Source organism: Carassius auratus, unplaced genomic scaffold (genome assembly GCF_003368295.1).
Source record: "Carassius auratus strain Wakin unplaced genomic scaffold, ASM336829v1 scaf_tig00008648, whole genome shotgun sequence".
NCBI lineage: Eukaryota > Metazoa > Chordata > Actinopteri > Cypriniformes > Cyprinidae > Carassius > Carassius auratus.
Window position 1 is genome coordinate 81,746 of NW_020523969.1, and position 72,089 is coordinate 153,834.

The window sequence follows — 72,089 nt, forward strand, 5'->3', positions numbered from 1 at the left end:
TTTAATAAAACCAGCCATAGACATATTTTCATTATGTTTTGTCTGTTAATAAATAAGTTTAAATTGTGCATCCGACTCGTTGTACAGTGTCAGGTTCCTCTGTGATTATCTGCAAACTTCGACAGTTTCAGTTCTTTCTCAGTTGCACGTGCTTCGTGAAAAATCATTTTCTAAATATTCATAAGGAATTTATAAATTGTGCAAAATATTTTAATAGGCCTACATTTTTTTTATCTCCCTCTCGTCACTAGGGGGTGCAGCACCCCAGCACCCCCACTTCCCGAGGCCATGGATGCCTAAGTAGTTGTCATTGCTCACAGAAGTCCAGTGGTCCCCTGTCAGTGCGATGTGTGTCGCTTGCTGTAACGTGTTCATCCTCCGTGCCTTCTCATCATCATACAAAGTGTGTATTTTTGACATGATGGTTCCTCTTGAGGGCATATTGTAAGAGGCGTCTCCGAAAGCAGTTCTAATGATGTCCTGCAGTCCATCGTCATCTACTATGTTAATGGGTCGGCAGTTTTTAGCTATCCAAATAACCAAAGCATTCATTACCTTATCACTTACAGATCTTGTCATTTTACCACCAACGCACTCCTGCAATTTACATTGGCGAGGCCCCGTAGAGATGGTTTCGGTGGGGTGTTTTGCTTTTAAGTGATATGCCAAAGACGATTACTTCTGTGGTAATTACTTCTGTGGCAGGAGCAGTGAGAGATGCAGTGAGAGATGGAGTGAGAGGAGCAGGAGCAGGAGCAGTAAGAGATGCAGTGAGAGGAGCAGGAGCAGTGAGAGGAGAAGGAGCAGTGAGAGAAGTGAGAGTTTTATCTAGGTTTTGGAACCAATCAGAATTTTGTTGACTCATGTATTAACGCAATTAGTATCCTCTGTCAGGGTATAGACGGTTTCAATGGCATCAACATAAACAAACGTTAATGCGCGTGAGCGCTTTTGTGGACCTAACTTAACTTCCGGTAGACTCCAAATAGAATCAATAACAACAGTCAAGTCCCTTTAGAGTAGATATTTTTTGATAACAAACAAAATATGTTTGCTGCGTGGATCAGGCGGAATTAATGAAATGCAAATTCATTCTTTGCCAGCAGGAGATGTTTTAAAGCATAGACATAAAGTGTGAGAAATAGAGGTTTCCCAGTAACAGCTGTAAACAAAGCAGAGCTGGTACGCTCATACGCTGCTTTATCAGGCATATAACATGCAAGTCTTCCTTCAGAATACAGCGATATAAAAACATATTTAAACATAATATCAAAGGAATTATTATTATTAAACGTGCAGTACGTTTAATAATATGCTGATGAAATTGCAAACTATTTTCTTCAAGTAAAATTATTATTATTAATTGAACTCATCTCTGACTCCTGGTCTTCATTGCAACATATCTGGTCCTTGGGTTTTAACTGTAAATTCCCCTACAAGTGAGAGGAGCAGGAGCAGTGAGAGATGCAGTGAGAGGAGCAGTGAGAGGAGCAGGAGCAGTAAGAGGAGCAGTGAAGGGAGAGGAGCAGTGAGAGATGCAGTGAGAGGAGCAGTGAAGGGAGCAAGAGCAGTGAGAGGAGCAGTGAAGGGAGAGGAGCAGTGAGAGATGCAGTGAGAGGAGCAGTGAGAGGAGCAGTGAAGGGAGCAGGAGCAGTGAGAGGAGCAGTGAGAGATGCAGTGAGAGAAGCAGTGAGAGGAGCAGTGAGAGTTGCAGTGAGAGGAGCAGGAGCAGTGAGAGGAGCAGGAGCAGTGAGAGGAGCAGTGAGAGTTGCAGTGAGAGGAGCAGGAGCAGTGAGAGGAGCAGGAGCAGTGAGAGGAGCAGGAGCAGTGAGAGGAGCAGTGAAGGGAGCAGGAGCAGTGAGAGATGCAGTGAGAGGAGCAGTGAGAAAATGCAGGAGCAGTGAGAGGAGCAGGAGCAGTGAGAGATGCAGTGAAGGGAGCAGGAGCAGTGAGAGGAGCAGTGAGAGGAACAGGAGCAGTGAGAGGAGCAGCGAGAGGTGCAGGAGCAGTGAGGGAGCAGGAGCAGTGAGAGGAGCAGGGGCAGTGAGAGGAGCAGTGAGAGAAGCAGTGAGAGGAGCAGTGAGAGGAACAGGAGCAGTGAGAGGAGCAGCGAGAGGTGCAGGAGCAGTGAGGGGAGCAGGAGCAGTGAGAGGAGCAGTGAGAGGAGCAGGGGCAGTGAGAGTAGCAGGAGCAGTGAGAGGAGCAGTGAAAGGAGCAGGAGCAGTGAGAGGAGCAGTGAGAGGAGCAGGAGCAGTGAGAGTAGCAGGAGCGGTGAGAGGAGCAGTGAGAGGAGCAGTGATAGGAGCAGTAAGAGGAGCAGGAGCAGTGAGAGTAGCAGGAGCAGTGAGAGGAGCAGTGAAAGGAGCAGGAGCAGTGAGAGGAGCAGTGAGAGGAGCAGGAGCAGTGAGAGGAGCAGGAGCAGTGAGAGTAGCAGGAGCAGTGAGAGGAGCAGTGAAGGGAGCAGGAGCAGTGAGAGGAGCAGGAGTAGTGAGAGGAGCAGTGAAGGGAGCAGGAGCAGTGAGAGGAGCAGTGAGAGGAGCAGGAGCAGTGAGAGTAGCAGGAGCAGTGAGAGGAGCAGTGAAGGGAGCAGGAGCAGTGAGAGGAGCAGTGAGAGGAGCAGGAGCAGTGAGAGGAGCAGTGAGAGATTGTTTTTATTTTAATCCCCCCCACCAATAAATTTAGTGTAAAACAGTGAATTGCATGTTTTGCATGCAAATACCTGTAAAACTGAGACTGAAAAGTCTATGCAGTTTTTGTAATGTCAACAATAGCCAGTATTTTGAAACCCGGTGTACCTTGATTGACTGCATGTACCTTGTGAGGTGAAAACAAGTGTTATTCTTTGACAGAATAATTTAATTTTGAGTCAGATTTCCAGTGTTTTGGTAAAGTTGGTGTGTGCAGAGAAAGATGTGTTCTATTTTGAAATTAAGATTTAGTATATATTTAACAAAATGTGTTTTTGAGAAGAAAATTATCCATTTGGCCAATTGTGTTTTGTAAGTTTGAGTCTGTGTTAATAGTTTAGGAAAAAGTATCTGAAGTATGGTTAAGCGCTTGTTAGTGATTGAAAAAAACTGTAATAACTCACCCTCATGTCGTTCCAAACCCGTAAGACCACCGCAGGAGCAGTGAGAGGAGCAGGAGCAGTGCGAGGAGCAGTGAAGGGAGCAGGAGCAGTGAGAGATGCAGTGAGAGGAGCAGTGAGAGATGCAGGAGCAGTGAGAGGAGCAGGAGCAGTGAGAGATGCAGTGAAGGGAGCAGGAGCAGTGAGAGGAGCAGTGAGAGGAACAGGAGCAGTGAGAGGAGCAGCGAGAGGTGCAGGAGCAGTGAGGGGAGCAGGAGCAGTGAGAGGAGCAGGGGCAGTGAGAGGAGCAGTGAGAGAAGCAGTGAGAGGAGCAGTGAGAGGAACAGGAGCAGTGAGAGGAGCAGCGAGAGGTGCAGGAGCAGTGAGGGGAGCAGGAGCAGTGAGAGGAGCAGTGAGAGGAGCAGGGGCAGTGAGAGTAGCAGGAGCAGTGAGAGGAGCAGGAGCAGTGAGAGGAGCAGGAGCAGTGAGAGGAGCAGTGAGAGGAGCAGTGATAGGAGCAGTGAGAGGAGCAGGAGCAGTGAGAGGAGCAGGGGCAGTGAGAGGAGCAGTGAGAGGAGCAGTGATAGGAGCATTGAGAGGAGCAGGAGCAGTGAGAGGAGCAGGAGCAGTGAGAGGAGCAGTGAAAGGAGCAGGAGCAGTGAGAGGAGCAGTGAGAGGATCAGGAGCAGTGAGAGGAGCAGGAGCAGTGAGAGTAGCAGGAGCAGTGAGAGGAGCAGTGAAGGGAGCAGGAGCAGTGAGAGGAGCAGTGAGAGGAGCAGGAGCAGTGAGAGGAGCAGTGAGAGGAGCAGTGAGAGGAGCAGGAGCAGTGAGAGTAGCAGGAGCAGTGAGAGGAGCAGTGAAAGGAGCAGGAGCAGTGAGAGGAGCAGTGAGAGGAGCAGGAGCAGTGAGAGTAGCAGGAGCGGTGAGAGGAGCAGTGAGAGGAGCAGTGATAGGAGCAGTAAGAGGAGCAGGAGCAGTGAGAGTAGCAGGAGCAGTGAGAGGAGCAGTGAAAGGAGCAGGAGCAGTGAGAGGAGCAGTGAGAGGAGCAGGAGCAGTGAGAGGAGCAGGAGCAGTGAGAGTAGCAGGAGCAGTGAGAGGAGCAGTGAAGGGAGCAGGAGCAGTGAGAGGAGCAGGAGTAGTGAGAGGAGCAGTGAAGGGAGCAGGAGCAGTGAGAGGAGCAGTGAGAGGAGCAGGAGCAGTGAGAGTAGCAGGAGCAGTGAGAGGAGCAGTGAAGGGAGCAGGAGCAGTGAGAGGAGCAGGAGTAGTGAGAGGAGCAGTGAAGGGAGCAGGAGCAGTGAGAGGAGCAGTGAGAGGAGCAGGAGCAGTGAGAGTAGCAGGAGCAGTGAGAGGAGCAGTGAAGGGAGCAGGAGCAGTGAGAGGAGCAGTGAGAGGAGCAGGAGCAGTGAGAGTAGCAGGAGCAGTGAGAGGAGCAGTGAAGGGAGCAGGAGCAGTGAGAGGAGCAGTGAGAGGAGCAGGAGCAGTGAGAGTAGCAGGAGCAGTGAGAGGAGCAGTGAAGGGAGCAGGAGCAGTGAGAGGAGCAGTGAGAGGAGCAGGAGCAGTGAGAGGAGCAGTGAGAGATTGTTTTTATTTTAATCCCCCCCCCACCAATAAATTTAGTGTAAAACAGTGAATTGCATGTTTTGCATGCAAATACCTGTAAAACTGAGACTGAAAAGTCTATGCAGTTTTTGTAATGTCAACAATAGCCAGTATTTTGAAACCCGGTGTACCTTGATTGACTGCATGTACCTTGTGAGGTGAAAACAAGTGTTATTCTTTGACAGAATAATTTAATTTTGAGTCAGATTTCCAGTGTTTTGGTAAAGTTGGTGTGTGCAGAGAAAGATGTGTTCTATTTTGAAATTAAGATTTAGTATATATTTAACAAAATGTGTTTTTGAGAAGAAAATTATCCATTTGGCCAATTGTGTTTTGTAAGTTTGAGTCTGTGTTAATAGTTTAGAAAAAGTATCTGAAGTATGGTTAAGCGCTTGTTAGTGATTGAAAAAAACTGTAATAACTCACCCTCATGTCGTTCCAAACCCGTAAGACCTCCGTTTATCTTCGGAACACAGTTTAAGATATTTTTAGATTTAGTCCGAGAGCTCTCAGTTCCTCCATTGAAGCTGTGTGTACGGTCTACTGTCCATGTCCAGAAAGGTAAGAAAAACATCATCAAAGTAGTCCATGTGACAACAGAGGGTCCGTTAGAATGTTTTGAAGAATCGAAAATACATTTGTTCCAAAAATAGCAAAATGATGACTTTATTCAGCATTGTCTTCTCTTCCTTGTCTGTTGTGCGAGAGAGTTTAAATCAAAGCAGTTTGTGATATCCAGTTCGTGAACGAATCATTCGATGTAACCAAATCGAACTGAATCATTTTAAACGGTTCGTGTCTCCAATAAGCATTAATCCACAAATGACTTAAGCTGTTAACTTTTTTTATGTGACTGACACTCACAGGAGAACCAGAGCACATAAGAACCAGATCACAGGAAAGAAATCAGCTAACTCTGTTAGTTATCAGCAAGTGCTTCTCCATCACTCCATCAGTCCTGTATTTCCTGAAAGTGCTTCCAGGTAAAAAAGAAATACTCAAGTTGTACTAATATCTATCCACTTATTATATTTATATTATACTGTTCTAAGTGCATAGTGAATGTGTTACTCTCGAACAACTTAAGTATGTTCAGTGTTCTTTAAGATATGCTTAAGATTAATGTTAAGCTATTTGAATACATTTTAATATTTATAATGTATCTTTAGTGTAATTTAATTGTGCTTCTTTACATTATTTATTTATGCTTCTTGAAGTACATTTAGAATTAAGTCTCACTTTAATATTCTTCAAGAACCTTTTCAATAGATTTTAGCTCATTAGAATTACATTACTAATATACTATTAGTTTGTTATAAAGCTATTTTTGGAATAATGGAATTTTAAAAGCACAAAAATCCTTAAATTAAAATGACACATGCACACACTTTCACTTGAAGAATACTTTAATGTACTACAACAATAAATTGCATGAGTACATCAAATATCATATTGTGTGTATTTGGTTGCTTAAGCTCCACAAACTATGAAAAATTACTTACATAATACTCGCGAGGCGGTTTTATACACACAAACTTTGGATGTGACTGGGAGGGCACATAATACAGCCTTTGGAGCGCGCGAGTACCAAATGGTTTAAAATACTTAAAGTAGTGCAAATTATAAAACATTTTTTGACAATTCAACAATGACCCTATTAGTCAAGTGTCAGTTCTGTCAGCTGTCTTGAAACACGAGGGAATGTTTTGTATCGCAGTGTGCAGCCAGTTGCTGTACCACGTACTCTAGCCATTCATTAATCAGGTTCACTGGCACAGCATTCAAATCAGATAATTGCACAGAATCATTAGAAACGGCACAAGACTGAGACACAATGGGTGTCTGCACATCAACACTTCTTGTGTGAATAGAGGTTGAGAGAAGTGGACCTATTTTATCAGCCCCACTAATCTGATGTGTATGAGCAAACCTCAGTACCCCTCTCCCTCTTCCCATACTGTTCTGACTATTAGACCCCTCCGTATCAGAATCAGCTATTCCAATCACAATACTTCATGTAATTGACTTTTTTTCCTTTCTTCTACAATAAATGTAATCTATAAAATTAAAATTGACAAAAATTGCTCTAAATTAACCCTTGTGCAGCATATAAACCAGCATGCGGCAGCAATTACAGATATTAAAAAGAAACTTAAGTAAAGAAAAAATTATCAATGAAACATCTGAGTGTTCATCACAGAGACAGAGGGGCTTTAGATCACAATCATACAGATATATCATGTGAATTCATCTGTTACATGAGTTCAACCACTGTGACGTCTCATGCAGACTGGGAAGCACATAGTGCACCAACCACCAAGTGAGCGTGGCAGCAGGAAGCCCCAAATATGGTCATGGCACGTGGAATCACAAAATCATTTCCTAAATACATACCTGCTACACATGGAGGTGTGAGTGGCCAGGGAAGGGAAATCGACGGGGCACACCAGTGTCACTCTTGGCAGAGTCGATAGCCATGATGATATTTAACAGCAGTGTTTGGCAAACATAAACCAGCAACATATTCCAGTCTGTAATTATTAGGGACAGACATAGAGTCATAACATTTAAAAATGAGAAAGAGTGCAGCAGACGACATGCCGCGGACAACGACGTCATCTTAGTGTAATTTTAACATGCCACCAATAAAATAATTTTAAATAATATATTTTTTTTATTATAATTTTGGCCCGATGTTTTTCTCTATATAGTGCTGGTATGGCGACTAGTACACAAAGTTTTGTGTACATTAAGACTGTGTGTAAACTTCAAATATCTCAACTCTCAGTGGTTTTGTTCATACATGTCTGGTTTTGTTTCTTCGTTATTCTCAGAATAGACTGATTGTTTTTCCTCCTCAGTTCTTCAGATGTTGTTATGCACACTTCTGATTCCACACATTAGAGCTAGGGTTTGAAGATCTTGATCCTCATGTAGAAACTGCTCAGTGGTGTTCTCCAGCTTCTGTTTATTCAGATCTGGATTCAGTCATATAGAGTCCAAACAAGCAAATTAATAATATAACCTTTCAAAGTAAGCATCCATCAGCAAAATAATTATGTTATTATTTCAACTAACACATTTTTAATTCAGGGTAAAATTTCTGCTAATTTTTGATCTTCAAAAAAATTTGCAGTTTCAGATTATACTCTCTTTACAGATGCTTTTCTTCTTCTTCTTTTTTTTTTTTTTTTACACCCTTCATGATGTTTTTTCATTTAATCATAACAGGATTGGATGAGCTGCAGTTTCATATTTCTTTGTCAGTCACAAGGAAGAAAGCAGTACAGGTTTAAACATACTGTCTTCACTGCAGCAGATTACTTTCACTTTAACGTCAGAGAGATGATCGTCTCTGCTTCAGCTGAACATGGAGCTGCTTTTGTTCATGTTTGTGACTGTAATTCCAGTTATATCTGACGGTATGTACATTGTTTTTCTCTTTATTCTAAAGGCAAGACATGACACTTCGTTAATTATGTTCCCTCAACATTTCAGCAAACTTACAACATCAGTTAAGGTTTTGGACACATTTGAATTGAATATATTTTGGTCATGATCTTAAAAATCCTTTTCTGTGGAGGCTTCTGCTTAAATGCTTGAAATGAGTTTGTTCTTACATATGGACTACGTTACAAAATGTTTAATTAAAATGTAATTATTTGTACCTAATAGTGAAGAACAAGATCATGTCTCCTCCTTCAGTAGTGTGTAAAATCAATGATGTGTTTTAGTTAGTAGATATTAAGAGCACCTTTAGATGAATCTCTCCTGCTTTACTCGTGTATGTTCAGCATGATTTTGCTTGATGACTTAAGCTAAACGGTAAAGTATCACAGGTCTGGATGCACCAGAATTATCTCTTTTTTTATTAAGTTTGATTTTGAAGAGTCAAAGATGATTATATTTGTGCTCATCATTCTGAAATTATTCAATAGTTTGTACTTTAATTATTTTTTCTCTTTAATCTAATGTTTGTGAAAAAAGGGCACACAATTAACAAAATGAACAAATATGTATTTCTTTTTGCAACTAAACTTTTAATTAAGAATATTTCTGTGGATGAGCAGAGAGTAAAGGAAATGCAGTGTTTAAATGCTTCCCATGATGCACCTCTTGAAGCTCAAGGTCCAGAGAGAGCAGAGCTAGAGATGTTTAGATTTGATTATCATTGGTTTGGTAACATTCGTGTCAGCTACTGTCATGTTGAGGTGTGTCTGTCTGTGTTGTACTTTGACATTTTAATCAGGTCATATTTCCTGGTTACCTGATTAGACCCAGCTTTTACAACCTGTTTTTATTTTCTATTACAATAAAAGTGAATGAATTTCTGTCAATGATTCATAAACACTGTTTGCTTGTGAAGTGCAAAAGAAACAAACAGAACTGAATTTGACAAATACCCACAGGGATTTGTACATTTGATTTAAACCCCTCTGCTGGGGAGGTTAAGAACAAATTAATGTGCACATGCACATATTGGGAATCTTGTGTGTATAAATATAAATAATCCACACAGTTATAATAGTGAATTAAACCCATTTGAGATAAAAGATGACAGCAGTGTAATCAAGACCAGTGTCAGATCTCCAATAAAGGGCTCATACCTTAGGCACAAACAGAATAATTGTTATTATTATAAATTATATGCATTGATATTTGTTCAAGTTTATTTGTATAGCGCTTTTTACAATACAAAAAAAAATTGTTACAAAGGAACTTTACAGAAAATTATGTTTTACAATATTTAGTAGTAGCTTCTAATTGGTGCCTGTCAGCTTGTGCGCGTATGACAGGGTTTTTAGAAAAAAATAATACAAGACGTAGTCAGCCAGACGATGAACATTATTAATATTATTAATAATGAATAATTATCATATGATGCAGTCACACTTGTAGCAATAATTGTTAGTTCTGTTTGTTGATTCAGGGTTAGCATCATCTGGGGTCCTCTGAGGGTCAGCATCATCTCTTCTCAGGTGTTCTGGATCCAGACTGGAGCTTGTGTAAATCCTAGTTACCACGGGATGAAGATCCAGGAGAAACAGAGAAACAAACAGAGACATCATTAGTATAGCTGCTGAACCAACAAACTAAAATTAGTTTAACCCAAGCGAATGAATAATAGTGCACTTTGATCAGATGCAACTACACTCACAATTTAAGAGATACATTATTCGAATGCTTGGTGAAAGAGATGTGTTTTTAATCTAGATTTAAACAGAGAGAGTGTGTCTGAACCCCGAACATTATCAGGAAGGCTATTCCAGAGTTTTGGGAGCCAAATGTGAGAAAGCTCTACCTCCTTTAGTGGACTTTGCTATCCTAGGAACGACCAAAAGTCCAGCGTTTTGTGACCTTAGGGTGCGTGATGGGTTGTAGCGTGGTAGAAGGCTAGTTAGGTACTCAGGAGCTAAACCATTTAGGGCCTTATAGGTAAGTAATGATAATTTGTAACTGATACGGAACTTAATAGGTATCCAGTGCAGAGACTGTAAAATTGGGGTAATATGATCATATTTTCTTGACCTGGTAAGGACTCTAGCTGCTGTATTTTGGACGACCTGTAGCTTGTTTATTGAAGAAGCAGGACAACCACCTAGAAGTGCATTACAATAGTCCAGTCTAGAGGTCATGAATGCATGAACTAGCTTTTCTGCATCAGAAACAGATAACATGTTTCGTAGCTTGGCAATGTTTCTAAGATGGAAGAATGCAGTTTTTGTAACATTGGAAATATGATTTTCAAAAGACAAGTTGCTGTCTAATATAACACCCAGATTTTTGACTGTAGAGGAAGTAACAGTACATCCGTCTAGTTGCAGATTGTAATCTACAAGATTCTGTGTAGTGTTTTTTGGTCCAATAATAAATATCTGTTAGCTTAGATAATTGGGAAGTTTCATCTGATCTCGTTGAGATATATAGCTGAGTATCATCAGCATAACAGTGGAAGCTATTTCCGTATTTGTATGATATAAAATAGAAAATCATCTGTGTTTTTCCTATATATCTCCTCTGCCTGTCCGCATGTCTAAACTTCAGCTCTGGGTCAAGTGTGTTTCTGCAGGTAATGGACTGGAAATTCTTTACAATCAGTCACGAAAGCTGCCTGTTCCACTTAAAGATGGGCCGTAAACTTTAACACTATTGGCTTACAGATTAAACTCAAATCCAGCACAGACAATATCTATGTATCTTTTAGTGCTAATACTATAAGACCAATTCCCTTCTCTCACTGTAAAAATGGCGATATTGTTATTAAACATAATAAAGCTGAAAGTATCTTTGGATGGGTTACTAATGTCATCACCACTGTGGGTTTGTTTTGGTTTTATAGTGCATCAATAATCAAAATCATAAAATCTAAGAGTAGATACATAGATATTTTGTTCATAATATTTTATAATTATTCAGCTTTAGACTCTGAATGAGACCAGTCAATATATAACCATCAACACCTGATCCTAATTTCTCCTGGCGTTACTTGCTATAACAAAAGTGTCTTTTATAAATTATCAACATCTAATCCCTTGTTAACCCTCAATAAGAACTATAGTGTAAATGCATTCACTCTGCACTGTCCAGTGCATTACGCAACTTTGCCACACACATTTTGATAACTGGACAACTCAATAAAATGTGAGTGCAGACTCTCCATTGCCCTGTATCTGCTCTCTCATTAGCTGTAGGTCTATTATGACTCGTCCCCCTGAACGTTTATTGGCTGTAGGTCTATGACTCCTCTCAGTGAACTTTCTCTTGCCCTGTATCTCTCATCTGTAGGTAATTTCCGATGTTATTTCCAGTCAAAACACATTTCACACTCCAGGACTCTGCTTCACTGACAGGAATATTAAGAAATTAAATGTTTCTCCAAGCATTAATTTTTAGAACAATATAATGGTAGTACGGCAATTAAATTTGGTAAAGATGTGAATACTCCGAGACAAGCGATAATAACTTGTACTCTGTTGTTCATTTGTACTACAAGAAGGCTGTTAATTTTTCAGTAAATTTCCAGAAACTTTCAGTAATATTTCAGCAATTTACTGGAAATGTTCACCTTTTTGAAACCCTATTTATGGTTGGTCTGTATTAGTCTCGGCTCCAATTGGTTGGCTGACTAGAAAGTGGCAACGCTGCTGAGTGGAGCGTTTTACTCAGTTGAACGTTCAACTGGCACCAAGAAAAAACGCCTGAACACTCGGTACATTCAGGAAAAACATTTTGGTGGACTTGCGGTGTCGTCCGATTTCCGTATGATTTCAGGCATTTGTTGACAATTTAAAACTGTTGGTGACAGACAATCAGGGTTAAAATCATGCAGTGTGAACCAAAAGAACATTATTCACTCTCTTGCTCTCTCTCTCTCTCTCAATTTCAAGTTTCTTTATTGGCATAACTTTTGTGTTACTAGCTGTGTACAAATACAGAATATGATTACACCATTAAAGTAAAAAAGGAGACACAAAAGAAAAAAAAGAGTAATATATGAGAGAAAATAAATGAATAATTACAATGAAATAAAAATAACAACAGCATAATAATTACAATTATATACAATGAAGGATGTCAAATAAAGCAAATTAATTAACCATTTCGTATGGTGTATATTTTGCAGTTAGCTTGAGCTAGTCATCCAGAGAAAAAAATAAATTATACTGTACAATACTTCATATTGTGGAAAGAATATTTGTTTTGTAGTTGTGTATTTGGGGCAGACAAGAAGAAAGTGTCTCATCCTCTATTTGATTCAGGTCACAGTGTTAGCACAGTCGCTGCTCTCTCTGTATCCAGGGTTTTTTTATGTCTTCCTTTTTTCTATTTCTAAGTCATGGTTACTGAGTCAATATTTTGAAAGGATTTGTCTTTCTTTTAATTCTTTGATAATTAATTTGCCTGTTACATTTAATGCCGAATAACACTTGAGTTTGGTTTGGATGTCAAATTTGTCATAATTATACTTCAGATTGTTGGGGTTGTGATTGGAGTCAGACTCAGTTTGAGTTTCCTTCATCAGTTGAAGCATGATTGTATTTAGAGGATGATAAACTGTGTTGGCGTGGGGATTCATTGGCAAAAAGGGCTTTATATTGAACAGATTGAGTGTCAGATTGAGCCAGGTGCCAGAACTGCTCTTTTTTGTATTTCCATGTGTAAGCAGAATAAGCCCAGCTCAGCTCTGCAGGCATTGCTAGAAGTGACTCCGTTTACCCTTAGAATGTTTTTTTGCAAATCCAATTGTGTTCTTTCTATTAAACTTTTGTCCCAATTTTTACCTTTATTACTGGTTTCCAAATTTCACTCCCGTACAGTAGGATTGGTTTAATGATTCCGGGATATAATTTGATTCATGTATTAATTGATAGTTTTAATGGGCCAAACCGTGATTTGATGGCATAAAATGCCCTCCGGGCCTCTCATTTAGGGCCTTCACAGCCAGACTGAAGCCCCCTGAGATTTCGATGCCCAGGTAATTGTAGCAGCTGCTGTGCTCCAGGGCTTCTTCTCCATAAATTAAACTGGTATCTGTTTCCCTCAGACCTGGCCTTCTTCTGAAACACCATGACTCTGGTTTTGTCCAGGTTTACTGTCAGTGTCCACTCCTCACAGTACTGTTTCAGCAGGGCCAGGCAGGCTGTCTGTCTCTCTCTCTCTCTCTCTCTCTCTCTCTCTCTCTCTCTCTCTCTCTCTCTCTCTTCCTCTTCCTCTTCCGGTGCACGCTGGGGGCATTTGAGGTGTGTGTGAGGGTTTCATGAGGAGTACAGGAGTTTTTTCGTTTTTTTTTTTTTTTTTTTTCGTATTTCTATTTTCTACTGCACATAGATGATTAGAAGAAGGAATACTTTTTGAACAAAGAAGCAAAGACAAATTTTAGCGGCACTGAGATGGCGTCTCACCCCGCGGCCGCGGACGTGCTGGTGTCACCTGTGTCGCTCCGTCATGGCATCAGGTGTGTGCCTGCTCAAGGCGTGACGGTGGAGGATGTGTTACTGGTGGTTGGAGAAATGATCGGATACGAAAACATTTCTTCGGCGTCGAGGATGAACAAGGCGGTAGTGGTGTTTGTAAAGAAGGAGGGACTAGCAAATCGGCTGATAAGTGAAGGAATTGTGGTAGGTGGAGATTTCCTTACCATTTCACCGCTGGTAACGCCAACGACCCGTATCACCGTGTCTAACGTTCCCCCTTTCATTCATATTGATGAAATTGAAAGAGCGTTAGCGAGATATGGAAAGTTTGCGAGTGGGATTAGAACTCTTCCACTGAGATGCAGAAACGAAGCTTTGAAGCACGTTATGTCTTTCAGGAGGCAAGTGTTTATGTTTTTGAATCAGCCGGAGTTGAATGTGTCGTTTAGAGTTGGCCACGAGAGAAAAACGTATATGGTTTACGCTAACACTGGCAGCATGAGATGCTTTGATATAAATCATAAACGGATTGCGTGCCCTCATAAGGCCCAGGATAGACAGGAAGAGACATCTGAACATAGTGCTGCTGCTGAAGATGTTCAGGAACAAAATGAGCATGTTCAGAGTAATACTGAGGAAACAAGTCATGAGAAAGTATTAGCTCCGGTTATAGAGGAAAGGAACGTGTTGTTAATGCTGATTTGATTGACAGTAATGATCAGAACGATGATATTGAGGAAAAGGAGATTTCTATTGGACAAAATGATGTATCTAAAATCGAGGAAAGCAGTGTGATGACTGATGATGTCACCAAAGGAAAAATAAAATAAATGTTGAAATGGTTCAAACTGATGATTCTGAAGTATTTAACAGTGTTGGAGTGTGTACTGGTTCTGAAATGGGAGATGATGATAATGTCTCTGAAATTCAAGATATTGGTTCACAAATCATGGAGGACACATATACACTGCAAGAAATAAATGACTTTCTAGATGCAACTTTTGGAAAGACTGTGGAAGTCAAAGATTTCTTCCCAGACATAAAGAAATTTATAGTTTCTGTGAATTGTTACAAAGAAACTTTAGTCATGAGGTTCTTAGCAAGCAGAAAAGATTCCGGTTAACGAAGTTAAGAAAGAGTAAGGCGAACACTTCACAAAATGATTAAAACACACAAGGTGTCAGCTTTTCTTTGTCCTTTCACTCTTTTTCTGTCCTGTTTATTTTGTTTTCCCTTTTTATGAAGTTTTTGAGAGCAGGGTCCTTAAATATAAATGGGGGTAGGGATGGAAACAATTTGGCAATGGTGTCAGAATTATTTAAAATTAAGAAGGTGGATATTGTTTTTTTACAAGAGACACATTCTACTACAGAAAATGAGTTGGAATGGGATAGATGGTGGGAAGGAAAGTGTGTGCTAAGCCATGGGACAAATTTGAGTTCTGGTGTAGCCATATTATTCTCAAAAAATATTAATGTAAATATTTTAGTTGTAGAAGAAGTTGTAAAGGGAAGAGTTTTATTAGTGCATATAGAATATAAAGGAACTGTGTTTGTGCTTGTGAATGTATATGCACCAAATATTGGGCTTGAGTGTGTGGAGGTTTTTATGAAACTAAAAAATGCTATTCAAAAAATTGGAGATCAGGTGTGTGTTATCATTGGAGGGGACTGGAACTGTACTGTTATTTTATAATTGATAGGAATGGGGAGGAACCTCATAATGAGTCAAGTGTGGTATTATTAAAAATAATAAAAGAGCTTAATTTGACTGATATTTGGAGGAAAATAAATTTAGGGATTAGACAGTATACTTGGGTTAAAGCATCTGATAATAGGGTTAGTGGGGCAAGACTAGACAGATTTTATATTGATAAAGCATGGAATAATAAGGTGATGAATGCTGTTATTTTACCTGTTGGGTTTTCAGATCACCACTTGGTTTTATTTGATTTAAATATGAAAACAATTACAAAGCCAAATTATTTTTTGGCATCTTAATGTTAAATTATTACAAGATGTGTCAGTGGTGGGATGTAGGAAAAGTAAATATAAGAATATTTTGTCAAAATTACAGTTCATATAATACATCAAGGGTGAAGTTTGCAGTAGAAAGCTTGGAGAAAAATATTCAAAGAATGGAAAGTACTATTTTTAATAATAATGGAACTGGGCAGAGTGAGCTGTTGAACAAGAAAAAGAAAGAACTTGGCTCGTTATTACAGGAGCAAGTGAAAGGAGCAATTGTAAGGGCGAGAATCTGTTCTATTAAAGACATGGACGCTCCTACATCATTCTTTTTCAACCTTGAAAAGAAAAGCTCACAACAAAAGCAAATATATCATCTTCAACGACTTGATTGGACTGTAACGTCAGACCCGGTGGAAATAAAGAAGCTGGCAGCTAACTTTTATAAAAACTTGTATGACGCTGAGAACTGTGACGTTGAGAGTGTTTCTGAGTTGCTGAGTGATTTACCTCAGGTGGAAGAAGAGGGGAGAAAATCACTAGACAGTCAAATAACTTTTCAGGAGATTACAGAAGCAATGAAACAGCTATCAAGAGGACGTTCTCCGGGTATTGATGGACTGACAGTTGAGTTTTACCAAGCTTTTTGGAATATATTAGGACAAGATCTGTATGAAGTTCTCATTCAAAGCATCAAAAGTGGAACCCTTCCTATAAGCTGCCAAAGAGCTGTATTGTCTTTGCTTCCAAAAAAAGGAAATCTAGGTCTTCTAAAGAATTGGAGACCAGTTTCTCTAGTATGTTTGGACTACAAAATACTGTCAAAGTGTTTAGCAAATAGGTTAAGAAGATACACATGGTCAACCCGATCGAATGCTTTCTCTTGGTCTAATCAAAGAATACCCAGGTTTAAATTATTAAAATTGGTTAAAATCAATTACATCCCTTAATAAAAAGAGATTGTCCATGACTGACCTTTTGGGAATGCAATACGTCTGATCATTTTGAACCAATAAATCTAAATAACACTTTAAGGTTTTGAAACAATTTGGATTTGGAGATAATTTTATATCTTATATTAAGTTGTTGTATTCAAATGTCTTTGTGATGGTTAAAGCAGGTGGAGGATTAAGTGCACCGATACCGGTCTCAAGGGGTATTAGGCAGGGTTGCCCACTCTCTGGACAACTGTATAGTTTGGCTATTAAACCATTGTTGTGTAGGATAAGGAGAGATCTGAATGGAATTTTACTTCCTGGCATAAATAGTAATAGTAGGGTGTGATTATCTGCCTATGCGGATGATATCACAGTTTTTATCACAAGTCAAAATGACATTGACATTTTAACGGGAATTATTAGAAAATATGAGAAGGCATCTTCAGCAAAATTGAACTGGAAAATGAAGATGAAGATGTGGGGTCATTTCTATCTTTTAAAACCCCGCAGCTAGAATATTTTGAGTCTGCATCCAAAAAAGCAATATATTACTCCACAGTCAAAGTTTTATACCAGAACTCTCTTAAAGGACAGAAAGCCTCCAGGTGGCCAGGTTTGTTGAAGCCAGACTTCCTTGTGAGGGACAGGTGGAGAGCCCTGTATGAGCCTCCCACAGAGAAGCGCACTGCTGATCTGCAGTGGAGGCTTATTCACGGGGCGATAGCTACAGACAGACACGTGGCACACCTGAATCCGGCAGTGGGTGGGGAGTGTAGATTTTGTGGAATGGTAGAAGATTTGGAACATTTGTTTTTAAGAAGTAATAGGTTGAAAGGTCTTTTTAATCTTCTTGATAGATGGTTTCAAGCATTTGATGAGAAATTGTTAGATGAAGTGTTTATTGGGAGTGTGATGTACAGATTCTTAATCAGAAGGAAAGCATGTTTGTTAAATTACTTGATTGGCACTGCGAAATTAGCAATTTGGAAGACGAGAAAGAATCAAGGGCTAAATCGTCTTAGTACTGATGCTGAATTAATGTTCAAGAACCTTGTAGCTGGAAGGTTGAACATAGAGTTTGTATATTACAATCTTATAAAAAATGAGGGCTGTTTTGATGATATTTGGTGTCTTAAAAATGTTTTGTGTGAAATTCATGAGGGCCAGTTGGTTCTGAATTTTTTATTTTTTTATTTGATCAACGAGTATTTGATGTTGTGAATAATGACTGTATTATGTAAATAATAAAGTCTTGTTAAACTGGTGTAATCCTCCACCTGCTTTAACCATCACAAAAGCATTTGAATACAACAACTTAATATAAGATATAAAATTATCTCCAAATTCAAATTGTTTTAAAACCTTAAAGTGTTATTTAGATTTATTGGTTCAAAGTCGTGGCCTAATGGTTAGAGGGTTGGACTCCCAATCAAAAGGTTGTGAGTTCTAGTCTCGGGCCGGACGGAATTGTGGGTGGTTAGTGCATGAACAGCTCTCTCTCCACCTTCAATACCACGACTTAGGTGTCCTTGAGCAAGGCATCGAACCCCCAACTGCTCCCCGGGCGCCGCAGCATAAATGGCTGCCCACTGCTCCGGGTGTGTGCTCACAGTGTGTGTGTGTGTGTGTGTGTGTGTGTGTGTGTGTGTGTGTTCACTGCTCTGTGTGTGTGCATTTCGAATGGGTTAAATGCAGAGCACAAATTCTGAGTATGGTTCACCATACTTGGCTGAATGTCACTTTCACATTTCACATTTCACATTCACATTAAACCTCTCTCTCTCTCTCTCACACACACACAAATTAGTTGGGAGTCTAGAGATTTTTATGTTAGTGGACCTTGGTGAAATTGAGTTGACATCAGTGCTTACTTTCAAACTAAAAAGTACATCATTTTATAATAGGCTACATTAGATAAAATAAGGAAGCAAATTTTGACAGCTAATAATGTTATTATCAATTTTTCTATCTGCATTTCATTTTTCTCTTTCCCTTTGGGGAAAACATTGTTTTCAGGGTTGACTGTACTTGGCCCCTCTGGTCCTCTGGTTGCTCCTCTGGGATCCTCAGTGGTTTTGCCCTGTTCTGTTGATGAACTTTTATCAGTGAAGGATCTGGAAGTGGAATGGAGAAGAACAGACTCTGAGACTTTAGTTCATCTGTATCAGGACGGTGAGAGTCGAACAGAATCCCAGCAGCAGGATTATCAGGATAGAGCTCATTTCTTCACTGATCAGATTCAACATGGAAACTTCTCCCTCCGTCTGGACAATCTGAGAGCTGAAGATGAGGGACAGTATAAATGTAAAGTTTACATTCAGCAAGAGTCTGGTGAGACTGTGGTTCAAATAAAAGTTAATGCTGGTGAGTATTGAAAACATGAGCTCCTTCCTTCAGTTGCATTGTGATTTTACAGAAACTAATAACAGAATGTATTTTTACACTGTTTGTTCTCTCAGAGCGTTTGAGAGTATCAGGATCGAGTCGCTCCATATCTGCATCTGTGGGTGAAGACGTCACTCTGAGCTGCTCTGTAGACTCTCACATCCCACCTGGAGACTTTGAAGAGGTTACATGGACGAAAACAGATGAAGATATTCAGGTTCTGCTCTACCAAGACAATGAGGGACATTCATCAAATGAGCGATACAGAGACAGAGTTGAGCTCTTCCCTGCTGAAATCCCCAAAGGAAACTTCTCTCTCAGACTGAAGAGCGTCAGAACTGAGGATAAAGGAGTTTACATGTGTAAGGTGTTTGCTGGGGGACTTTCAGCCAATGCAACTGTAGTACTGGAGAGACTGGGTGAGTAACAGATGTGCCATACTTTTTAAAGTGGGACATTTATTGGCTGCAGGGTCATGCCGTGTCAAATCAACTAAATTTGACAGAAAGATGGCAGCATCATTATCTTATTTTTACACAGAGATGTAGGGCCTTATGATTTCTGAGATGCGGAAAACGTGTACGGAATCATGGAATCCAGTCATCAAAACGGAATCCACAGAATGTGTAAATCTTTTAATGAATTAAATCAAAAGTATGTCATGACATTTTAATTAAATCGCGATATGGATTAGTATCTGTAAATATTACGCTGAAAAAGTCGATTTTAGGGATGTGACGATTACCGGTTTGACGATAAATCATGATAAAATTCGCCACGGCTAGTATTACCATTACACATTTTTATTATCATTAAAACCGTATTAGATTACCATGATTTGAACAACTGGCGATAAATAAATACTGTCCAGCATAAAGCGGTGTTTTCAATAACAGTCTCAGGTGCGCACAGCAGAGTAGTTTCGTTTCTCCATGTAACAGCTTACCTAAAGCAGCGGTTCAATTTCAGTCCTAGCCCCCCTGCTCTGCACATTTAGAATGTTTCTCTCATGGCTCCAGACATTTGTTCTATTCAAACGTAAGTGCCCTGTGAAGTGGACATCATAGGATATTCCTCCATGATTGTTTGAAGTGAACGTATTGTAGGCTATATGTTCCATTCAAAGTGCACTGAAGTGTTTGAGACCGAGTATATAAGCGTAAGACGTGATTTTGTCTAGAGCTATGAGCGGATTTTCTGTTTTCACTTGACGCTCCGCTACCGCCCCGTCATGAGCACAAATAATGCCAACTCACGCATTAAACATAATAAGGGATTGCATGAGGTTTAAGCATATTGTAAGATGTACAGTTTGTTAATCTCCGCTCGAAACTAATTTGCTGCTACATTGCTGCACATGGATGGAGCACACATTCTTGCACATAATGTAGCCTACAGATTACGTGCATACATTCAGGAATGAAGAAAAACTGAAAAGTTACAGCATATTCTCTCTGGAACTTTCTTTAATCAATTTAATCAATTAGTCAATTAATCATTTAATATGGACTTGTTAAATTATGTTGTTAGTTAAATTATGTTGTAAACCTTTGAAAACAGAGAACAAATTTTACCATTTCAATTAAACATTTCAATTAAATATTTAATGAATTTTAATTGTTTAAACATTTAATTAAAGATGTCATGTATCCTATGAAGAATTACTCATTTAAGCCTTTACATGGAATAAAGAACCCATTTAACAAGTCAATGCTGCAATTTGCTACTAAACCAATCTACACATCAATTAAACATATCTTTAACACGTTATACAGCATTCCAAACACCATGAAAGTAAATAAAACATTTCTCTGACCATTGGTGTCTTTGGACTGAACCTACAAGTGAACTTGGAGTGTCTTCTCAGTGAAGTTTGCTCCAGGTTTTTAACAAGTGCTCCAAATCAGTAAAAATGACAGAACAGGTGACAAGCAGCCACATTGCTGCTGCTGGTGCACTCTGGGAAGTGTAGTTCTTGGACTCATTCCTGCGATTCAGCTCAACAGGCAATGAGAGTTGTCTTCCGAGGTGAAGAGGTCGACCTCTGCCTTCCTAAAGACTGGCCAAATTCGCTGTACCGTCTGAGGATGCAGCGCCCAATCGCCCCGGGGCTACCTTGCCTCTTGCCTTGTTCATCTTGTCCGGCACATGAACCCTTAGCATGAGGAGTTCTTTCTGTGCCCAAAGGAGGCGGGGAAGTACCAATCTGTATAAGGCGTGAGACCTGAGACCGCATTCGGGATGCAATGTCTTCTTAGCCTTCCGAAAAACGGTTGGTGAACCCGTGAACAGCGGAGCCGAATAGCCCTTTCGGCGAGACTGGCGAGTCGAGGAAGGCCATTTTCACAGCGTCACTGATGGTCTGGTCTTGCTGATCGCTTACGCTATGGCCTTTGTAGCGCACAGAGCGAGATCTGTTGCTGTGCGCAACTCCTTAAAGGCCTCCTGGCTCTTGGCCAGGCTCCTCCATACTACGGAGGAGTTTGGCTCGAAACACTTGAAGGATCGCAGGGAGGGTGGGGCACGCAGGTGCTGAGCAGAGGTGACACTGCCCGGGTCCGCTGGAAAAGATGGGAGGACCTGGCGGGGAGGATCACCTTGATGGAACAAGGTGACCCGCGAGCGTAAACAGGAAAGGCTCATGTTCTCGCAAAAAGAGCACGAGCCATCAGTGAGAGCAGCCTCTGCGTGCGTGCGGCATCTTCAATATGCAGCTTCATTCATTTCAACCACACTCGCAGCGCTATGTTTGAAGCAACATGCCTTGAAACTTGCTCTAGGAAATTTGCTCCCTTACCTGGATGCCTGCAGTGATGCTTACATCGCTACTTTCAGCTTCTTCCATGGCAGTGAGCAGAGCTGGAGCTTCTTCTATGGCTTCTTTCTTGCAGAAGAGTCAGCGAAGAGATGATCCTCATCGCTGAAGGAGAATAATCTGATGAATGGTGCTGCAGACCAATTTATATAGGGGTCGGCCCCACCCAGCCCATTTTGGCGGGCTGAAGCGCCATTCGAAAAAAAAAGTTCCCCATACATAACGAGATTGAACGTTCAAAAAGGAAACATTTTTGGGTTGTTTTATGCATTCAAGTAATTATACTTGCTAAAAACACATAATTCAGCAACAATAAAAAAAGAAATATGGTAAAAAAAAAAAAAAAAAAAAAAAACATTTCATAAGGCCCTAAACATGTCATTTTTGTTAAACTTTTAATAAATTGATGTGAAAGTGTATATGTTTCATGATTAATTTAGATATGCTTTTTGATTAATAACAACATTTAATTTAACTTAAAAGTAGTTGCGAAATGTTAACAGAAACCAGAAATATTAAAACTTAATTTTGGAGAAAAACAATAATAAAAAAACTAAGAAAAAAACAAAAAACAAACTGATTTTATAGGGCCCTAACTATGTAAATGACATATACAGTGCAAAAAGATCCAAGCCAACAATTTCAATATATGAGAAGCATCTCTTCAGGAGTGGGTAAAGTGAATAATAATAATAATAATAATAATAATAATAATACCTGAAAGAAGTCAATCCAGCTTACCTCAAAGGATAAAACTATGTAAATAAAGATTTATGATGTTTAATTAATTAATTCAATTTATTTAATTTATAAAAATACAAATAAACAACATAATTATTACCTACTTCCTAGCAGAAATGAGAACAAAAGAAAATGGCACCCATATTAAGCTCAAAACACATCGATCTGGTACTGGCAACACACTCATGAGCTTGGGAGAAGGAACATCTCCCTGACTCACTCTTGATCTTCTTTAATACTGGTTCCTATTTACATAGACAAGGAGCACCTGGAAGGTCCAATCACCTAGATTAGGACAGGGAAGATCACAGAAAACATACAACTAAAACTATAACTCCCAGAAGGCTGTCGATTCCACTGGCAATATTTCATGAAAGAGACAGGCCATGATAAAAAAAAAAAAGAAAAAAAAAAGATGAAGCACGAATGCATATGTCCTGGTGCGTAACACTACTCACTGCACTTGTGCACTTGGATAGGTTTAAATGCAGAGCACAAATTCAAAGTATGGGGCATCACACTTGGCCACATCCTTTCCTTTTTAAACTCTTCTTTTGGTATCTTTATTTTTATGTAGTATGGAAAAGTGCTGTTCTTTCACTCCTCCACCTACATTTGCTGCTGTTACTGAGAACTGAACCTATGGCCTATAATCATTAGGCTAGGTCTGCTCCTTTAGAGAGAAACAGCTGAAGAGCTGTTTTCATAACTCCATGAAAAACAGAGATAAATCTTTAACAATAATTACTGATCCAGAATATCAGGATATTTTATTATTGATTAGACATTCAGAGCAGTGACCTTATTACCTGAAGCAAAATGTGAAGAAACAGCAAGGTTATTCTTCAGGTTTATTAAATAGATTAACTTTTGATAAAACACCACAAACATCAGTAGAAATGTTTATTTGAAGGATATATATATATACTGGGAACAGTGTTATACACAATACTGTTCATCTTTGTTCAGTAACTGTCTGTTGTTTTTCAGGTTTCTCTGCTTCACACATAATGATCCTGATTTTCTGTATTTCTGCGTCTGGATCTGCACTTCTGCTCTTCTACCTGATCTACTGCAAATCTCCTACTAAAGGTATGTGTATAACAAGGAAAATATTATTATCAAATGTAATTCACTGGGTTTCAACTGTAAGAGCAGGGTGTCAAGCACACCTTATCAAACTAATCAAGTTCTTCAGGCTTATTTGAAAACTACATGGTACGTGTGCTGGAGCAGGGTTGGAACAAAACTCAGCAGGGCTCTGGTCCTCCAGGAATTGAGTTTAACACCCCTGCGTAAGAGTATGATCCAATGACAATTATTATGTGTAACAGTTATAAACTCTTTTTGTTGTTTTTCACCCTGTTTAGTCTTCTGGGGTCTAATTTATAAACGTTGTGTAAGCACATAATAGGCATAGAAAGTGTGTTTGCAATTTTCCGTGCACATTTCAGGGTTTATAAAAATAAACTTGGCATAATTATGTACACATCTTACGGACATTTTAGATCAGTGTTTCTCAACCCTGGTCCTGAGCCCCCCCAGCACTGCACATTTTGTGTGTTTCCCTAATCAAACACACCTGATTTAACTCATTAGCTCATTAAAAGAAACTAGGTGTGTCAGATAAGGGAGACATACAAAATGTTCAGTTTTGGGGGCGCTCAGGACCAGGGTTGAGAAACATTTTCATTTCGATAAACATATTTACATTAAATATTCCTCAATAATGGAGATAAGCAATGATAATACATAAATTCTTCAGGCAGAAGTCAAACAAATATTATATAAATTTATTAGTCTAGATGGAAATAGGGGTCCACCTGCACCCCCCGGCTTTTTTTATGCCACCTGATTTTTTAAAATCCTTAAAGTGGCTATTTTCATAATCTGCCAGGTGCCAAGCTGAAATAATGTCTTTTTTAACCCTTTGCTGCACCCGACCGGAACTCGAAAAATCTAAAAGTGAAATAGAAAGTGGCATAACATTAGAAGTAAACAGCATACAGAGACAAATGAACACATTTTCCCATACAATTCTGACCCCAGGAATTTAATAGAATGGTTATATTTGACATTTGACAACATATTGACCTTATTTCTGGACAAAAATAGCAAAAAATGGCCAAAGATGTGTAGAGGATCAACAATTTTTTTGTTTTTTTCAAGCGCATAGGGTGATTTTTTTTCCACAACATATTATTTTTTCATCATTCAAGTGTCTATTTTAAGATTAAATTTGGTACCAAGCTGAAATAATGTACAAATGCTTTATTTTTAACCCTTTGCACCCAACCTGAAAAATCTAAATATGATATAAAGTGGCATAACTTTTGATGTAAACAACTCACAGAGACAAATGGACACATTTTTCAATACAATTCTGACCCCAGAAATAGTTATTTCTCATGTTTTATAACATCTTGACCATCGGTGGTCAAAAAGACATTAATTTGACAGCGTTTTTATTATACTTAACAGCCTGAAATAGGGTTTATTTTAACCTTTTACTTCATCTATCCTGAACCTGAAGATATTTAAAATAATTTTACTTTTGAAGTTAACATAACAAAGCAAATTAACTTAAATAAATTTAAAAAATAAATAAATAAATAAAAAACTACAGAAAAAATCCAAAAAGTTGACTGAGCATAAACTGCAAGTTTTAGATTTTTGGGGCTTTGCAGTTGGTGGTCGTCGGTTCATACCTGCAGATCGCCATCTCCCACTGCTCTCGCTTTTGGAAAAATTTCAGTAAGTATTTGAAACTATAATTAAGATATACCTTTGTAGTCATAACTTAAAGTGATTTTTCAACAGTTTTTACTATAATCACAGGCTTTCGGAAATCGAATCTGTATTCTTGACTAGCAGTGTTGGTAGCTTAGTTGGTAGCTACTAGCTAAAGTGTTTTTTTTTTTTTTTTTATCAGGCTTAATATTTCATACATACTTACCAAGGGGAAAATTAAACATTGTAACACAGCTGTAGCTGCTATAAAAGCTGTACAGGGAAAATACACTCACCTAAAGGATTATTAGGAACACGATACTAACACTGTGTTTGACCCCCTATTGCGTTCAGAACTGCCTTAATTATATGTGGCATTGATTCAACTAGGTGCTGAAAGCATTCTTTAGAAATGTTGGCCCATATTGATTGGATAACATCTTGCATTTGATGGAGATTTGTGGGATGCACATCCAGGGCACGAAGCTCCCGTTCTACCACATCCCAAAGATGCTCTATTGGGTTGAGATCTGGTGACTGTGGGGGCTATTTTAGTACAGTGAACTCATTGTCATGTTCAAGAAACCAATTTGAAATGATTCGAGCTTTGAGACATGGTGCATTATCCTGCTGGAAGTAGCCATCGGAGGATGGGTACATGGTGGTCATAAAGGGATGGACATGGTCAGAAACAATGCTCAGGTAGACCGTGGCATTTAAACGATGCCCAATTGGCACTAAGTGGCCTAAAGTGTGCCAAGAAAACATCCCCCACACCATTACACCACCAGCAGCAGCCTGCACAGTGGTAACAAGGTATGATGGATCCATGTTCTCCTTCGGTTTACGCCAAATTCTGACTCTACCATCTGAATGTCTCAACAGAAATCATCAGAGACTCATCAGACCAGGCAACATTTTTCCAAGTCTTCAACTGTCCAATTTTGGTGAGCCCTGCAAATTGTAGACTCTTTTTCCTATTTGTAGTGGAGATGAGTGGTACCCGGTGGGGTCTTCTGCTGTTGTAGCCCATCCGTCTCAAGGTTGTGTGTGTTGTGGCTTCACAAATGCTTTTCTGCATACCTCGGTTGTAACGAGTGGTTATTTCAGTCAAAGTTGCTCTTCTATCAGCTTGAATCAGTCAGCCCATTCTCCTCTGACCTCTAGCATCAACAAGGCATTTTCGCCCACAGGACTGCCACATACTGGATGTTTTTCCCTTTTCACACCATTCTTTGTAAACCCTAGAAATGGTTGTGCGTGTAAATCCCAGTAACTGAGCAGATTGTGAAATACTCAGACCGACCCGTCTGGCACCAACAACCATGCCACGCTCAAAACTGCTTAAATCACCTTTCTTTCCCATTCTGACATTCAGTTTGGAGTTCATGAGATTGTCTTGACCAGGACCACACTCCTAAATGCATTGAAGCAACTGCCATGTGATTGGTTGATTAGATAATTGCATTAATGAGAAATTGAACAGGTGTACCTAATAATCCTTTAGGTGAGTGTAGATTGTTTACAACTGTCAAAGGCTTCTATATCTGGTGAATCATTATCATTGAAAAGGGACTCTCTGCGCCATGTCAAATCACTGTCAGTTCAATCTGAAGGAGCTCCAAGAAGGTGTTCCTTCTTGTTTCCCAATCAGTGCATTTTCTGTGACAAACAAACTCCAAGTTCAAGGGCAAGACTGAAGAGCTTACAAAGTTTCAGAGTTGGAAACACAAGTAACCAGGCTGGAAAGTTATTGAACCTAGGGCACAGGAATTAAAGAAATAGGCTCTTTATCGCAAGGTGCAGGGCAAGGACCTATTTGTAATGGAAGCTAAGTATCATCCATCATGCAGAAACAACTTCAACACAGATTACCAAACCCATGAGCGTGGGAGGGAGAGAGTAGAAAAGAAAGCAGACAACACTGACAGCCTAAAACTAAACTATCTATCAACAGAAAATATAGAAACAAGCATCTTCAGAGTACAAGACGCCATGACTAAACTTACTCTAACTAATCAAACAAAAATATACAAAAAATGCACCTCTCGCTCTTACCTAGTGTGTCTAATATAGTAAGAGAAACTTACATGATGTAAATTTATGTCGCAACATGCTTACCTTACTCACAATCTCTCCAACACAACTTGCACAACTATCATCAGTAACTAACGATTCACAACAGGTGATCAGATGATATCAAACAGGTGCAACGCGCACATCAAAACCAATCGACAAGTGAAAACCCCTGAAACTACTGCAAAAACAGAACCTTAAAACGGCCGCAGGCCATTGGCGGCTCATTCATGAACATCAGCATCCTACGTCAGCAGATTAACTGGCAGATCCTCCAGTGAGCTTCGCATCTGAAACAAACAGAACATACAAACAAACGCACCCATACAATATATACACAAGTATGCTTACATAGCACTGGGTACGTAACAACATCATTGACATCATTTAATAATCGCCCTCATAGAGTCTACAACGTAGCTGGGGTAAGAGGGGCCCTGGTGCAGGTTGTACAGTGAGCCCTGTCTGAAACTGTTTAATATTTACTGTATGTTCATTATATTTATTTATTTGTGCTATTTACACAATGTTTACTTTTTTTGTTTGTTTGTTTGTAGGTGTCCAGAAACTAATTTAAAGTGGCACTGCAGACTGCATGTCTTCACTGTAAAATAAAATACACAGTCAAACCAAAATGTATTTAGAAAACATTTCTCACATTATCACAGTTTATTTGCTATAGTTTAGAAATGTGTAATAAAATATGACAAGAACTCAGAGTTAAACTGTGTCAGAACAAATTCATCTTGATAATGTCAGATAACTTTGATAGAAAGAAGTATAACGATATTTAGACAACTAGCAATACTTTGTTGACCAATTACCAAGCAATGCTTAATTGTGTTCAGTCGGTGGTGTGAAAAGGTTGCATTCGCAATTTAAGAAAAAAAAAAAAAAAAACACATAAGCAAAACATGGTCAGGTCCCTATTTTTTTTTTTTTTTTTTTTTTATCAATTTCAAATTAGGCTACAGTTTGAAGAATTTTTGGGTATAATATTTCAGAGTTCGCTGTATTTTGCTATACTCGCTTACATAAATGAACTAGTATCCTGCACCCACTAGTAGAACAATATAATCAATTATATCTTGTTAAAACTACAAAGTAATTCAGTCAAGAGCAGTGAGTGATTTACTTTCATTTTCATACATTAAAGACACTGACAGCAGAGCTACTAAATTAGGCGCGGTCACTTTAAGAGACAAACGCATCCATTATAAAGATACACATCTGATTTCTTTCTCAAGTCTTTTCTTTCACTTAAGACATAACCACAGACTTTTCGAACACACTTTCCAAGACAGTATTTTGACATAACTAAATTGACTAAAACGCACTTTGTTCATAAAAATTATTTAGTTTTGGTTTTATTTTATATTTATTTGATGCGTTTAAAGAAATATTGAGGAAAACAAACTAAAATATGTCTCAGGTTTGTTTTTTATGTTCACAAATATTGTATAATATGTTCAAAATGAACGGTATATCCAAAGGTACACGGACAGTACAAGTATACATTACTTATTTCCTGAAATTTCTTTCCAAAGCCTTTCCAAATTTTCACCTCCCTCCCACGTTTCCTGTATCCAATTGAACTTCTATATTTATCTTACACCAGACTGGATTACATTTTGCTGCTATACTGCTTGACACTAAGGTGAGGTTAATGACTGACTCAATTCCCGTCTGAACATCCACTCTTGTACTTCTGCCATCATTTAGACATACTAAATTATTCCTGTCTGATAGTTCTTCTGATCTGACCATTGCTAACTCTTCTTTCTCTACCTCACAATGTATTATGCCCATTGAAATCACCACACCAAACAACACTACCATTTATGTAGTTATGTAGGTTTTGGATGGTATTTTCTCACACTATATTTTAGAAAACCAAAATACACCTCTTTTGGGAGCACTATTTCCTCAAACTCGATCAGGACAATCCCATTTTTTCTTTACTCCTCCAACCATTCTTTTAGCACTCATCACCCTATTGTTTTTAGCTTTCATGTGCTCTTCTAGATCCTTTATCCTAACATTTAAAGGAACCCCATGAATCACTCGTTTACTACTACTGCTTCTTTTCCCACTAACTCTCACTACCTTTTGAGATTTTGACTTTACCAAGGTCTGCTCTTTTTTTTCTTTGTCTATTTGCACTTAATTTTTTAAATCAAATTAATAGATTCCGATCTCCTAACACTCTTGCATATTTTACTTCTCCAACCTGTCCTCTTATGATATTTGTCAGTTTGATTGGATCAAACTTCTTAATACTTCCTCCATCTTCAATTTCTAAGTACTATATTCAGTGATTCCTCTCCTAACATTCTCTTTTATCTTCCCTCACTCTCTGATTCTCCTATGCTAGATGTATCTTCTTTCCTTCTTTTCCATTCTTTTTCCTTCATATCCATCATCATTTCAACCCACTCACTTTCCCTTCTCCCATCTTCCTCACTTTCTTCTACACCAGTGGTTCCCAACCTTTTTCAACTCGTGGCCCACACAACCAAACACATATGTTTGCGCGGCCCACTTAAAAAAAATTAACTGACCCCGCTATTGTTGGGTTAATAACTTAGTACTCAGAAGCTAGATTTTAAACTATATTTATTGAATACACTAGGGCTGTGCGATATGGACAAAAAAAAAAAAAAAAAATTGCGATTTTTTTGATCAATTTTGCAATTGTGCTTTTACAGTCAGTCATAAATGCATTCAGGATTCATTTGAAACATATTTCCAAAAGAAAACCAATCAGAGCTTTATCAAAAAGATGTAACATCTCTAGAACAGACATAAGTCAAAATTATCACTATAGTGAAGATGTAAAAAAATTTATAGACTTGTGGCAAAAAAAAAAAAAAAAAAAAAAAAAATCCTGTATGGGACTTTATTTTCTTTTTTGCCATGCATTGTTCATAGAGCTCATTAATTGTAGCGGTGCCTCAGGTGTTTGCAGTGTGTATACAGTATGTGTATGCGGTCAGCAGCGAGAGCGCATAAATATAACGCGAAAGCACATTAAAATAATGCACGAGTGTGAATCTCTCTGTTCGCAGCAGATTTCCTTTGCTCTGTCACAAAACCGGTCGTGCTTGCTCAGATACACGCTGCTTTGCGAGGAGAGAGTGTGCACACTTAAAACGTGTCTCCTCTCACTTAAACTGCATCCTGTTCACTAACAAATTCACTCTATGCTTATGTGTTAGACATGAATTATTTTCGCACGTTTTCGCAAGTTAGGCATATGCGCATGCTCAAATCGTGATTTTAGGACGTTTTCTTTTAATCGCACAGCCCTAGAATGGACTGGAAATGAACAGAAAATAATTGGCGGCCCACCTGCAATACCACTGCGGCCCACTAGGGGGCCACGGACCACAGGTTGAAAACCACTGTTCTACACTAACTCTGTCTACTTCCATTCCTCTCCCTGCCATGTTGTATGATATAGCCAAGAAGCTTGTGAAAAATATCATTCTGGACCGGTACAGGCAGTCGGTTGATATCCAGACAAGTTCTCCACAATACTCATAAATTACTACTGGTTTCCTACAATGTCACAGTCCACAGTTAGATAATATAGTCACCACCAGGGGCGTCGCTAGGCCCCCCTAAACTTATGCCCAGCCCCCCTAAAAAATTATTTGATTAATTAATTAGTGATCGCTTCAGTCCCCTTTAAAATCTCATTTGAGACGGTGGCAAGCTGCATCAAGTTCCGGCTCCTCCCCTTATCTGAGTCTGCATGGATTCAGCGCGTTTTTCAATCCACAGGGGCGCCGAGCAGAGCGAACATCAGAGAGTACAAGGTGTGTGTGTGCGTGCGTGTGCGCGTGCGTGTGTGTGTGTGCGTGTGTGCGTGTGTGCGTGTGTGTGTGCGTGCGTGTGTGCGTGTGTGCGTGTGGTGTGTGTGTTCTCGCATCCAATACCAGTACGTCTTCGCTGCTTTCACTTTCAGCCTTTATCACAGTGTGACAGATGTTTTTTCTTCCAACAAAAAATGAAGCGATTAACACCCATGAAAACATACTTTAGAAAACGATCATGATTTATTTTAATTTACTTTTTGAAATTGAAAACATATTATTGTGTATTTCGGCATTACATTATGCAGCCATGCAAAATAAATTATTAACGACACACATCATTGTCTGAAAGCACTAAATGTCACAGAGAGAGAAACATCATGTGGAGTTATTTTGTTTTCTATTATTAAACATAATTTTGTATTAAGTAATAATTAATCATTAGTGTATCATGATATGTGATTTTTTTTTTTAAGTAATTGATTTATAGAAGTGGCAAATTGATAATGATGTTATTTTTAATAAATATAAATAAATATAGAGCAGATTAAACATATTGCCAATAGACAATTACATTAATACATGTTTTGTCTATATTCTTAATGAATATTAGCTGGTTAGTTAAATGATTTGAAATGAAATAAATGTTCAGGGGCTGACTTGATGTATAACCAACCGTATTGTTGATTATAAAGGCTAAAAAGCTAAAAATTAATAATAATAATAATAATAATAATAATAATAATTTATATTTCATTGTAGATGGATATACAACATTTTTGTTGTTGTGCGGGAGTAGGTCTGCAAATGAGCAACAGTCAGGTGAGAATAGAACAGACAGCCTCACACACACACACACACACACACACACACACACACACACACACACACACACACACACACACACACTTCTTAGCTGTCCATCGTGTTCGATGATAACGCTTGCTCCAGGGATAGGGATGGGGGGTGGGGGTTCAGCAACCTTGCCGCTGGTGCCACTTCTCATGGGCGTAAAGTCCGATCCTTGATCCGCACACTCGACCGCAGATGGAGCAGGGGAAACCAGATACCAGGGGGGTACCAGCCGCCCGTTGGTGTCTCTTAATTCGCCTCATGGATCGTTGGTCTTGGTTGGTTTGGTGTATTTGAGAGACCGCAGCAGCACAGGTGGCCTGCCAGGCTGATCGGTCAAGTGCCAGAGATTCTAGCTTCGTGAGGGGGATGTTTGCCCGCTTAAGGAGGTCCCTGGTATAGTCCTTAAAACGACGCTTTTGCCCTCCAGCGGAACGTTTCGCACCCACTAGTTGACTGTAAAGGACTTGGCGGGGCAGGCGATGTTCAGGCATGCGTATGGTGTGCCCTATCCAACGCAGATGTTTTCTGGCCACAGCAGCTTCCATACAGATTGAGTTGGTGTTGCTGAGGATGACTGTATGGGGGATTCGATCTTTCCAGGACAAGCTGAGGATTTTTTGTAAGCAGCGAATATGGAAGGCCTCTAGGTGGATGATGTGCTGGCGGTATGAGGTCCATGACTCTGCCCCATAAAGAAGAGTGGAGAGACATACTGCATTGTAAACAGCAACCTTGGTACTGACCTTCAGGTTACGATTTTCAAAAACCCTGCTGCGTAGGCGTCCAAAAGATGCACACACACACACACACACACACACACACACACACACACACACACACACACACACAATACCACTGTGTTCCCAAGATTCATTGCAGTCATTGAACCCTTATGTTGTTTTAATATTCTGCCAATTTCCACGTACATTTCATAAGAAAAAGCAGTGGTATCATCAAAGGATAAACATGAATGTCCTAATACTGAATCAGGAAGTCTTTATTGTAAAAAAAATAAAAAAAAATAAAAATATCTACATTCCCAATTCAAAATTTTCCAGTGACTGGTCACATCTAAAAAACTGTATTAGTTTTTTTTTACAGTGTTATATATCTCAGTCAGTACTCCTACTCCCATATATGAAATACAGGGAATACAATGGAATAGTGGATTGCAATAAGGTTAGTAGTATACAACCCTACCCTAATAGTAAAATAATATTTTTTAATCATACCCTTATTGGGGGCTGAGCCCCCCTAAAATCAAAATCTTAGAATCGCCCCTGGTCAGCACTGTGGGATTACACATTTATCCAATGTAATAGTATATTACATTTTGAGGTCAAAAAGGCTGACATTCTAAGAAGATCAAGTCAAGCAGCCTGTCTGAGACAGTAACCTTTTATCTTCATGCACTTCCTGACTATGGGGCAGGGTCCCAAGAAAAAGGTGAATGCTGAGCTCAAGGCACAGCTGTGCCTTTGTCTCTATGATGCTGTGAAGATATGGGCGATACTGTCAGGCTGATTGAATGAGCACCTATGCATTTGAATGACACTGTTATGCTGAAGAGATCTGGGCTGGGGAAATTCCGGTAACAGGGTGATTCCTGTACTGCATCTGCATGCTTTGTTTAGATTGTCTCCACCCTCTCTCTCTCTATATATATATGATGCATTAGTTAGACTTTTGATGACTGCAGTGCCACGCAGCACATTCTCAATAAAGAGTCCTGCTGAAGATTACCCAAGAGTCTCCTGGGCTTCCCTTCTGAGTTTGCAACACCACCAACATTGTTTGCCACACATCCACTAACTATCCCTTCTCGCACTCTTCCAAGCTCATCCAGGGCTCAAAGACAACTGGTCCTTTTGTACACAAATGCTTGTGTAGATGAGAGTATGGGCAGTTGCCTTTTTAAATAAAATATGAGTCTTAAAGTATCTCTTAAGGGAAGTATTCAAGACTGCAACAGACAGCCAGCTCTTTGCCACATCTCTTTGCCTGTGATCTGATCAGTGCGTTTTTGTAAAGCCAGACTTACATGCACTTGCCGAGGAATGTAAACCCTCACCACAATGAACGAGTGAAACTCCCACGGCGAATAGAACGGCTTGCAGTTAATGAAGAGTGCTTTGAGATCTGAGCAGCACATCTTCTTTAACACTGTTACATCTGTACTCCACCTTTCATTGATGTTAAAGCATGTCCCGCCGCTGCGTGATTTCCCCATTGATTGTGAATCACGTTCTGCTTTGAACAGCTGAAAGCCCGGCAGATGGAGCATGCTGTCTGGAATGGAGTCATTTAGCCAAGTTTCTGTGAAACACAGCAGCAGAGTGTGAGAAATCCTTATTTGTCCGGGAGAGCAGAAGGAGTTTGTCCGTTTTGTTGGGTAATTGGCACTAAGTGGCCTAAAGTGTGCCAAGAAAACATCCCCCACACCATTACACCACCACCAGCAGCCTGCACAGTGGTAACAAGGCATGATGGATCCATGTTCTCCTTCGGTTTATGCCAAATTCTGACTCTACCATCTGAATGTCTCAACAGAAATAATCAGAGACTCATCAGACCAGGCAACATTTTTCCAGTCTTCAACTGTCCAATTTTGGCGAGCTCGTGCAAACTGTAGCCTCTTTTTCCTATTTTTAGTGGAGATGAGTGGTACCCGGTGGGGTCTTCTGCTGTTGTAGCCCATCCACCTCAAGGTTGTGCGTGTTGTGGCTTCACAAATGCTTTGCTGCATACCTCGGTTGTAACAAGTGGTTATTTCAGTCAAAGTTGCTCTTCTATCAGCTTGAATCAGTCGGCCCATTCTCTTCTGACCTCTAGCATCAACAAGGCATTTTCACCCACATGACTGCCACATACTGGATGTTTTTCCCTTTTCACACCATTCTTTGTAAACCCTAGAAATGGTTGTGTGAGAAAATCCCAGTAACTGAGCAGATTGTGAAATACTCAGACCGGCCCGTCTGGCACCAACAACCATGCCACGCTCAAAACTGCTTAAATCACCTTTCTTTCCCATTCTGACATTCAGTTTGGAGTTCAGGAGATTGTCTTGACCAGGACCACACCCCTAAATATATATATATATATATATATATATATATATACTTCACAGTTGGCACAGGAATTGTCTCTTGCACTTGCATCATCACTAAAGGTTATAATTAGCATTGTTCTCATACCTTTAATTGGTTTACATGTTCCATCCTGTTTTTTTTTTTTTTTGTTTTTTGTTTTTTTTACTTCTTCACTCCAGTTAGGAAATGTGAGGTGCTGTATGACTACACTGCTGTGGAAGATGACGAGCTGGAGCTTGTTGTTGGGGAAACGATAGAGATTCTATCAGGGGTATGCGAATGAACACAACACTTCATTCAAAGCTTACTGCATCTTTTAATGGACTATTTTGCTATGTTTGACTTTTCTTGAGTAATCATGTTTAAACATTAAGGTGAGCATGATTTCACCAAGTACAACATGTTCCTTTATCAACATCCTTATTGATCCTGGAACATCATTCCAATCAACCAATCAGAACTCAGGTATAACTTTTCAGGAAATGTCAGTTTTAGGCCTATAGTCAGGATTAGGTGCTTCTAAATCATTTTTAATAAGCTATCATTTCACAATGATTTAGGGATAAATTATGGGTAGGGTTGGGTTTAGGGGTAGGGATTGGGTTAAGTCTGTATTTTTGGACAATAATGTTGATCCAGTATCAGCAAAAGATGTTGATCCAGGAACATGTCTTATTTGGCAAAAACACGGCGACCCAACATTAAAGAATAATTCACTCATTTATATATAATATCTTTCTGAGTGGAATAATTAATCTAGATTCTGTTTTTCTATTTAAATACTCAATTTTACTGTTTTATCTTGTAGAATGAGGAGGACGGGTGGTGGATGGGAAAGAAAAATAACAAAACAGGACTGTTTCCATCAAATTATGTGAAACAAATTGACCGTACACAGGGTAAGTTATTACACTTCAGCTGAACAGGTTTCTTCATCGGCTGTGCTGGCAGTTTAGGAAAAGTAGACATTGTCTTATGCCTAATGATAAATCTGTAACAATTTGCAATAAGGGTACATGAATAATCATGTACTAATGCCTAAATTAATACTTAATTCATCCTATACTAATGATTATTAAAGGTGTTAACTAATCACAAACTAATGAAGAGCTATCCTTAACTATGACTGGAGTCATATGAATTCAGGCATGAATAATGGCAGCCTTAACTACATGTTAATACATGTTTGATAGTTACTTTGATAGTTATAACTAAATCAAACAGCTTCTCTAAGAAGGAATAAGAAATACTCAGACTTTGAAATTAATTTAAATAATTGAATATCATAATTTGAGGTTTTGACATATTTAGTGCTGTCATAATCTTTATTGGTTAGTTTTGTTAGTATATGATTAATTAAGTATTAATTTAGGCATCAGTACATTATTATTCATATACCTCTTATTGTAAAGTGTTACTATGAAATCCATATGAATGGCATTGATTTAGTATTTGAAGGCTGTTTAACTGGTTCTTGAGGTTGTACTCTTCAATTTGAAGAGGATTTAATAACATTCTTGAAAATCTAAGCAGGGTAAACAAAACAAAAAGTTTGTCTGCAACATGTTAAAAGTGTTCTTGTTTTGCTCCCTCAAGATAATAAACTGACTCATCCAATTGAACAATTTTTATTATAGCTACTTATTATTTCTCTAGTTAGTTTTAATTATTTACTTTTATTTTATTTTAGAACATTTTGCAAGTTGTATTTAATTATAGATTATACAATTTATTTATACATTATAGGTTTCAACAAAATGCACTTCTAACAAATGTCTAAATGTTGTCCCAGCTTTCCAAATTGAATTATTTGAATAAACAATTTTACACAGAACAAAGCTGTGCAAGTTCCCAGCAAGCATTGCAGCTTAAAATAATTGTGGGACCAATTATTTAAAAAAATTAAAATTAACACAGAAACAGTGTTAAAGTGAATTAGAAAATTAAGTGATTTAATGAGTGATGATTGTCCATTAGTAATGAACACCTGATAACAGACATAATCACTAATGGAAATAGTCACAATTTTTATTTTACCATTATGGTAATCAGTGTAGTTTGAATCTTGACCCTTGACTTTTTAACATTAGATTTTGTCTGCCTTCTGTAACTGAGTTATAACAACCATATAAGCCAAGACTAAATGTGATTAGGTTGTGTTGGTTGTTTTGACATAATAATTTATGACCTGAAAAACCAAACTTGTTAAGAGCCTTATCTCAGAGTTAGATTTACATTACTGATTACAGGAGCCCTGCATAAAGACATTTTTTAATATAATTGGAAGAATTTGTAAAAAAAAAAAAAACATTTTTATTAAATCATTCTGACACACATGCACATAAAGATTCAGTGTATGGATCTCAACAACAGTGACGAACAGGATATTCAGATACAAAGATCAACTCTGAACATCTCAAAACAAGCTGCTAAAGTCACATAAATGGCAAAAAATAAAAGAAAATTGTAAAAATAAATGTTCATGCCAAAATTCATGCTGGGAGCCATGGATGAATTTTGATTGGTGTCATGGGGGCAGGTAACCATCCCAATAACCTTTATTAGCACTTAGTTCCTGTATGCAAACTAAACGAACCAATAATCCGTGCAATATGACTGAGTACAGTTCACTAATATGTTCATAAGTGGTTATGTTATGAGTGGCGTACAAATCACCGTATACACTGCACAAGTTTACCAGCTCTCCAAAAATGTGATAAGATTTTTGCGGGCTGTTCCAATTGTTAAGGTGATGGTAAAATGTTTAACCCATTTGAAGTATATTGCCAATTTATTAGGTCATGAGGAATTAGGTCACTAAATGATAATTATATTGTAATCAATACATAATCATCACCTGATCAGATTTCCTCTCTACTGGAGATTTTGTTGTGTATGTAAACAAGTTTATTTGACAATAATTTTATTGCAATTATGTATAAACCAAATTTGCATGTGGATGATACCACTAAGACCATTTTGCAAAAATAAATAGAAAAACAAGCAAATAAATACATTTTGTGAGGGAGCTTATGCCCTGCTAAAACGTTTAATGCTTTAACCCCTCAATGTTCATAACAAAACTATGCTCTTGTGGAGTCCTGAGCATCTGTGGAGATTAAATTGTGTTTTCTCTCCAGACACAGTCTTTCGTCTTCAGATGTTTCTCGTCTTCTGTCCAAATGTTCTGATGTTTCTAGCATTTGTCCTCTGGGGTGTTTCTGAAGGTCAGTGTTTCACTTCTGATTAATCATCAGTGCATTATAATAAATCACTCTAACACTTGTTTATTAATACAGTAATTATTAATGTCTGGTTTTGTTTCAGGGTCTCTGTTTGAGTCGGTCTCTTGTTGTGCTCTTTATTTTCTGAGGCCTCTCTTGTTGCTCTGGACGGCTCCATATATTAATGAGTTCACAGGTGATTCAATATTACCAGCTTATGAGAGAAAATATACTTCATGAATTATAATACCCAGATACTAAACAATCAGTCAACCCCTGAATCAATTTAGATTAAAACTGATTCAGTGTTTCATTGTGTTGGTGTTGTAAATGACATTGTGATGTAATTCATCTTTTCTGTTTTACAGGCAACATTAAAACATGGGTTCAGTATGACAGTTTTGAGACAGAATATGTGGTTTTCTCTGCTGTGTTTTATTCAGGTAAAGAAATGAACAATTACTATCATAAACACATTAAAATGCACATTAACACTTGAACAAAAATTATATTTAAATATTCTCCGTATCCTGCAGGAAATCTTAAAAATAACATGACATGAATAGATTAATAATCTACACGTGTCGTCACTCTTATAATCTACACTGGTTAATGATGAAGAAATCACATTAATAAACAGACATGATGTTATAGTGACTGAGACTGAAGCTGAAGTTACTTCTACATCACTTCTCAGCATGTTTTGGGGTCATGTGAGGGTCAGGGGTCATATAATCAGCACAAAGGTCACAGGGTCAGTGTCAGGAACAGTTCAATGAATGTTATAAATAATGCTGTATCTGTGCAGTGAGAAGAGGTTTTGTTATTCTTGTGATCTGTATTATTATATTTGGTTCTTCTATTTTAGTAATTGTTGTTTCTCGTCTTGTTTCTTCTAGTTCTGTTTAAATCTGCCCTGGACAAGAGTCTGAATTACGCTGGATTTGAAGGAGTCATGATTATAGTCCTTTTTGTGATTGTGATTCTGTTCACCCTCTTCTATATTATTTACTGTGAGTATTTCCTTTCTTTAAGAGTCAGTGAGATGAATGTGCTGTAAATCATGATTTATCTGATTAATGCTGTTTGTTAAAGACACAACATATTAAACCTCAATATCAGACCTGATTCATCACTTAATAGACACATTTCCATTAGATAAGAGTTATTATAGCAAATATAATACTCAGAGTGTTTAACACAGACATGATGAAGAGAGAAAAAACTGAAGAAAGAATAGAAGAAAACACAAAAACAAAGTAAAATTAAGTGTAGATTTTTAAATGTATGAAATGTATAAAACAGACTGTCACTGTTCATTAGAGGATGGGAACTGAAATGAGAAGTGAATCAGCAGATGAAGTCTCTAGTTTCAACCCATTCTCACTCCAAAGGCGTCAAAAACCGAAGCATGGTCAAGCGCCCCTAGCGTCACTTTTATGACGCCAAATGTGCCTCTCGGCGTCGAATATCGAAGCACTACGACCTTCATTGCTTTCAGTGGGAAACTTTTGGCGTCAGAATTCGACACGAGGACATGAGATGTTTATCGCTATGAAATCACGTCCAAGAAGTCTCATTCAGCACACATCGCGATACTTGCTATCAGTTCCACAGTTTGGGTGAGTAGTCGTATATACGCTCTTTTAATGCCTTTTATAAAATGTATTCTGTCTTATTTATTAATCAAATTAGTGCCATATGTTTAATCGCTGTATTATATCGGTCATCCGCGGCTGTCTTTGAGTTTCATTGCGTTTAAATAAATGAACACAGCTGCTAATTAGTCTGATTAAACTCTATCTGTCACGTGACGTGCCATAGACCTTCGATCCGTTTTATATTATTATTAATTTCAGGATCAATGATGTAAGTTGTATTTGTAGTAAAGTCATGGTAATCACGACACTTACAATAGTAATAAATGAAATGTGAAGTTAAAACACAGTAAACAGGACATTAGTAACTGTAACTGTAGTTTTACTATGGTATATTAATAATCAATACAACAATACAATAATCACCAAACCAGCTATGTTTGTATCACTGTAATGTTAGTGTTATTATGTGCTTTTATATGACAGATATCACAGTAATCATATGTTCTGTACCATGCTTTTAATACCTTTTAATGTAAATCCAAAAAAAAAAAAATCCAATTAAAAATAAATAATAAAACATGCATTTTTCCATCTTGCAGTTCTTTCATATCAGTTTATATATATATATATATATATATATATATATATATATATATATAAACTGATATGAAAGAACTGCAAGATGGAAAAATGCATGTTTTATTATTTATTTTTAATTGGATTTTTTTTTTTTTTTTGATATCTAAATATTTTGCTCACAGATCATTATTAACATTCTGTATATAATTCAATTTTATTTACTCTCCCCATTTTATTATTTTTATTTTTATTTTTAGCTGAAAAGACATAAAGGCAGTCAGCCCAGTGGTGTTTCTGGAGAGGGATTCCTTCAGAAATGGAGAAGACAGAAAGCTGCGGAGGCAGATATATGCAGCAGTAAGTCTGTGATAGTTTGTCTCTTTTATCAAACATTCCTGCTGTTATAATTTGTACAGCATTTGTTGTTTCTTAAACTGTTGCACTGTCCAAATACCCACACTTGCCATCTTTGCACTTGACCACTTGATTACTTATTTGAAGTCTTTCCTGTATTTTGCCTAGTGTTCGAGTGAGCATGATAACCACAAGTGTGTGTCGAACTTTTCATGACCTGATGACTGTGTTTCCCAATCCTGATCCTGGAAAACCCCAGCACTGCACGGTTTTGGTGTCTCTCTTATCTGCCTTGGAGTCTTCACTGATGAGCTGATGAGTTGAATCAGGTGTGTTTGATCAGGGAGACATCTCAAATGTGCAGTGTTGGGCTTCTCCAGGACCAGGATTGGGAGCCAATGCCTTATGGGACACTTATGTGTTTACAGAGATTTTTAATAACTAATTATCAATATTTCACATACTGTACATTGGACAGCTTCCCATGACCTCTTGTGAGATCTCGGCAAAAAGTCTGACGATTTATTCCAAAACATGATGCATGATGGGATACACTAAGCTTTGTATAGCGCTCCGGAGCAGTATTGGAGAGGTTTAGTGTGTGTTAAGGACGCTGTGCTTTGGCATTATTAAGACAGTCTCGTTCACACACTGTCACGTACACACACTCAAAAGTGGCCAAGACTGCAAGTGTGGGTATCTGGACAGGGTCAAAGTCTTAAAAATGATCCCTAAACACAACACAGTCTTAATAATCCAGTTTAACACTTGTATGATATTGTACAAGCCCCAGGACAGCCTCATCTGACACTATCAAAAGAATTCATATGACTATAGCTTGCTATTAATTACTTGCTTTCAATAATGGATGCATTTAACTTTTAATTATACAGCATCTTTACAGAGGTGTAATGTACAAGTTGCACGTAATTAATAATATTTCCTTCTTTCTGTCTTACAGGATTTTTTGCAGATAATCCTAATGCTGTTCTTCTTTTTCAGGTCTAAAATATCAAGCTCAACAACTCACTCAAGAGCCAACCCTCACAAACCTTCCTAAAACCTAAAAGAGCTATTACTGAGTCTCAGCGAATCTTGCCATGATCAGCTCTTCCCAGGTACATTTGTTTACTCCAAAAATGCTCTGGTCTGAATCTTACTTTAAATTAACTTAATTATGTTTAATGAGCAATATTAATTGCACAGAGAGTAAGTAGAGATTTTCTTGTTTCACAGAAGAGAAGGAAGACCAAGGAAATGATTTGCTCAGGATGAGGAATGAAGATGGCCATCTTGAGCTCAAACAAACAGAAGTCCTCTGGTATGTGTGTGTTGAAGCAATGCTGTGTTATACAACATTTTATGATGATCTCTCACAGAACTGGTCATGTCAGCCTTGATTTCTTTTTTTACTATTACAATTACAGCATGTTAGCAAAGTGTGACTGGACATTTTTAATATTATGTTTTTAAAAACACACCACCTGTTTTAAAAGTAGACAAGTATCACGAAATTGGTTTAGTTGATATAAACACCAATGTACATTATTTCATTGTTTTCTAAATGTTATGTTATAAATTGTGAATTGATAGTGGATTGGATTGAAGCCAGGCATTACACTGCACAGACTAAAACACATTTGTGAGAGAAGTCAGGAACTTTGGAGAAAGATTCTAGAGGAAGAAAACACATTTACTGCAACAATAGATGAATTCTAGAGTCTCTGAGAACTACACATGCTAATGCAGTCTCATGAGCAAGACCTTTGCCTCTGTAACTTTTTCTTAATTCTTTAATTTTTATTGCAGTATTTTAATTTGTACAGATGATCTCATCAGCCAAATGAGGGGTTTTGACCAAGTGATGCTCTTGAAAGGAGTGAAAGAAGAGGATGTGCTAAATTCTCTTCAGAGAAAAAGCTTCTCAAAAGGTCTCAAAACAGCTTGAAGAATGGTAAGTGTACAGTACTACAAGGGTCATAGTTGCTCACACTGCTAAAATCACACAGAACATAAGCTGAGCTCTCTGTCCATTAAACAACTTCATCTGGATTGTTTGTTTCATTTTGACCAGGTCTGGGATCTTAGGACTGAGAGATCCTCTGGCTGAGGACAAGCTACACCACATCAGTGCTGGATATCAGCCACAAACTGTTTCCAGACACGAGAGAAGAAGAACACGATGGGGAGATGAAACCAGTTTAGATGTGATGATGGGAATCATTATTTTCTGGAACAGTATCTCATGTCTTATATGTATCACATGATCTGTATCACAGTTGACTGGATGGGACTGTGTGACTTTTAAGGACATTTCATCACTCATCTGTGTGAACTGATTTATATATGAGGTTAATGTATTTTTGATGATAATTATTTTCATTGAATCTTATTTGTCTTGATGCTACTTTATCAACTTTATAGTCTATGCTTCAATAAAATGAAAATGGTGAATATTGTGTTCTGAAGATTCTTGGTAAATACATAATTTTACTAGGTAGGCTGATATGTGTTTATTTTAGACTTGGAAAAACTACATATTAATTATTGGGATTATTTTTTTATTTAAGACATAAACATTTTTGATCGGATTAATAACATCTGGGACATCAGTACACCAGAAAGTAATTTTTTTATATTTTAGTAACAAATATGCAAATTTTTTAGTGAAATAAAGGGAGTTACGAGATTAACTATTCTGCATTACAAGATGGTGCCATGGGCTTTATTGTTACAAACACTTGAGGGATAACTGAGAATGTAGCAGGAATGATCAACGTGGATCTTGTACTGCATTAAAACCAAGAGCACGCACATTACTGATGTCCAGCACATGAGGAGCAAGATACGGGGGTGAGGAGGACATTTTTACACTGATTTTTGCTAAATAGTTATATATATATATATATATATATATATATATATATATATATATATATATATATATATATATATATATATAAATTAATATTCTTAGCACTGCATGAATTTGTCCTTGTGTAATAGTGAAGTATCACAATGTGTATACATTGTCCTTGATTACTGCTTTACAGGTGGGGAATAGATAAAGGCAAGTTGTTGCAGGTTCATCCATTATATTTCTTGCCATATACTTCAAAAATCAAATAAATAATCTATTAGTTTCATTATTAAATCATTTCTTTCTAATTTTTCCATGTTTCATCAGATGGCTTCACAATGTCCTGTCAAAAGGTATAATAACCATGATGAATAGAATAGAAAACAGAGGACTGTGAAAACTGTCAGATATAAATGTGACTCAGCTCAGTTTGTTGTCCATCATGAGGAGAATACATATATGTAGGTTTTACTGCCCTTCTATCCCCAGGGGCCCAGTAGCACCCCCCGGAAGAGCCCAAAACTGTACATTTCAAATGGCTGTAAATCAGAGTCCAATTAACATATCAAAGAGAAAATGGGCAGGATTATTACTTATGCTATGCTGATAAAATAATGTTGAGCTCAGTTTTCAGAAATAAATGGAAAGCTGACATAAAGGCATTTTAAATATTGCTCACTGTAAAATACCACATTTCAGCCTGCCTCTCACATATATCATAGAGGTTTGCACAATAAACATATTTAGATATCCAGTTTTCCTTAAAATAAATAATTTATTTCGTTTCGTTAATAAAAAGTTTTAAACTACATTACCCACAAGCCTCCGTCGTTCTATCTATGCAAAGGCAACACTAGGGGGCTGTTTTTTGTAGTTCATTGAAGTTATGCTTAGGGTTAGGATTAGGATCTCGCTAAAGATGTCATTTTTGTCAAGATAGCAACACTTCATTGTTGACTTAATATATTACTAATGTGATGATAGCAGCAAAACATACTTTTTTACATGATGCTCTGTTTAATATGGGTTAAAAGATAGTCCAACCACAGACTGTCCTGAAAATTCATAGCCAATGACATCAAAGCTGAGCAGCAGCGTCACACTTCCTTATCCATGTGTGACCGACGTCTTTCGTTTTTCGGCTGAAAGGATAGATTCGGTTAACAATAGATTAAGCTTGCTACTTATTAGATTCGGTTTTATTAACGTCTTCACCTTCCTCCGTTGTTCAGCTTGACAAACATTGGGCAATATTGATGTGCACATGCCCAGCAGTCGCAGTTGTATCCAACAGACAGATTCCTCTATAATAAATATAAGACACATTAAGATTTGTATTTTTTTTTTTTGACCAAAGACAAATATATTTACTAATCAAATGACGTGCTTCTAAAATTTACATTGTATATTACATTGTGTTTTAAAGTTAAAATTGTTCACATTTGTGTTTCTGTGATTTACCATTCTCTACCATTTGAACTCTAGGAATAAAAACTGAAATTATAAATGAATGAATGAACAAATAAATACATAAAGCATAATAAACATGCATATTTTTGTAAGGATCTTCCATTATTTATTTATATGTCAAACTCATTTAAAGACAACATGCCCAAATTACTACACTGCATCCTCTGTCACCAAGCTCGTTTTTGCCACCATAAAGAATAAAAAGGCAGTTATGTTGTAAACATTAACTATTTTCAGTATGCAAATGAAAATGCTTTTATTAAAAAACAAAACAGTAAATACAGTATGTCTTTCAGAGAACACTGGAAAAAGTGTTGTGACCAAAATGTTATACAACACAATGTAAATGTTTCAAACTCACAAAAAAACACCATGAAGACATGCATGTCAAGTGTGCAATATATTTTTAATATGGAGCGCTATTTTTAACTATTGTTTTCATCACTGGTTCTGTAATGTATTCATTATGAGCTTATAATTAAAACAAAGTTACATCTTCTGCAAAAATCAAACCACTGCAAAGTCTAATCACTGATCCAGGGACCATTTCTGTGTGTGCGGGGGATAAAGAGTTAACGAGGTGAGTCCTTGTGCATGATGGAGCTACAGCGTTATCCTCAAACAATCCTGTAAGACAGAAAGGAAGGAAATATTAAATTACATTCAACTTATACATTACACTGTGTTTTGTTTAGACCATAAAAGCAGCCTCTGTAAAAACTTGAGAGTGTGTGTACGTGACAGTGTGTGAACGAGACTGTCCCCGGTCTTAATAATGCCAAAGCACAGCGTCCTTAACACACACTAAACCTCTCCAATACTGCTCCGGAGCGCTATACAAAGCTTAGTGTATCCCATCATGCATCATGTTTTGGAATAAATCGTCAGACTTTTTGCCGAGATCTCACAAGAGGTCATGGGAAGCTGTCCAATGTACAGTATGTGAAATATTGATAATTAGTTATTAAAAATCTCTGTAAACACATAAGTGTCCCATAAGGCATTGGCTCCCAATCCTGGTCCTGGAGAAGCCCAACACTGCACATTTGAGATGTCTCCCTGATCAAACACACCTGATTCAACTCATCAGCTCATCAGTGAAGACTCCAAGGCAGATAAGAGAGACACCAAAACCGTGCAGTGCTGGGGTTTTCCAGGATCAGGATTGGGAAACACAGTCATCAGGTCATGAAAAGTTCGACACACACTTGTGGTTATCATGCTCACTCGAACACTAGGCAAAATACAGGAAAGACTTCAAATAAGTAATCAAGTGGTCAAGTGCAAAGATGGCAAGTGTGGGTATTTGGACAGTGCAACAGTTTAAGAAACAACAAATGCTGTACAAATTATAACAGCAGGAATGTTTGATAAAAGAGACAAACTATCACAGACTTACTGCTGCATATATCTGCCTCCGCAGCTTTCTGTCTTCTCCATTTCTGAAGGAATCCCTCTCCAGAAACACCACTGGGCTGACTGCCTTTATGTCTTTTCAGCTAAAAATAAAAATAAAAATAATAAAATGGGGAGAGTAAATAAAATTGAATTATATACAGAATGTTAATAATGATCTGTGAGCAAAATATTTAGATATCAAAAAAAAAAAAAAATCCAATTAAAAATAAATAATAAAACATGCATTTTTCCATCTTGCAGTTCTTTCATATCAGTTTATATATATATATATATATATATATATATATATATATATATATAAACTGATATGAAAGAACTGCAAGATGGAAAAATGCATGTTTTATTATTTATTTTTAATTGGATTTTTTTTTTTTTGGATTTACATTAAAAGGTATTAAAAGCATGGTACAGAACATATGATTACTGTGATATCTGTCATATAAAAGCACATAATAACACTAACATTACAGTGATACAAACATAGCTGGTTTGGTGATTATTGTATTGTTGTATTGATTATTAATATACCATAGTAAAACTACAGTTACAGTTACTAATGTCCTGTTTACTGTGTTTTAACTTCACATTTCATTTATTACTATTGTAAGTGTCGTGATTACCATGACTTTACTACAAATACAACTTACATCATTGATCCTGAAATTAATAATAATATAAAACGGATCGAAGGTCTATGGCACGTCACGTGACAGATAGAGTTTAATCAGACTAATTAGCAGCTGTGTTCATTTATTTAAACGCAATGAAACTCAAAGACAGCCGCGGATGACCGATATAATACAGCGATTAAACATATGGCACTAATTTGATTAATAAATAAGACAGAATACATTTTATAAAAGGCATTAAAAGAGCGTATATACGACTACTCACCCAAACTGTGGAACTGATAGCAAGTATCGCGATGTGTGCTGAATGAGACTTCTTGGACGTGATTTCATAGCGATAAACATCTCATGTCCTCGTGTCGAATTCTGACGCCAAAAGTTTCCCATTGAAAGCAATGAAGGTCGTAGTGCTTCGATATTCGACGCCGAGAGGCACATTTGGCGTCATAAAAGTGACGCTAGGGGCGCTTGACCATGCTTCGGTTTTTGACGCCTTTGGAGTGAGAATGGGTTGCTAGTTTATATCAGTCTCAGGCCACTGAGTGATTTAAAGACACATAAGAAAAGAGAAATTCTTCTATTATACACAAAATAGTACATTTTTCATGACAGCATACAGTATTAAAAAAAAAAAATATATATATATATATATCAAGATTCTTCGGATGTTGTCCTGGAGATCCATCTAATCATGATCAAACTCTCCTGCCTGTGATTCTCTGATGATCCTGAACACACTGATTAACATGGTCAGGTGTGTTTGATCAGAGTTACAGAAATAAACTCTGCAGGAAACTGGATCTCAGGACAGATTTGAGCATCTCCGGTGTAGAGATATAGTGTGTGTGTTACAAAAATTCAGGAGGGATTTTTGATCCCAAAAAAAATATATTTATTTAAAGTTGAAAAAGCTTCATTTTTGTCAGGTTTTTCTATTCTGTTGGGGACGTCACTATTGTGTGTTCCCCCAAACCACCATCGGGTGTCCCTATTATAAATTATCTATATATGATTTGTTTTATAAGAATTATAAACCATTATAAGATTAACAACAAAGTTTAAGTTTGGACAATCATTAAGGAGTTGTTTAAAAGGAATAAATTCTGTCTGTATTTATATTTTTACTGAATTCTTTCTATTCTTGCCTTTCACTAATTCCCTTCAGCTGTATTTGAATAGACCATTTCTGGGGATGTAAACAGTGAAAACAAGCCTTACCTCACTTCCTGTTTAACACATCTAATCTTCTTCAGTTTTGAGAATCTGAAAAGGTCCAAATAATAACTAAGATATGTTTTGTTGTATGACAAGCAAGAAATTTTCATGGATCATTGACACCATGGGTATCATGGTCTAAATACTACTGATCTGTGTGTACTGGAATCCACTCTGGATTAAAACACCACATGCCTGACATTCATACTGCTGTATATATTCTATAAATATTAGGTTTGTAACAGTACACAAAACTCTGGATCAAATGCATCACTTTTTATTCAATATGCAATACTACTTGCACAACATGAAACAAAATAAAAATGTGCAAAAATGAGCTTCAGCAATTGTTCATATTAACACTGTCTTTGTGAATCCAAAAACTCAACACTAAACTGACTTCTTAATTCACTTAAACACTTATTTAACTTGTCAGTGTGTTAACTTGAAAGCTCTATTAATGTACTGAAATTAGTTTTGTAAGCAAACACATTTTGTTGCCTTCAACAAACAGGAAAAAACATCTAGATAAAGGCCCTTCCAGCTTTTGCGTTACATTTTTCACTTTAATGAATCAATACGATTCTTAACATAAAATGTCACCCCTCCCAGCTTCTCCCTTGAAGAGCTTTCAGTGCACAGAGCTTTCCCAGGAACCTTTCCTGACCTGATGCAGTCCATCAGAGTCTTCTCCACAGCCTCAATCTCCTCTGTAGACCACTTTCTGCGTGAGTTTTGTGAAGATCCTGAATAAAATAAGAGCAATTCATAATTGTGATTGACTCAACAAAACATCTCAACACAGTTTTACTCAAATCTAGTTAGCTTGGATGAAAATGTGTAAATTCTGGCACGTTTACATTCATGTCACCAAGTAACAATGGGAAACAAAAATGCTGGTAATTCAGTCAATAACTAAGATACTGTATGTGCTGGACCTGAGAGAATGACAAAATATTTCCTAAATCTTAATCATAAATTACTGCATTGTGAAATGAGTGAAGTGAACTTCTCTTTATTTTCATGTTTAAGCCTTCAGTAGCTAAACATTTTAGACACAGGTCTGAAATAGCCTGGAGTGAGATCCTGTAGATACAACCGGTTGAACGGTCTACAGTCGAAATATAAGTTAGTTGAGACAAATCAGCAGTGTGGCAGGGAAAGGAGGAGCTGGAGCAGATAACAGCACAAGAGAAGCGGTTTACAACCCCGTCAGTGAGCCTCACACCAATACACCAATAGTGCCCATGATACAAACTCAACCCGGCTCCGTTAAGTGTACTGTTTTAATTTTTGTATTGTTTAATAATAATAATAACAATAATAATAAAAAGACTGTATAAAAGGCTTTAACCTGTCGTTTGTTCAGAAGACACCAAACACATTAAACTGAACATCAAGCTCAGTCTGCTACGCTGTCTCATATACACGTCACACAAAAGTTATATCATCGTAATGGTCAGTAGGATGGATCATTTGTTCTCCTGTAATGATATTATTTTGATCATATTTCGATCTGACCAGGGATTAATAACCAGAATCATGTTCACAGAAGTTAAATGATGAGGTCAAACACTAAATACAGGAGAGATGAATCATGATCATGTACAGTCTGATCAGATCACATGATCAACAATCACACATGATTTAATACATTTACACAGACACACATGATTCATACTGAACGGAGCTTCTGGACATTCACTTACTGTAAAAAGATGTTCATCTTAATATCTTCATAATGCTTCAGATGTGTGTAATATTTAGTATATAATATAATCTTCTGTTTTGAGGATTTTGAGAGTATATGATATTTTATATGTTTGTATAGTTTTCAAGGAGGGAAATTGTGTATAAGTGAAGTTTCTTCTGTACCTGTTATAATGATATTAATTCAGCATCAGATCAAATGTTTGTATTGTTATATTAACTGTTGTTGTTTTCTTCACAGTGTTGCTGAGATTCATTGGTAAATCAAGTGAACGGATGATGACTATATTCAGTGTTCTGGCTAGAATAAGTTTTGATATTCTGCCTTCACTTCAGTTCATCCTCATCTTCTACTCCTTTGGATCTGCCAGAGGAGGTGAGCTTACATTTATCAACTATTCACATTCATTCATGAGAAATAGTGCAAGAAAACATTATTCAACATTATTAAAATACAATCAATACAAATCTGTGGAAACTTATTATACACATACACACTAATTAAAGTATACTGATCTGATTAATGAATTATAGTTTATATCCAGTAGAGAGAGTGGAAGAAGAAAAAGAGAAGGGTTTTAACACACCTATTAAATATTAAAGTATCTTTGAAAATCATATAATTTATTTCAAACTGTCAGGAATGAGTCCAACGATGAAGGAAACGGTTTAATACAAGAGTAAAGTTGATATTAAAGCATAAATGTGTAAGATTTCTATTTTTTTAATATCCTAAAAACATGTCAGTGACACAGGTCAGTGTTATAAATATTGATAACATGTATTTACATTGTTCTCAAATGTTTCCAAGACTGTTTAAATCCAGAGAGATAATTCATTTTAATCAGTGTGATGGAGAGTCATTGTGTCGTCTGTAGTGACGTCACTCCCTCGATGCTTTAATATATTATATGTTATATTAGACAGGTGTGCAACTGTGTGGATAGATTGATGGACAGAAAACAGATCTGTGTTAAATAGCTCAACACTGTTAGTTATTGTTTGAACTTTGTTTTCTTGATTTACCGTGAGTACCATGTTTTTACTCTGCCTCAGAGACAACACTGTTCTGTCAAGCGGTTAACAACATAATCAGATGCAGCTTTATGTTTAATAACAATAATACAGCATTCTCTCCATCAAACAATCTGTCTGAAAATAAATCCGCTGAACACAATATATTTCGTTTTTGAGCAACATATAGAATATTAGAAACAGTAGAAATAGTTTTTTTTTTCCTTGATTTGTTTCTTAAAAAGGAAAAAGATTAAGACTGAAATCTTTATTTAACCTAAATCTGTAATTAGTTATTTGATTTTAGTTATATAATTCATAAACATATCATTTAGTTATATAATAATAATCATACACAATAATTAGATTTAATAACAACCACTGTTGGGAACGTTACTTTAAAAAAGTAATTAGTTATAGTTACTCTCTACTTGTTCCAAAAAGTAACTGCGTTAGTAACTGAATTACTCTGTAATAAAAGTAACTCGTTACCAGGGAAAGTAGCTATTTGCGTTACTGTAAAAAAACAACATAGTTGCTATGTGTCAAATATATATATTTTTTTTTTGTTGTTGCAGTTTTCACGAGTCAGTTGAAACGAGTAGATCAGACAGGTGTTCGTACATAACTTTCAGTATTTATTGCACGTCAACAGACAGCAAGAGTTTTATCCTGCACTTCAAGTATTATCTTTGTAAGAAGAGTGTTTTTGGCCCCTATTTTTGTAGATGCGTGTCACACATTACATGTACACATTACATGCACGTTCTTGCCTTTGACCACAATGAATTTGAAGTAGTGCTTATATCTTCACCTTGAAAATGCCAACTTTTCATCGGATTGCTCCTGACTCGCCATCTCGCCATCTCTGCTGCGAATCTCTGTGTAGCTGTTGCATGAGTGTGTTTAGGGTTACTGAAAAAATAACGTCGTTACCTAACACCGTTCTTTTAAACGCCGTTATTTCAAACACTGATAATAACCCAATCTGAAGCAGAAACAGAACTTTGTGTCAATCTTTGTGAAACTATACCACATGTCTGAAGAAGCTCTGAATGAGATGCAGATTCACTCTCTGACAGCAGGAGGCGCCTCTGGAACAGCAGACACAGAACAGATACAGCGTTTCCTGAAACACTATGAGCTTAATATGAACTATACAGAGACCAGATGAAAAGAACATACCACCTAAACTTCCCAGAAGACAGTCAGCTCCCCTCAGAAACACATTCATATAAACCCCTAAATCAATATCCAATAATTCGTACATCATGAACACTGAGTGATCTGCTGCTGCAGTATGTTTCTCTGTGCGCACGTCTTCAGTGTCTCTGGTCTGTGTTTACAGCTTAACACACTTCATATTATCACATAAATGACATTTTTTAGAAAATGATTGCATTGCAACGCAGTTTGTTCAAGTACATAACAGAGAGTTGCAATAAGGCAAAAAACGGGCAGTTGCCTATCGCATACAGGCCAAAATATACTTCGGCTGTCCGCACATACGATACGATATTCTGGTCATCACGATGGCTTGTGTACTGCACGTGTGTCGAGCTCAGCTGTCCGCGCTCATCTGTGTTTGAGGATACTTCTGAAAGCTGTGGGACGCTGCTGTGTGTGAGATGGAAATGAGCGCTGAATGTGATGTGTCTTAAGTTCGGTCACCCTACACACACGTGACTGACCGCTCGCTCGCTCAACAAGAGGAGGGTCAGTGTTACTCTCTACACTGCTCTCAGTCTGAGAGATCAGTCTCTGAGGACACATGGAGAACAGCGCGTACCGCAGGAACGGTATAATGGAGAATATCAGTGGTGTAGAAACAGTGACATCTTCAAATCATGGTATACCTGGAAACTGGTAATGACCCATGCCTAAATAAATGTCATAATTATATCTTTACTAAAGTCAAACCAATCAATTTATGCATTTCCTTTGTGTGTTTTTGGTATTTTAAACCTTATGTACCTCTAAAATTAATAAATTACTCCACTGACTCCATTGATGTAAAATATGCTTATTTGTATGTATATTTATTTCTTTATTTATTTTCCCTTCAGTAAAAATATTCATTCCAGTAGGCTCCAACAGCCAAAATCTTAAACTTTGGCTTACTTTGGTGTGATATGTTGGTATAAAAATAGTAATTTCATGAAATATCAATATTAGCCACTAGATGGCAGTAGAGCTCACTGACTGCATGTAGACTGAGATCTACACCACTGTTGAACAAACTGAACCTCTGAAGATTTACATTTAATCACAAGTTCAATTGTAGAGAAAAAAAAAACAAGCACAGAATCCACAAAGGACAAATTCTAGACTTTTTTTAACCACTTAACATTGTTGAGTCAAGTCAAGTTTTGTGTGTGTGTGTGTGTGTGTACTCAGGTGGTAAACTTAGGGAAAACATGGCCAAGTTTTGTTTTGCTCAGATTTAGGAAACTATTTTTATAAAAGAAAGAAAGAAAAAAGGTTTTGCCCACATTTGTCCTCAAGGATCATTTATCATTTAGTGTTACTCTAGGGTTAGTATGATATTGTAACATGGATGTGTCTTTACTGAAGTGTGCAGCAGTGTCTCACAGTAGCCTTCAAGCGAGCGCTCAGAGTAACATTATACCAGCCCTGTGTTTATAATAGCCCTGATTTATCACCACAGAAATAATTGTGATAAGTGATAATATTGTCATAAAAAAAAGAAAAAGAAAATGTATTCCCTTGAACATGTAATAATAATGTAACAGCATAATGCAAGAACACATACACACTTCCAGATGACATTTTTTCTTTAATTCTCTCATGGAAATTAAGTATCAAAATATTAGATACATCAAATACCTGAATAAATAGTAGATAAACATTTTCCAACAAAGTACAAAGTAACAAGTAGAGAAAAAGAAAACTGCTGAGCTTGTTTTCTGTGTAAGTGAAGGGTGCACACTATTACTGAGAAACACAATCACTGCTCAGCATTCAGACGTCTGTGTGCACAGAGATCATATCTGCAGAGGAAACTTTTGTAGAAGTGATGTTTAAATTTGATCCAGCACCCCAGGACTACTCCACGTTGTGTTCGAGAAGCTGCTAAAGACACAGGTGCAAGTGAAATGATCAAAACATGGTGACAGTAATTGAAGAAAATATAATCCAAGATATATTGAGTCACCAAAAATGATTGAGGTCATGTACATATTGTGCGATATGTTGATATTTTGATTATTGATATTATTAAGGCAACAACTCCCATGATTCCACACTCAATCTCTGCATCATCAAGCTACACCCAAATTAAAAACTACAACAGACTGAACCGAATTGAGCTGAGAACAGAACAAACAAGCTGATTTGATTAGCACAATAAACCACCAATGTGAAAGATTCACACTGATATCAGGGTTAATGTTGAAACCCATCTCTGTTATAGAGAGTAATGGAGTATGAAAGAGCACTGCTGGAGCTGATCACTCATACTATGACAGATGAACACATGTTTTATGTTATAACACATGTTTAGATGTCCGTGTGGACTGTGTCTCTCTGTCATGAGTCTGTTCTGCTCCAGGTGCTTCTCAGTTTGACTTCTGGCAATGTGTTCAGAGAGTCTGACATACTCTACTCTTTTAGAGACAGATAACACTGGGTTTGAGTTTCCCATGTATTGATGTGATTGTGTTTCTTTTGTGCTGTGATGTGTTTGTCTGTGTTGTTCTGCTCAGAGTGGATCATCAGGACTGGATCTCTTCATGATGCCGTGAGTCCAGGAAACTGAGCTTCAAATGCTGACAGACTTTAATTAGGATTTTAGTTTTCTGATTGGAGAAGTCTGATGGATCTTGTTCCTGTGGTTCAGTGGTAGAGCATTGGGTTAGCAGCGCAAAAGGTTGTGGGTTTGATCCCAGGGGACACACATGGTTAAAAACATGTATACTGAATGCACTGTAAGTCTCTTTGGATAAAAGCATCTGCCAAATGCATAAATGTAAATGATTTTGAATGTTTAAATGCCAGTGTTTCCAATTGTTGGCTTATTTGATTTAGTTACAGTTTGTGTCTGTTTCCACTTTATTAAACAGTGTTTGGGAATGGATTTCCCATATTTCTCCAGTATGAATAGCCAGTTCTTCATGTTCAGTTTATTTCAGGTTTTTCCAGTTGCCCCAGAATCTGTTTGCATTGATGACTTCTTGATTATTGTCAGCTGTTTTTGGTATATTGTGTTTTTAGTTCTGTGTGTGTGTGTGTGTGTGTGTGTGTGTGTGTGTGTGTTGTTTTAGTGTTTGACAGTATAGAAGGTGAATCTCTGTTTTATCTGGATCTTTGTGTTTCTGCTTTGACAAACTTTTGAGCTGTTTGCACATTACTAGACAGTCTTGATCAGAACATTTATTATCCAGTTTTATTATCCTGTTATTTCTATCTTTCACAGCCAGACTGACGTCTTCTGTAGTGTGACTGAAAGTGTTTCCAGCTCATCTGTGTGGTGTGTGTGTTAGTGTTAGTTTCAGACAGTGGGGTTATTTTATCAGTGGGGTTATTGCATTGCAAAATGCATTTGTATTAATATAATCTCAGTATCTGTATTAATATAATCTCAGCATCTGTATATTAATATAATCACTCTTCTGTTTCCAGGATTCATCATTGTTGCAGTTTTACCAGTGTTTACCACAGCGACGAGATATAACTGGAATGTTACATGTGGTCAGAAAATGGGCTGTAAGTGTTTGATGAATTCTGATCTGATCCCTGATAGAGACACAAATAACTCATGACATCATAATCTGATCAATATCAAATTCATTAATGCTCTCTGTTAGTCATTTTGTATTTATCATCTTCACATATGTTGAGTGAAGGGTTAAATGAGAGTAGAAATACTTCCAGTGATTTCAGATGTAATAATCTGTGTTCAGTTGTTTTGAGCATTTGTCAGATGTTTTAAATTTTACTCAGTCAGTTTTTATCACAGAAGTGCAGTTGTTTATAATATTATACACTGAGCTGGGCAGATGACTCACAAACTGTAATCTGTTACTGATTCAAGATTACACACAAATTGTAGTTTGTAAAGTAATCCATTACACATTTTCAGGTAATATAATCAGATTACTTTCTGATTAGTTTTAGATATCTTTAGATCTTACTCACTTATCATATTGTTTTAAACATGATAATCTTGTACCATATTGATATTAAAATACAAAAGAAAGTATATTCCTTTCATTGAAATTAACAACATAAAGTGGATTAAACATCACATTACGTCAAGGTTTCCCAAGCTGCGGTTTGTGAAGAACTGCAAGAGGTTTGTGAGTTTAATGAGAGGTTAATAATTAATTTAATCATACAAATTGAAAATTAAAATAAAGCATCTTAAAATAACATAAAATAAATAAAAACACTTCCTAAAAAATGAATTATTTTATTTGTTTACCTGCATGTAACATGAACATTAACCAAAGTGTAAATAAACAAGCAAATGTGTAAATTATGAAATATTCATTTTCAAATCTCAGTAAATATATCAGATGAAAGATGGTCAGATGACAAAAATACATTTGGGAAACCCACCATTATATGTAAATAAGAAATAATGTGAATTTGTGTATTTTAATGTGTTTGAAAGACAAATGCCTTCCAAAGTTATTAAAAACAGATGTTAAAATAAGTTATAATTCAGTGATAATTCAGATAAATATGATTGTGTTCATCAATATTTAGATGATTTCTGTAAATGCAGTGGTCAGCTGAGTAATGACTGGACACAACTGACAGACTTTCTGAGTCTATAGAAGCGGTGGATATTTCAGGAAGGAATGTTTAAAAGATGGAAAAGAGGAATTAGGGAGAATCACTAAATGAAAGCGACATCATTTGTATAAATAATATGTAACTGTAGTCTGATTCTGAGTATTTAATTTAATTACAAGTACTTAATTACTGGAATCTGATTACATAACTCAGATTAAATATAATCAGTTTCTACCCAGCTCTGATGATATAATATTATAATATTACTGCACTAGATTACAGATATGCTATACTATTATAATATTGTTAATGTGTAGTAATATTCAAGCTGTTTTTCAGGTTCACCTGTGCTCATGAGATCAGTGTGGTTAACTCTCATGATGCTGATCAATGCTGTATTGGTCTATTTCTACATCACAGCTCTGGAAAATGAAAAGGGTATGATAATATGATATATATCATGAACTGAATCATCTTATATGTGTGCTACAGTGCAGTGTTTGTCAGTGATGAACTCTTGCTGAAGCTGATGTGTGTGTTGGTGTTCAGATCGTGTCGGATGGGTCTGTGTGATTGTGTTTCTCCAGACGCTCTGGGCACTGGTCAACTTCACATGGTCATTTCAGTCATTCGGTACAGTATAAATAATTTTCGGTCATACGGTACAGTATAAATCATCTGCTATGATCTTCTTCTCACTGTCATGATTTCACTATCAGCTCTTGTTTATTCTCTTCACTCTTCTGAACAGAGATCGAGTCTCCACAAAGGAAAATATTATCATAATTGTAACAGTAAAGGACTGTAAAAATGCAACAGTAAAAACACTTAACAGTAATTTTCCCTTAACAAAATTTCTTGTTTTTGTTCTTATAAGTTATGAGCATTAGGACTTTGTTACATCTTATGTTAATATTAACTGCACTATTTCAGTCTCGTGTGTGTTATGATGGTGGTGTTTATTATTTGTGTGAATGATGCAGCTTCTGTATATTAATATTTTCCTCATCAGCTTATGATAATCTTTGATTCATCAGTAACTTTCTCTTGTCAGTGTATCATAAATGTACAGAACAGATTTCAGCGCTTCAGGAGGCTGAAATATTAACATTATAGCAGTTAATGAAATACAGGTTTATCATTTAAGACACATCAATAAATCCTGAATATATTTTAAGATGAAGTTCTGCTGACTTTATTTTATTTTTACTGTAAAACTTCACGTATGTTTTTAAAGTGTAGTTAAGTTATTCAGCATTTTCAATCCCAGAAAAGCTTTACTTCTGTTGTTGTGATAATGATTTTCATGAAACCGAGCTGATATTTCACTGTAATGTTTCCTCAATCAAGCTCAAACGTGTGAAATATGAGGCTGTGTTTGTGTATGAATATTGAGTTGTTGTCATGTTTTATTCAACTTCTCTCAATGAACAAATGAATGATGAAAAACCTTATTATTCTACACACTTTTGTCTGTATGATTTATTAGTTCTCATTATCTTCATGAAGCACTTCTGTCCTGATGATAATCAATGCCTCAAATCAAACACCAGAAAGACCAAGACTCAACTATAGAAAGATGTGGATATCAAATACATTAAATGTTGTGTTTTTTTCTCTGTAGTGGTTATTTAAGTGGTGTAATTGTATGTAAAGCTGCTGATATTGAACAGTATGATTTGATCTTTCAGCTCTTCCCAGTCTCGCAGCTGTGTATGTGTTTGGATCAGTCGGTGTTGTGTTACTGAACTCTGTTGCTCTGATGATTGAACTGATCCTCAAAACAGGTGAATGAACACTTGATCATCACACACTACACAATTACACTCATACATCTGCATATTAATGATTATTATAAACTCATACAGATCTGGGTCTGAGGTCAGTCACTGTCTGCAGTCAGCAGAATCATCACATCGTGTGTGTGGTGTCTAAAGATTAGAAACTTAGGATTCAAACACCAGTCGTTTTCACAAATACTTGTTTAAACATGTTTGATATTTGTGACTGTCTCCAGATATTGTATATGAGACTATGAAGATGTTCACTGTCAAACAACATTTAAGGTTCATGTTGTCATTTTATCAAATAGTTTTCTTCATTACACATCTTATTGTGATTTATTTATTATCTTTATTTTATTTCATAAGCTAACATTGCAGGTTAAAGGGTTTTAAGACTTCGTTTCTTTATCTACAATCAAATAAATTAAAATAGCCTTAATGATGTCAGCGATTTCTCTCTTTTTAAAGATATTAACAAGAATTCTTTTTCTTAAAAGTTAAGAATTTTTAAATAAATTTCATAACAAATAAGCTATTCTTCATGATGAATTATCTTCATAACTAATATAACTATGAACATAATGAATAGTTATTGTTCAAAACTAATTAAGCATAAAAAATAATAAAAGAGACAAAATAAAATGATTTTATATATATATTTAGTTTTGTGTTAAATGGATAAGGAAATTTCGATCTCATGAAAGCGTGTTTTCTGTCAGAAATGGACTTTGTCGTGAACATGATACGCAATGGTTAGGTTTATCGGTCAGTCTCAGGATGTTTCAGCTGATCGTGTAGTGTGTCCCCAGCTTAATAAACACAGTTTGATTATATAGTTTTGTAATAATCAGTGTAATCAGCTAATCGTGCTGTTTGGTGAATATCATGAATAAAACACTTGTTTATGTTCATCTTCAGTTAATGGTGAAGGAGCGACGGGAGACATGAGGATCATCGTCTTCTCCTCTGAATTACTCTTCACTTTAATTCTGGTGATTTTAATGGTATTTGAACCCTGTGAGTATAACTGAACATTAAATATATTCACTTCAGGTGTTTTATTATTTTCATTTAAGAATATGATCTTCAGGATGCGTCACTTCTAGAGATATTTCTACTGATTTACTGATTGTGACTCAGTGATGCTGTTTGTTCAGTCATTTCTGAACTGATCTGAAGCTCTTCATCACTCTCTGAACATTAAACTCATTCTCATGTATGCAGACGCACATCTGAGGGTTTATTTGCTTCGTTCTGAGACTGGTCTGTTATTGAGTGTGATGTGTCTGATCTGATCAGATCTCTTTCCTCACAGGGATCACACCATGTCTTCAGTCTTGTACGGTGAGTATCAGAAACTAGATGTGATTCATTCTCCTGCCGTGAGTTAAAGGAGCTCTTGGTGATTTAATGTTTCTCTTAAATACTTCATACAGACACACATCAGTTTCTGCTTACAGACGTCACTGTGGAAATAGACCTGCTCTGTTCACATTTCTATTTGTCACCTGTGATGAACTGACTTCACAAACTCTATAATAATCTGTTAATTAATTCTGCTTCATTACTGAAGGACTCACTGTAAAAAATTTCTTGTTGTTTTTACAAAAACTTTTTGGCAGCTGTGGTTGCCAGAATAATTTTGTAAAAATAAAGAAAACTGTAAACACATTTACGTCAAAAACTGTTAATTTTACAATATAAAGCTGTAATTTACAAACAAGAAAATGTGAATATAAACCAGTAAATTCAACAACACACAAAATTAAATCTGTTTTGTACCTTGAAAATACTGACAACCACCATAATAATAAAGATGGTACTGTATAAGAGAAAGCCACATGAAGTATCAAAGCTCATCACAAGTAGCTTCACCACAAGCAGAAGTATATATTAACATATAGAAGGTGCACATTTATGGAAACACAAAACACCATCATGGTAACACACGTGATACTTAAATAATGCAAAAAACTTTCATTAAGCAACAGAAGATGTAACATAAAGCTCAAATGTACATAACTGATAACAAGAACTATTTAAAAACATGATTATTTAAACAAAATACTTTCAAACGTGGAGTGTCACGCAGGGAATTCTGGGAATATCAGTTTACAGTTTTAGACTGTAAATTATACATTGATTTGTTCTTTTTTTACTTCTAAAAGCTGTATAATTAACAGAATTCTACTGTAAATTTACATTAAATGCTTTGTTAGATCTTTTACAGTTTTTCCCTGTATATAGTACGGGAACTTACTGTTAACCTATTATCAGTTTTTTTTCCGTAGCGTTTTTACAAAATTTTACAGTTAAAATTACACTTATTTTTTACAGTGCTGTTTTGGGGAAATTCACTTCACTTGAGTTTTATTGAAATAGAATAACTAATTTTACTCAAATACATTTGCAAGGAAATGACTAAATACCTGAACATTTAACTGAGTAAAATGAAGTACAATTTATTTAAATAAAAAAGCTCTTTGAGCAGCTGTCTTTCTGAGACATCAGTTTAACTGGATTTGTCAAATGTGCAATTCTTTAGTTTAAATATAAAGCTTTTTAAAACTGTACAAAGTCACTGACTGAACCTTTAAACAACTGTGTGAGAAGCAGAAGCAGGTTTAGTGACGGTGTGTGTGTGTGTGTGTGTGTGTGTGTGTGTGTGCGTGTGTGTGTGTGTCTGTGTGTGTGTGAATGAACTGTCTTGTCTTGAACACAGAAAGCAATGCAGTCTCGTCGAGCTGCAGCCGCTGGATCACAGAATCAGGAATCTCAGGTTAGTGTCAGGATTACTGTTCTCCAGAAGCACAGAGATGACTGTAGATCACTGCTTCTGTTTCCTTCATTTATTAATCACTGCTGCTGAACAACACATGTTAAAGTCTGTCTGATTCTGAACCCAGAACGCAGCAGCAGATTCAGCCACTGGATCGAACCAGAACCAGAGCCAGAACCAGAACCAGAACCAGAACCAGAACCCAGCAGAAGCACATGAGATGAGTCCTCTACTGAACACACAAAACCAGGAGAACAGCAGGAGCACCGGGACGGAGGAAGCTCAGCCGGATTCAGTGGTTTCACAATCATAATCAACAGTCAGAGAAAAACACTTGTGAGGAGCTTTTAACTGAGATTTAAGAGTTCAGTCTCATTCTTCATCTGTTATTGAGGCCGTTATTTAATGTGTGTTTGCTGTAAATATATACAGGATGTCTTTATATTGATGTAATAGTGATTGTCTCTTATAACTAACTCTAGCTGTAAACTACTTCAGCAGCAGAAATGAAACTGAGACTCCTTTAAGATCAACGGAGAGAAATCAGTGTTATAATATTAACTTTAATAAACACGTCTGTGGATTGATGCTGGAGTCTCAAGATCACAGAGATCAGTTACTGTATCCCACAATGCAAAGCGTTTCACCTGATTCTCCATTTCCAGTGTGATGACAGAAGTAACTCAGACAGATGAGATGTATTTCTACTTCATCTCAGATGGACTCATGAGAACAGCTGGACTGTAGTTAGGGTCAAACACTGGAGGAGATCAGACAACTACTGTGTGTGTTTTTTGTAGGGATGGGCACGACGAGTAATTTTACCCCGAACCCCCCAAAAGATGGTAAAAAAAAAAACAATTGTGTGTGTGTGTATATAATAGCCTGCATTTGAAACACTTAATCTATGAATCACACTGACGAATCACTCAATGAATTCTGCTAAAAATACCTAACAGTTATGCTGTTCTCTTGCCTTGCCTTAACATCATTTAAAATTGTGGGGAAGTCGTGGCCTAGTGGTTAGAGAGTTTGACTCTTATCTGTAAGGTTGTGGGTTCGAGTCTCAGGCTGGTAATACCACTACTGAGGTGTCCTTGAGCAAGACACTGAACGTGCGTGCGTGTGTGTGTGTGTGTTCAGATGGGCTGATAGGTGCTATGATAGACTGCACTGTAAGTATCTGCTGAATAATGATCTGATCTCTGTTTAACTGTATCAGTATCTCTGTTATATTGATCATCTGTGTTTACAGAAACACATTACTGTAATGTGATCATTAATTGATCACTAATATCCCCTGTTTAGTAAATCTGGCCCTTACTCCATGTAATTTATTAAATAATGTATCACACACACACACACACACAGCTAAACATGCACACATACACTTGTGACACACACAAATATTTTGAAATATGAATTCAAAGTAAAATCATAGACACACGTTTTATTTTCTTGCCGTTTTTCTTTTATATAAACACACAAACACACACACCTAATGTTTACACACACACACACACACACACACTCTCTCTCTCTCTCTCTCTCTCTCTCACACACACACACACACACACACACTCTCTCTCTCACACACACACACACGGGCACATAATGAACCATGAGCACAAACACACATCAGAACAGCTGCAGTTTCAGAAGAGCTTTTGAATTAAATAAAATCATTTATTGGATTAATAAAGTTTGTGTTGTGTTGTCATGTTGTAAATTTGTGATGTAATAAATCATTTCTAAAGAACTGAAAGAGTTGTTTGGTTTTAATGAAAGTATTCAGCAGTAAGTATTAATCTGTAGTGTATTTACTGTTTTGAGTAATTTTACTATCACTGATGATCAGATGGATCAATCAGTTATCATTTATTCATCTATTAATAAGTCATCATGCTTTCTCTGTCTCCAGGAGAAATGAATGATTTGATTCTTCAGTGATCTGTGTTCAGATGTTTCTCTGTCAGTCAGTTTAACCCCTGATCTGATCGGTTTCTGTCAGTATCTAAGTGTTATTCATCAAATCATTCTCACACTCTCATCTTTATCAGGTTCAGATTCAGTCATAAGAACAGTGATGGTAATCTTCATGATAGTCACTAATGTACTGATGATCGGTCTTTATATTCACACTGGAAGATCAAACAGATACAGTAATATTTAATAATGTTAGTAAATACAACACAATAGTGATGCAAAGTCTGATTCATTTCTGTGAACTGCTTCTTCTCAGACGGTTCGGCTCAATGAACCGGTTCAAAACACTGATTCATCAGATCCTGACAGCATCATCAACGAGATTACTATGCATTTATTTTCTAACAACTCTGTCGTGTTAGGCCTTTATCAAGGAAACATATAAATAAACAAATCTGTTTCAATAAATATTGAAACATTCAAAAGGTTATTTGTGTGAATGCATTTAACTGCTTATTGCCTTTCATTCGCTTAAGTTAATGGTGTTTGTGTTCAGTTTAATTCACTTATCCTTCACTGAACAGTGAACAGTCAGGTTTTGCAGCTACAGCACACACTTCAGACACCGATGCACAAACACAGATATGTTCTCTATGTCTAAAGTAGGGCTACACAGAATGAGGAAACCAGTGTTATCAACTTTTCCTTATAAACTCATTGATTTAATGTAAAATCTGCATGCACAATAAGCCATCGTAAAATGTAGTTGGTGTATTTTTTTATTTTTTTTTACCCGTGTTTTAATAGAAAGGAAGGCTTATTTAATAAAACCAGTCATAGACATATTTTCATTATGTTTTGTCTGTTAATAATTGAGTTTAAATTGTGCATCCGACTCGTTGTACAGTGTCAGGTTCCTCTGTGATTATCTGCAAACTTCGACAGTTTCAGTTCTTTCTCAGTATGACGTGCTTCTTCTGCTGTGTGTCTTGTGTCATCAACACAGAAATAAAGTTTGATTCGGTTTGATCTTGTGAAACCGTTACTTCCTGAGAATGATAGCTAGTGTTTCATGTTGATTCACTAGTTATTACATGTGGGAGTCCTGGTGCAGAGGGTTGATCACATGATCAGGAGACTGTATAAAGGAGGTTTGTCAGATCTGTGTTGTCTCTCTCTCTCTTCTCTGTCCTCTCTGATCTACTGGAGAAGTGACTCTTGACTTGATTGATTTACAGATGGGGTGTGTGATGGTGTTTCTGCTGATAATCTGGACAGTTATGAACTTTATAGATGCTGCTTACTCTTTAATCAGGTTTTCCTGAGGTACAGTCTTGATCATCTTTGTTGTGCGATGTTTTTCTGCATCGGTTTGGGCTAATGTACAGTTAAATAGTTCACAATATCCAACAGTGCAGGACCAGTAATACTAAGCAGGTTTGTGTGTGTATGTGCCATATGTCTATATACATAGACAACTAAATAAATATATAAAGTTTGAAACCTCGTTCCTGATGGAAACGGCGGACAGACGGATGTGATGGGTCGTCAGTTACATTGATTTGTCTTAATCCAGTTATTAGCAGTTACATATATCAGTTACACACTATAAAAAAACATAAATAACAGATGAATACTAACATGCCCAAAACTTTAACCGAACTGTTAAGTGACCCTGAGCAGAGACCGTGCTCTGTCTGAACAGAAATGATTGTAATTCACAAGTGTTTAAGAATACAGACATAAGATTGGTCTGTTTTTAAAGTCTCAGATCTTTGCAATGATATCTGTTTTGTCAAGATTGGGAAATAAATAATTATTAATAATAATGCAGTGTATTACATTGTGTCCATTTAAACACAATGTCCAATCTCAAAACCGTTTTACAGAATTAATTGTGAGTGTTTAAGATTTTGAATGATGACTAATTTATGATGAGGTCTAAAATATTTAATTGTAAAAAAAGTTAATTCAGAGCGCACCGAGCATCCCGTTGGCAGGACACTGATATTTCATCTGTTCCAGATCATCAGTAGAAGAATTAATAACTCAAATCAGTCATATCAGATACCACACAGATTAAACAATTATTAAGATATCAAATCATTAAAGTAAGATTCAGTTTTCTCATCTCTCACATTGTTTCACACTCCTCGAGCTCCATTCAGTGGTGTGTGGTGATTTACTGTAAAGCTGCTGTTTGACAGCGAATGTTTAATAACTGAGAGACTCACTATACAGGAGCTTATTTACTTATTTACATCACACTAATGATCTAATAATAGCCTGCCATTCACTCTGTCACAACATCTAAAAATACCCCAGAGCCCCCTTAAGACTGTAATCTTAGAATACAAGCATCTGCTGAGATTCACTCTCTAATCGCAATTAAAATCATTCAATGTCCAGTAGTACGGGAAGAAGGAACCGGAATTGCATAATTGCACAGAATCATCAGATACGGCACAAGACTGAGACACAATGGGTGTCTGCACATCAACACTTGTGTGAATAGGGGTTGAGAAAAGTGGACCTATTTTATCAGCCCCACTAATCTGATGTGTATGAGCAAACCTCAGTACCCCTCTACCTCTTCCCATACTGTTATTAGACTATTAGAACCCTCTATATCAGAATCAGCTATTCCAATCACAATACTTCATGTAATTGACTTTTTTTTCCTTTCTTCTGCAATAAATGTTAATCTATAAAATTAAAATTGACAATATAATTTAGAATTCCTGCGATTAATACTCTAAATTAACCCTCGTGCAGCATATAAACCAGCATGCGGCAGCAATTACAGATATTAAAAACAAACTTAAGTAAAGAAAAAATTATCAATGAAACATCTGTTTGTGAGTGTGCATCACAGAGACAGAGGGGCTTTAGATCACAATCATACAGATATATCATGTGAATTCATCTGTTACATGAAATGCAGCCCTAATTGAAACTTAAGAAAACTTGTGCGATCAACCACTGTGACGTCTCATGCAGACTGGGAAGCACATAGTGCACCAACCACCAAGTGAGCATGTTATCAGGAAGCCCCAAATATGGTCATGGCAAGTGGAATCACAAAATCATTTCCTAAATACATACCTGCTACACATGGAGGTGTGAGTGGCCAGGGAAGGGAAATCGACGGGGCACACCAGTGTCACTCTTGGAGTCAGAGTCGATAGCCATGTAGATATTTAACAGCAGTGTTTGTCAAACATAAACCAGCGACATATTCCAGTCTGTAATTATTAGGGACAGACATAGAGTCATAACATTTAAAAATGCGAAAGAGAGCAGCAGACAACGTGCCGCGGACAACGGTGTCATCTTAGTGTGATTTTAACATGCCACCAATAAAATAATTTTTAAATAATATATTCTTTTATTTTTTCATTATAATTTTGGCCCGATGTTTTTCTCTATATAGTGCTGGTATGGCGACTAGTACAAAAAGTTTTGTGTACACCAAGACTGTGTGTAAACTTCAAATATCTCCACTCTCAGTGGTTTTGCTCATACATGTCTGGTTTTGTTTCTTCGTTATTCTCAGAATCGACTGATTGTTTTTCCTCCTCAGTTCTTCAGATGCTGTTATGCACACTTCTGATTCCACACATTAGAGCTAGGGTTTGAAGATCTTGATCTTCATGTAGAAACTGCTCAGTGGCAGGGCTGTGCAGAGACCTTTGGAGGGGCAGGTGCTCAAAGTATAAAAGGGGCACATGGAAGAAGGCTTTAAATAGCGCGGTTCAAAATAGCAATACAGCAATATATTGTGATGCATTCCTTGTCGATTCACGTGTCGATATGGATGATTATGTATTGATACGGCAGCAAATGCTGTGATGCAGTTTTGAAAAAGAAACAGATAAGAAGAGACAATTTTAAGTTTAAAAGTAAAAAAATAAATAATAATAATTCTTTCCACCTAATAATAGCTCTGGGATTAGAAACTGAAATGTCTTAAATTGTCCCAACCTGATGGCTTTTTCTTCTCTGTTCAACAGAATAATTAAGAACAGCTGTTATAGTAAAAACTATAGAAAACGCTTGTGCCTCTACATTTTCCTCTTTCTCACCAGCCTCTGTCTCCTGGCTTGCTGTTCCCTGTTCTCTTTCTGTCACTTACATTTTCCTCTTTCTCACCAGCCTCTGTCTTCTGGCTTGCTGTTCCCTGTTCTCTTTCTGTCACTTACATTTTCCTCTTTTCTTCCTCTATCTCCATCTCCTCATCTGATCTATTACTTTCCACTCTCTGTCCATCTAGGAACAAGGCTCAATTTACTATTTCAGCATTAATCTATTATTTTAACCATCACTACTACTCTTGCACCTAATCAATAAGTCCACCTTAAATATTGATACAAAACATGAAACAACTGATACACTGGAATATAGTGATTAATATTATTATTACTGTTGTAGTTCTTGTTGTCTAAAATTGAACACCTATGCAATGTAAACAAATGACAGGCTACATGTGTTATTCATCTCCTTCACACTGCACTTTGATGGCAGGTCAGGTATATTATTCATTTTATATTGACATTGATATTTGTACATTTATTTCCAGAGAGATATTATTGAGTTTACAGGCTAAAGTGGTCTTGCTGTGGTAAACACTGTTGCTATTTTAGAAAAAATATATATTTGTGTCACATTTAATTATATTTTATTTCATTTCTGAATTGTTTTTTATTTTCATAATGATAATTCAGACAATGAGAAAATCTGAATAAGCCTAACCAGTGTTATGATAATTATTTTTAAGGCACTCTGCATGTTAAAAAAATAAATAAATACTTTAATATAATAAAAGTTTAGTCAAATAACATAAAAAGACCAGGGCCTCATTTATAAAACTTTGCGTAGGATTTGCGTCAGAAGTGGCGTACGGATGAAACATAGGACGTGCGTAAGCACAGAAATATTCGGATTTATAAAACCGTGCGCACCCACATCCTACAGATTTTTCCCTTAATAAATCACAATCAATTCTAAATGTAGCGCAGCTTTTGCGGCTTCATGACACGCCCATAGTTGCCCATAAATAGTCCGTGAAACGCCCACAAGTTAATATTCATTGATTGCGAAATCATGGCAAACACAGAGAGGAAATAAAAAAAAAAACGTCTCAATGTGAAGTAGAAGTTATCGTTGGCGAGGTGGAAAAGAGGAGAAAAATGTTGTTTGGAGGGCACAGTGTGGGCATTACTAGTGCCAAAAAGGCACTTGAGTGGCAAACGGTTGCAGACGCCGTAAATGCTGTAGCCTCACAACCTCGGACCGTGGCCGAAATAAAAAAGAAATGGTCGGACATCAAAGTCGAGGCAAAAAAACGTCTAGCGCTCCATCTCCAGAGTGTGTCTGCCACGGGCGGGGGAAAGGGGACACCGGAGCTGACCGCTCTTGATGAGAGACTGGCGGCAATTATTGAGGAATCCCTATTAAGTGGAGTGGTGACTGAGGCGGAGGGGGACACTGACGCGCCAGATGCACCGGGTGACACAGGTAAGAGAAATAAGTAAAATTAATGCAGTCAAGTCAAATGTATGCAGGCTACACAATTACAGTTTATTAATATAGGACAATTTTATTTCAGTTGCTGGGTGTTCCAGCGGGGCCAGTGGTTACGATGCTGCAGCTGAGCAGCCGTCTGGACCCAGCGTCTCCACGGCACGCAGCTCTCAACCCTCCAGCAGTGGACGTGTCCTCACCGATGCAGTCCTTGAAATGCAGAGGGAAGTCATTAGTTCAATCAGAGAGGTGGCCAAGGAGTTGGGCGAAATCAAGACTGCCCTGACTGAAATAAACTGTACGATGAGGGAATTCTTGAATAAATAATATTTTCCACACCTTTTGTTGTTCTTTACAACCCAGCAAACATTTAGACGTCTTTTGACCGTTGAAAAGACGTCCATTCGAGACGTCCCGTCATGGTTGAAAAATAGTTCCAAAATGAAAGTTGAACCGATGTCTTTGACGTCTTGTAGACGTGAACTGCACGTCTTTTCTGCACGTCCCTGGACGTCTAAATGCGTCGATTTCTGGACGTCGTTGTCTTCTGGATTTTTAAATGCGTTGCTGCATAGTTTAAGTGTATGTATATAAAAGCCTGCATATAAAATAATCACACACCCACTGTGTAACATCGTGCAAGGCAATCAATTACGTCTTGAGGTTTAAAACATCTTGACAAAAGTTCAAGATCGGTCCAGTCAGACATGAACGTTCATAAAACATCTTAATCACGTGTACATCACTAACAATAACACATTATTTGTGGACATATGCAAACAAAGAAGCATGTTTTGATTTAGCACATTTTATCGTTTTTGAACAGTTTACCATCTGTTAACCAAACTAAAATACTAATTACAAAATACTGAATTATTACATAAAGGGAAAATTCTTTCATTTACTCACCCTCATGTTTCAAACCTATATACCTTTCTGTGTTCTGACCATATTGTTTTCATGTTTGCTTTACTGGGACAATGACAAATAAGAATCTTAAAGATGATAATATATTTAAAAATTAGTTTTTCAATGTTATCTTTGTATCCATTTTGGATTTCTGAAATAAGTTTACAGGCCTACCATTTTTTTCTTCAGAAATATGATTTAATGATGGTCATCACTGAATAAAAAGTGCTGAAATACTCAATCTTAAAGTCTATTATTATTGTTAAAAATTTATATTTGCAGTGTTTGTTTATTAATGTTTTTTAATATATAATATAAATCAATATTAATTGCATTTATTTTAAAATACTTTAATCATATAATATTAAGAATATTATTAATATTTGAACATGTGACATAAACACCTTGCAGGAGCCATCATTGTCATGTGACAAGAAAATCATAAAACATAAGATCCTCATCATAAAACATGTTTGAAAACATTGCTATTTATGAAATCAAAGTGGGGTAAATGTTTTTAAACTGTATAGAACCGACATTAATTAAAATATTACATTTCTGAGAATGTTTTCTACTAGAATGTTAAAAGATGGTTTCTTTTTATCAATTCTTTATTAACCTTGTCATTGACTTACACAGTTGTCTTATAAACACAAAGATATTTGGAAGAATGTTTGTAACCAAGCAGATCTCACAATCCATTAACTGCCACTGTAGGAAATTTATTATGATCGTAACATGAGGGTGAGAAAATTATGACTATTTTCATTTTTGTATGAACTATCCCTTAAACAAACTACAGTTGTTTGGCTCATTTCTAGTAACCTCCACCCCCATCTCTTCCTGGAGTGAGCTTCAGGTGTTCTGTCATCGCTGCATCCAATTCAGAGTCTCCACCTCTTCACAGCATCTGAGGCAAGAGAATACATTTCTTTTTAAAATAAATAAAATAAAACATTTGAGATAAATGACATGCACTTAATTTCAAAATATCTTTATTGTCTACAGCTAAAAAAACAAACAAAAAAAAACAACAACCTTGGACCAAGATGAATGAATCATGAATGAAACATTAGGAAAAAAGGTAATCGAGCATTAGATTTTATTTGTAAAATAAAGGTGTTATGCTTTAATGTGATGCCCCTGAGAAACACTCACAGTGTAACTGTGAGAAAGTGAACAGGACATTTCTGATAAGACAGGAGAGCTGTGATGTCCCCCGATTAATAATTAAAGCGTACCAATAAAAATTACATCAATATAAGTAACTTTTAGCCTTCTAACGTTAGCTAATTTTAGCCACACTCATTGAATTACAGTTGACAACGTGGGCATCATTTCTCTCGGTTCCTTCGTGTCAAACAAGTAAAACTCAAGCACATTAATCAAATAATACAAAATGTACTTACCCCACAGTAGATTTTATGTAATTTATATCGACAAATCTCCCTCCAAGAGTCCTCTTCGAATCCTCTCCTCCTAGTGGTGGTTGCCTGCTTGATGTACCGGAACTTCCGGAAGAAAGCGAGATCTCGCGAGATAATCTATCCTATCGCGGGATTTTGTAAATCACGAAATATATCAGTATGTTTTGTGTCTACATCTTGGTAGCACCGTTTTGACAATTACATCCAACTCAGACCGAAATTGTGACCGGGTATATATCTGTTTCACATGTATATGCATAGATTCAATAAAAATAATAACAACAAATACATAAAACAGGTTGAAATAATGATTAAATTGCAGCATTGCTTTGTGTAGCTGGTTCAAAGAATGAATATTGTTATGAACTTCATCAAAACTTATGTTTTTGTGCTTCATATTTTTATTTGGAGTTATTATGGGGCATAATGTACATAATTAATTATAGTAGGAACCGTTCATGCAGAATACTGTCTTGTATGGGGCACATATTGGTGACGCACATGATACCTCGGGCGATTGGCCTACAGCGCCATCTTTAGAAGCACATATGCTGCTGACGAGGTCGGTTGTGCTGTCTCTCGCTCTTCAAATGAGAGCGCTGCTTTCTTCATGCTGTACGGGCAGACTGAAGGGGAGAGAAGGTGTATCCCAAAAAAAAAGTTTAATTGTGCTCTGTGTGTTTCTGCAGACCTGCTTTTTGCAGAATAAAACATCCTGAGACCTCCTCCAGCCACATTGTCTTCATTGAGAACAACAAAACACAACCAGAGTAAACCTGTTACATAAAATGGTGCCGTGACCTACTGGATCAACTGGATCAGCTGCAGCCGATCGCCGGAGTTGTTCAACGTGCTCATGGTGTCTGAATGCTGCATGTTGAGACTGAGGAATCGATTTCACCACTGTTCTG

At 37.1% G+C, this 72,089-nt stretch overlaps 2 protein-coding genes across 2 annotated transcripts; both read left to right on the forward strand.

Annotated features, from left to right (window-relative positions):
- The first annotated feature begins 8,015 nt into the window (after positions 1-8,015).
- Positions 8,016-38,781, forward strand: LOC113072240 (butyrophilin-like protein 2). Its single transcript, XM_026245303.1, has 10 exons — positions 8,016-8,088; positions 18,503-18,850; positions 18,946-19,290; positions 23,418-23,519; positions 35,175-35,266; positions 35,804-35,894; positions 38,136-38,222; positions 38,323-38,415; positions 38,588-38,662; positions 38,756-38,781. Exons 1-10 carry the CDS (start codon positions 8,037-8,039, stop codon positions 38,779-38,781), a joined length of 1,311 nt encoding a protein of 436 aa, XP_026101088.1. The 5' UTR covers positions 8,016-8,036.
- A 19,707-nt stretch (positions 38,782-58,488) lies between these two features.
- Positions 58,489-61,841, forward strand: LOC113072239 (putative uncharacterized protein DDB_G0279653). Its single transcript, XM_026245302.1, has 5 exons — positions 58,489-58,617; positions 59,533-59,631; positions 59,930-59,958; positions 61,337-61,393; positions 61,521-61,841. The coding sequence occupies exons 1-5, from the start codon at positions 58,593-58,595 to the stop codon at positions 61,704-61,706; spliced, it is 396 nt and encodes a 131-aa protein (XP_026101087.1). The 5' UTR covers positions 58,489-58,592; the 3' UTR covers positions 61,707-61,841.
- Positions 61,842-72,089: the final 10,248 nt, after the last annotated feature.

What these genes read in the sequence shown, in the direction of transcription:
- LOC113072239 (XM_026245302.1), top strand. Translation starts at nt 58,593, where the DNA reads ATGATTGAACTGATCCTCAAAACAG. An exon ending in TTTAATGGTATTTGAACCCT is followed by an intron (nt 59,632 to 59,929) that starts GTGAGTATAACT and finishes CTTTCCTCACAG; the next exon opens with GGATCACACCATGTCTTCAG. An exon ending in CATGTCTTCAGTCTTGTACG is followed by an intron (nt 59,959 to 61,336) that starts GTGAGTATCAGA and finishes TCTTGAACACAG; the next exon opens with AAAGCAATGCAGTCTCGTCG.
- LOC113072240 (XM_026245303.1), top strand. Translation starts at nt 8,037, where the DNA reads ATGGAGCTGCTTTTGTTCATGTTTGTGACTGTAATTCCAGTTATATCT. An exon ending in TCAAATAAAAGTTAATGCTG is followed by an intron (nt 18,851 to 18,945) that starts GTGAGTATTGAA and finishes TTGTTCTCTCAG; the next exon opens with AGCGTTTGAGAGTATCAGGA. An exon ending in CCTCTGGGGTGTTTCTGAAG is followed by an intron (nt 38,223 to 38,322) that starts GTCAGTGTTTCA and finishes GTTTTGTTTCAG; the next exon opens with GGTCTCTGTTTGAGTCGGTC.